This window comes from Amblyomma mixtum, chromosome 8, assembly GCF_055824585.1.
Source record: "Amblyomma mixtum isolate Tamu chromosome 8, ASM5582458v1, whole genome shotgun sequence".
Classification (NCBI taxonomy): Eukaryota; Metazoa; Arthropoda; class Arachnida; order Ixodida; family Ixodidae; genus Amblyomma; species Amblyomma mixtum.
In genome coordinates, this window is record NC_143019.1 from 126,224,927 (window position 1) to 126,297,015 (window position 72,089).

The 72,089-nt window shown below is 45.7% G+C and overlaps 1 protein-coding gene and 2 pseudogenes across 1 annotated transcript; 1 reads left to right on the forward strand and 2 right to left on the reverse strand.

Moving 5' to 3' along the window:
• Positions 1 to 17,552: 17,552 nt before the first annotated feature.
• LOC149334247 (uncharacterized) lies at positions 17,553 to 19,225 on the forward strand (annotated as a pseudogene).
• A 4,102-nt stretch (positions 19,226 to 23,327) lies between these two features.
• LOC149334248 (uncharacterized) lies at positions 23,328 to 25,598 on the reverse strand. Its single transcript, XM_089556223.1, has 4 exons — positions 24,765 to 25,598; positions 24,551 to 24,690; positions 23,778 to 23,945; positions 23,328 to 23,662 (listed from the first exon to the last, which is right to left on the reverse strand). Exons 1-4 carry the CDS (start codon positions 25,281 to 25,283, stop codon positions 23,629 to 23,631), a joined length of 861 nt encoding a protein of 286 aa, XP_089412349.1. The 5' UTR covers positions 25,284 to 25,598; the 3' UTR covers positions 23,328 to 23,628.
• A 6,186-nt stretch (positions 25,599 to 31,784) lies between these two features.
• On the reverse strand, positions 31,785 to 35,719 carry LOC149334249 (uncharacterized; annotated as a pseudogene).
• Between the last annotated feature and the right edge of the window lie 36,370 nt (positions 35,720 to 72,089).

Below are 72,089 nucleotides of genomic sequence, written 5' to 3' on the forward strand. Positions count from 1 at the left end.
GACGGCTCAATGTCGAATGTACAGCAAACAAACACTCGCATAACAGTATTATCCGGGCTTTCAAGGGAAGCAAAGGCAAATGAAAAACATAAGCGCAGTCACAGATTTATTTATTTATTTATTTAAGCAGCCTAAGCGCCCGGCTGGGCATTAGACAGCCGGGAGAGCAGATAATAATATTTCACAAAGGTTCACTTCATAAATAATACAAATATAGGAATTATCAAATTGGGTCGGCGTTATGCATCGTGGGCATGGTGCAGTGTGCAATAAACAAAAAATATGACATGTACCCGCACAAAGCAAAGCACAGGTACAAGGGGGCAAGTTCAAACAGACTGCAATGCTGCGCTTTATTCAAGAAATGTCAATAACGATGAACGGAAAGATGATGGTTCGTTTATAGCCGCAATGCTGCCAGGTAAAGCAGGCATTAATGTCTTGTTACATACTACTTAGTATAGTCGCTAATAAGGTTACAGCGTTCAACGCAATTAAACTGTTTGATGAAATAGAGTTTCATACTAGAATTCGTCGATTTTTCTGGGTCCATTTTTATTTGCGTTGGTCCATTTAGTAATCTGGGAAGGCGGCTTTTGATGCTCTCGAGCCCACGTGTTATCCTGGAAAATGGCACGTGTCATGCCCTGTCATTTCTCATTGCATAACCCCCTCCGCCAGTCAGGGAGGCTTTTCAATTTAAATAGGGATAAGTATACGCTATTGTTGGTTTTTAAACTAAACTATGCTCGTATCTTACGGAAAAGTTGAAATCACATAAATTTGGAAAGGGTACAATTTTATACGCATAATACCTGTCGTGTAATGGGAAGCTTTCATTAGGAACGTTTGCTACATGACGCAGTGCTTTCTTCTGCAGATGATGATGATGAAAACATTTATTGAAAGCCACAATGCTTTAGTTGAAGGGAAGGCTGATCGAGTCCCTAGTCCGGGACGCCGTTGGTAAAAGCCGCTGCCCGTGCTCTGGCGACGAGGGCTCGTTGGTCCTCGAGCTCCGAGCTGGACAGGGCCGCCTCCCAGCTCTCCCGCGTTGGCTGATTTATGATGTCAATGCTGTCATTTTTCTGACAAGCCCATACCATATGGTATAGGTTTGCCTTCTGACCACAAAATTTGCACTGTGCCGAAAAGGACTCGGGCTCAATGACGTGAAGCGCAGCTAGATTATTGAAAGACATAGTTTTTAGCCTGCGAAGGTGACATTCCTCTGATTTACTGAGACCCTGAGCGGGCCTCGGGTGTGTCTGCCTTTCAAGGCGCAAATGTTGTAATATTTCTGAATATATTGTTAATGGAGAACGGGAGCCTGAATCAGAAAGGGAGGACGTAGAATGATTCCGGGGAAGAAAAGCTCGGGCCGAAGCGTGTGCGCGCTCGTTTCCTTCAACTCCCTGATGGCCTGGTACCCATATTCCTTCCGTTCAGCTGAAGTCCTACATTGACTAAGAATTTTGCAGGCTAGCGGCGTGATTCTGTCACGCATATAGTTTCTATAAGCCGCCTGGGAATCTGTAACTATGTATATCGATGCGGAGTGCGTTGCGGCTAGGGCTATCGCTACTTCCTCCATAGCCTGTGTATCCCCGTTACGAACTGAAAGCCCGTCCACGACACTTGCCTTTGGTGCACCACTGCGATTGTTGATATGCCTTGTACAGGACCCGCAGCATCCACGAAGAAAGCTCCTTCTTCCCTTGAATAGCACTCGTTCATCTTCTTGCTCCTCGCCACTCGTCTAGCATGATGATGCTCCGGGTGCATGTTTTTGGGAAGCGGAAGCGTAAGGAATTTGCTCTTCCACTCTTTCGGTATATCTTGTCTCCCAGCCCCTTGCTGCGGAAAGCTAATGTTTAAATCTTCTAAGACCCTGCGGCCGGTCGTAGTTGTGGCCAGTCGCATTACCTGGCTTGTAAGATGGGCGCTAATCAATTCATCAGCCGTATTGTGTACCCCTAGTTTTAGCAGACGCTCCGTAGATGCTTTCATGGGTAGGCCGATTGCCTTCTTATAAACCGCTCGAATGATAACGTCCAGGTGGTTTAGGTCGGTCTTCCTCATACGAAGGTACGGGGCCACGTACACTATCCTGCAGATGACAAAGGCCTGTATTTGTCTAAGGATATCCTGTTCTTGTATTCCTCGCAGGACGAGGAGCTCCGACTTGTCCGGGGAACAGCGCAGTCCGCATTCTTCTGCATACTTTTGAACAGTACTGGCAGCCCCTCCTCATCTGTCCCAAGTTTCCCTCCGTTGTCCATATGGTTATGTCATCCGCGTAGAAGGCATGGCGGATTCCCCTTATGGCATTAAGTTGTTCCGGCCGGTGCATGAGGGCAACGTTGAAGAGTAGTGGAGAAAGGACTGCTCCCTGAGGCATCCCCCTGGTGCCCATGGGTATCGCCTCGGACCTCGCGTCGCCAATTCTGATGTGCGCTTGCCTATCTTGCAAGAAAGCCTTGATGTGATTAAAGGTACGCTTTCCGCAGTGAGTACCCTGTAGATTTTCCAGAATCTTTGAATGTTTCACGTTGTCGAAAGCCCCCTTAAGATCTGGTGCCAGTACGGCCCTACTGTTTCGTTTGCGCGGGGGATCGATAACCTCCATCTTCAGCTGCAGTAACACGTCCTGGGTTTACAACTGTGCCCTAAGCCCAAAACTTGTGTGAGGTATAATATTGTGGTCTTCTATATACCGCATATGTGTACCGCCGCATGTGTACCGCCTTCTCCATCAGTTTCCCGGCGCACGACGTAAGCGAGATGGGCCTGAGGTTATTGATGTTCACCTCCTTTCCACGCTTGGGAATAAAGCTGACATCAGCCGTCTTCCATGCCCTGGGAAACTGTCCACTTTTCCAGCATTCATTGATGTACTGCGTGAGATGTTCAAGCGATTGCCGATTAAGATTGACAATCAATCCCACCGTCACCCTGTTGTTCCCTGGCGCCGTGCCTCGCCTCATGGCCATAAGCGCCGCCTGTATTTCCTCGACTTCGAACTCTCTGTCCAGGTCCGGATGTCCATACCCTCATAATCCCGTACTGGCTCCTTGTCTTTCACTGTACAGAGGTACTTGCTCGCGAGGGCTGCATCTAGCTGCTGGTCCGTGCCCGCGAAGCTGTGTAGGGCTCTCTTCAGGTTACATTGCTTACCCCCGCGAGACTTGGAGGGCTCTAAGAAACACCTCAGAAGATTCCACGCCGCCTTGGTGCTAAGGTTGCCTTTCATGGGTTCGAGCTTCGCGCGAGCCAAGGGCCCCGATCAGCTGTCACCACACACACACTGGGACACCGATGCAGTGCACTCAACCTCCGCTGGGAGGAGAGCGATTCGCCGCAAAGAAATAGGCCTCCAAGTTCACCAAGGAGACGTTTATTCACGTCGTCCTTCAGCAGTACACAAACACTCAATCGTCACCCCGTCCCGGGGGCGCGCGAGGAGCAAGGCTCCGCTGTCTCGGAGGGATCTCTCTTTCGGGACCCGCTTGGCGGCCGCGCGCCGCGCGACCGTCCGAGCGGGGCCCGAGAGAGAGATCCCTCCGAGACAGCGTAAGGTGCGTACGCTACTATTTGTCCGTGCCGGCCTTTGCCGTTCGGACCAGTGCATACTCGAGCTCGCCCGCACGTGTCCTCTGACCTGCAGCGGCTCGAGCCTGTCCAGCGGGGTCCAGCGACCTCAGACAGGCGTACCTTGCGTTGATTGCCCACTCTCTCGCAACCGGCCCAACGGTCGACACGAGAGAGACATCACCGCACTGCCGCGGGGACATTCTCCTGCAGCGGCGTGCTAGCGGCGCGCATTGCTCGAGTCGCTTCGTGCGCGCAGCGGAGCCTTGCTCCTCGCGCGCCCCCGGGACGGGGTGACGATTGAGTGTTTGTGTACTGCTGAAGGACGACGTGAATAAACGTCTCCTTGGTGAACTTGGAGGCCTATTTCTTTGCGGCGAATCGCTCTCCTCCCAGCGGAGGTTGAGTGCACTGCATCGGTGTCCCAGTGTGTGTGTGGTGACGGCTGATCGGGGCCCTTGGCTCGCGCGAAGCTCGAACCCGCGGTGGGTGGTGGCCTGTGTCCACTTAGAAACGCACAACGTTCCTACTGACACTCTCTTCCTTGATTTCGAAAAAGCTTTCGATAAAGTACGGCATAAAAGATTGCTCCTAATTAAAGTTATCATGTTAAATCTTAATTCGTTAGTATTAGAATGGCTTTGTAACTTTTTGACTAACAGAGAGCAATTTGTCTATGCTAACAATCATTCTTCGCCACGTAGCCCGGTCATTTCAGGTGTTCCCCAAGGTACAGTCCTAGGACCTTTGCTTTTCCTCATATATATTAACGATCTTTCTTCCAGTATTTCCTCTACCATCCGTTTATTTGCTGACGATTGTGTAATTTACCGCCCAACCCACGAAACACAAAAAGTGCTTGTAGAAATCTATAAGTCATCTACACCAAGATATTTTGACGTCTTATAGAAGCATAGCCAAGATTTTATTTAGCCGTCCAAAGTCTTGAAGACCTCCTGTAGCCTAGGCTAATGCAACGCTATCTGTCGGCTACAAGAGGTTTTTGTTGACATCTTGTAGACTTCAAGCTGTTACCTTGTTTAGCTGTAAAGAAGTGTTTTAGCTCTTCTGTAGCTGTGGTATCCGATGCTAGTAGTTGGCTAATAGAGGTCTTACCTAGCTGTATATAGGTGTATTTTAGGTGTTTTGTATCGGGGCTAATGTAATGCTGTTCAATGAAAGGCACTTCACAAAGAGCCCGTCCTTGACGCCCCACAAGCAATAAGAACTGAAGAAAGTACAAACATCTTCCATGCCTGGGAGACAAAATGTGCATTGAAGGTGTGCGAAAACTTGTTGCTTTGCTGTCTCTTGCCCCTCTTGTCTGACATTTGGCTTGTTGTCTGCAGACTAAAAGTATATTTTCTTCATCAGAAGTCTAGGTACCAGGTAATTAATTCATGGATAATGCAGCAGTTTCTTTTGCAAGAAAATTTTGCACATCAAGAGTGCAAAAGAAACTGCTGCATCATTTCATGTATTGACTGCCTGGTAGCTAGACTTCTAAATGCAAACACTCCTTTAATCTGTAGACAACTGGCCAAATGCGAGGCAAGGACAAGAGAACATAGCAACAAGTTTTCTCATACACCCTCAATACACATTTTTTTTCCCAAGCATGCAAGAGATCTGTACCTTCTCTTAAACTGAGCTCTTATCGCTCGCGAGACATCAAGATGAGCTCTTCGTAAAGCACCTTTAACTTTGGCTGCTGCGTAAATATAAGTAAATTGTGGAAATCTGAGTCTTACAATGCTTACTGCAAGATGAAAGCTTTGGGCAGGCAAACTGTGTTAATTAAATTTATTCATAGTAGAACTACAAGTAAAATTCAGACTAAAGAAAAAAAAAGAGCCAATGTAGTTGGTTCTTAATGCAGGATCTGTTCTGAGCGCAAAAAAAAGCAAGAAATGGCTTCAATCCAAGAATCAAACATTTTATTGCCTGAGTAATACATACCTGCTTATTAGGATTAAAAAAAATTGACACGTTGAATCAAAACACATGACAAATACCTCAAGAGAACAAAAAGTGCCACATGGCAGGAACAGTTGACAGCTGTCTGCCATATACATGGTAGGCACCAGCTTCACATGTCTCCCATGATGACTCCAACACAGATGTTTGCAGTCGCACTCCACAGCGGGCATAAAAAAGGCCATGGTTACTGGGTGAACAGAAAAATTAATGTCAATTTTCGGCACTCAATAATTTTTTCTCACTCAAGTGCACGTAAGCAGACGAAAAATACACAAGACAGCCAGCAACTAATAACTGTATATCATTCACAAGGGTAGAAACTTGGGCGGGCCGGTAACGGTGATCCATGGTATGAGAGGTAGCGCAAAATGGGACAAGGCACAGAGAAAGATGCACACAACACAGGCGCTAACTTCCGACTGACAGAGCCCAAGCGACCAAGACGAACGTAAACCGTGAGGGCAAACAGGTGCATGTGCCCGGAAAAAAATGAAAATCAGGTGAACGAGGAACTACGGACACGTACACCTCAGCGATTGTTTAAGAAGGCCAGTTCTCTTTTGGACAGGGACATAGATGGTTCGCTGACACATTCATTTTCCAAAGCAGCGATACATGCTACTTCAATAATTTCATATGTTCACTGATCCCGGTGTCTGGCCATGATCGAGCACTTATCCAAAAATGGCACACAACCCCACTCCTTGGAGTGCAAAACCAGATTACTGCCAGTAAAAGTTTTCAAGTTGTTTCTGTGTTCATGAAGCCTCTCATTCAAGCAACCACCAGATTGACCAGCATACCGCTTGCCACAAGAGAGTGGGATATCAAACAATGCCTTCAGTACATTTCACAAATTTTTTCCTGTGATTAATGGTGCCCTGCAGCTTTTGCGGATGTTTACCGGCGGGCAAAGTTTTTTTGGATAGCGCACTCAGTTTTTCAGGGGCTGAAAAAAGCATGCGAACATTCGCTTTCGTCCCAATTTTCTTGAGATTGTGGGACAGGCAATGAATGTAGGGAATGATGGCAATCCTGCCTTTCTTTCTTTCTGAAGGCACAGACGGCAGTTGATCTTCCTGGTGCTTCTTCAGTATGCCTTCAGGGACAAAAACACAGATATCAGCTGGGTAGCCTACTTCACTGAACCTTGCGAGCTGTCCGTGAAAGCTCTGGCTGATGAGGTGGGGGCATGACTTTTCCAGTTCATTTTTCAAACATAAATTAATAATGCCTCATTTTACGTGTTTAGAATGTTCAAAAGTGTAAGGGTGTGCAGGCTGAAGGTAGGTTATTTCAGTCGTTACTGAAATAACCTATCTTCATCCTGCACTCCCCTACACTGCTGCACATTCTAAACTTGTAAAACGTCATTATTTTGTTTCAAAAATGCCCTGCAAAAGTCATGCCCCCACCTCATCAGCCAGAGCTGTCACGAACAACTCTCAAGGTTCAGTGAAGCAGGCTACCCAGCCGATATCTGTTTTTGTCCTTCAAGACATATTGAAGAAGCACCAGGAAGATCAATTACCGTCTGTACTTTCAGAAAGAAAGAAAGGCAGAATTGTCGTCATTCCCTACATTCATTGCCAGACCCAAAATCTCAAGAAAATTGGGACAAAGCGAATGTTTTTCAGCCCCTAAAAAATAGGTGCGCTATCCAAAAAAACTTTGCCCGCCGACAAACGTCCCCAAAAGCTGCAGTGCACCATTAATCACAGGAAAAAATTCGTGAAATGGACTGAAGGCATTGTTTGACATCTCACTCTCCTGTGGCAAGCGGTATATTGGTCAATCTGGTCGTTGCTTGAATGAGAGGCTTCGTGAACACAAAATCAACTTGAAAACTTTTGATGGCAGTAATCTGGTTTTGCACTGTAAGGAGTGTGGTCGTGTCCAATTTTTGGATAAGGGCTCGATCGTGGCCAGACACTGGGATAAGTTAACACGTAAAATTCTCTCTGTCCCTTGTCCCGTTTTGCACTACTTCTCATACCATGGAACACTGTATACTGTGTTCCATTTATGATTCTTATGCGTGCTGCTGTAAGTAGAGTGAAAGAATTAAATAACAGGAATTTTGCTTTACTTTTGAAACTTGGATGAGATCAGTCGAAATGCCCTCGCTTTATAAACCACTGTTATTTCTGAAAGGCTTACATATTTGACTTCTCTTAGCTGAGCCATTATAATGACACTGCTATTTTCCCTTCAGTATTCCAGTTATTACTGTCTAAAAAACTTAAAGAATGTAAAGTTAAGTTTCCAGTGTTCATAACCTGCTGGCATGCATACCTGTGCTCATGCAGGAATTCATTGAGACAGGTCCACATAGGCACAGTTTTCAATCTGGCCCAGGGGGGGGGGGCAATTACCGCCTTCTTTCTTTTCCATTCCTTCCTTGAAATTAACTAAAGCCCTTGCTCATTTGGCAAACAAATTCATGGAACCTAGAAAAATAAAAGACAAAATTTTAGAAGTGACTTATAGTAAAAGCTTTAAATAGGGTCGGAAACCTCAGCAGCCATCCTTGGCTGTGCAAGGATCTCGAGGTCCCCAACCGATGGAATAGGGACCTCAGCCGTCTTCTCGGGAGTGAGAAAGTGGCTGAGGTGCATTAGAATTAAAACAGACCAGTGGGTAAAACACATTTAGAGACACTTAAGAAATCCTGATTCTTTAAGAAAGCTAAAAACATGTGATATATCAACAATTGCATTATCTCCTAAAAGCAGTTTAGGGTGAAAAGGATGTATTCGTTATAAAATTGAGTAAAGTACTTTTTCCTTATTTTTTCAAATTTCGTACAAGAGAATAAAATGTGGTTAATCGTAACTTCAACTCCGCATTCCTCGCAAATAGGTTGATCTTTTTTTTGTCAGTAGGAAATTGTGTGTCAGGTGAGTGTGTCCTATACGAAGACGACAAAGAATGACTTCTTTGAAGCGTTCTTGGTGGGTGCAGGATTTCCATTCTCTTAAAACTGGTTTTATGAAGTGTAGTTTGTTGTTGGCTTCATTGTCCCAGGCAGACTGCCATTTTTTCTTTATTTCACAAAGTACCGAGTTCATGCAATCTTTAGAGGGAATATCTACTTTCGTTATTTGCTTGCCACGAGCCTGCGCAGCGCAGAAGTCTGCTCTCTCGTTGCCTTTAATTCCGACGTGACTCGGCACCCAACAAAGTTTTATGTTTTTTCCTTGAGCTATGGCTTTTACTATGTTGTGTATGATGTCACCGAGCATCGGAGTAATTGCATTTCTAGAATGGAGAGCTGTAAGTAAACTAAGGGAGTCTTTGTAAATTATACTGTTTCTGAGGTTTTCATTTAATACTTTTTTTACGGCTAAGCCTACAGCATAACATTCGGCTGTGAAAATTGATGCACACTGTGGAAGTCTGATTATTTCTTTCTCATGACCCCGTACTACTGCACTTCCTACGTAGGCATCTGTTTTTGAACTGTCCGTATAAAAGTCCGTAAAACCATTGTATTTTACCTCGAGTGCGAGAAATTCTTGTACTATATGTTGTTGTGGGGTTTGCGTTTTGTGAAACTGTGTAAGAGTGAGGTCGCATATTGCAGGAAAGTTGTACCATGGAGGTAGTGGCTCTCCTCTCAGCGCAATGTTAGGCAACGTGTTCAGTACACTTTGTAACTATTTCGTAACAGATATGTTTCGGTAGGGATCTTTAGAATGTATGAGCATGTGAGCATGATTTGTCTGTCTGTAAGTGATGGTTCGTTACTTTCAACATAAAGACTGGTTATAGGCGACGTCCTATAAGCACCAGTTGAAAGACGTAAACCTAAATTGTGCACTGGGTCAAGTCGCTTCAAGTACGAGGACCTTGCTGAACCATATATTATACTACCATAGTCTAATGAGGATCGTACCACAGAACGATAAATTTTTAGAAGGCTTGCCCTGTCAGAACCCCAGTGTTTATGCGAAAGGACTTTGAGTATGTTAGTGATCGGGAAGTTTTCTTTTTTAACGCGTTAATATGAGGCAGGAAAGTGAGTTTTCTGTCAAATGTTATGCCTAGAAATTTATGTTCATTTTTTATGGGTAAATCTATTTCGTTCAGGTGTAGGGTGGGGTCTGCCTGTAAGCCTCGTTTGAGTGAAAACGGAATGGCGACTGTTTTCTGTGGTGAAAATCGGAAACCGTTTTTGTCTGCCCATGTTGTCAGTTTATTTATTGTCAGCTGTATTTGTCTTTCACATGTTGATATGTTGGAGGATGTGTAAGCTATCTGGAGGTCGTCCACATAAAGTGAATACATAACAGACTTTGGTATTATTTTGTTAAGAGAATTCATTTTTACAATAAAAAGAGTTGTGCTTAAAATACATCCTTGAGGCACTCCATTTTCCCGAATAAAATCCCTCGAAAGGGTTGAGCCTAGACGGACATTAAATGAACGGTTAGAAAAAAGTCTTTAATGGAGTTCAGCATTCTGCCACGGATGCCAAGTTCAGCTAAGTCCTGGAGGATCCCGAACCTCCAGGTTGTATCATATGCTTTTTCTAAATCAAAAAAGACTGCAAGACAGTGTTGTTTGTGTATAAAAGCTTCTCTGACTGTATTTTCGAGACGGACTAGGTGATCTGTAGTGGAGCATCCCTTTTTAAAACCACACTGATGGATATCAAGAAGTTCACAGGATTGAAGAACAAAGGTTAGTCGTATATTTAGGACACTTTCGAAGGATTTGGCGAGGCAACTGGTCAGGGCTATGGGTCTATAACTGCTAGGAGAGGTTGGGGCTTTACTAGGTTTAAGAAGCGGCACAATAATAGCTTTTTTCCAGGCTTCAGGTATTTTTCCCGATATCCAAACTGTGTTAAAGAACCTTAAAAGTGCTTCTACGGCAGGTTGAGAGAGATGGGCCAGCATTTCGTAGTGGATTTGGTCGGGTCCTGGAGCAGTTTTTTTACCAGCAGACAGTACTGTATTTATTTCTTGGAGGGTAATCACACTGTTATATTTTTGGTTTGCCCCTCCACTAGTTGGAAGTCTGTTTTTCGGCTGTGTTTTTGTATTTTAAAAAAGACTGTGTATAGTGAGATGAACTTGAGACTGCAGCAAAATGTTCCCCTAATATGTCTGCCTGTTCCTTTATGCTTGTTTGTGTGCCGGGTGTTGTTAAAAAAGGAATTGTGAATGGTGAAAAGGTGCCATTTAATTTTCGAACCTGCTCCCACATTTTTTTAGATGGGATCTGACTGTTGATAGATGAAACATAATTTTGCCATGAAGCTTTCTCGGCACTGCGACGGACGTACCGAGCTTTAGCTTTTGCCTTTTTAAAATTCAAGAGATTTTCATGGGTCGGATACCTGCGGAATTTACCCCACACTCTATTTTGCTGTTTTTTTGCTTCTTTACATTCCTTTGTCCACCATACTTTATGGTTTTGTCGCGCTACTCCTGACGACTGAGGAATAGCTGCGAGTGCGGCAGTTATGATACAATTAGTGAACTTTTCGTTAATCTGGTCAACGGTGAGATTATCTAAAAGTATATTTTCTAAATTTGCATTTGCTCTAAAAAGTGACCAGTCGGCGAGGTGAAGCTTCCAGCGGCATGGCCTTGTGGGGATTATTTCCGGTGTGGATGTTAAAGTGATTAGTACAGGGAGGTGATCACTGCCATAAGGGTTGTCAATAACGTCCCAGCTAAAATCGTTCAAAACAGAAGGTGAACTGAAAGACAAATCTAAACAGGTCATTTTCCCTGAGGCAGGGGAGCAGTATGTGGCTTTTTCTGTATTTAAAAGGCATACACTATTTGTGAGGATAAAATCTTCGATTATTTGACCCCTAGAGTCACAGCGCTCACTTCCCCAAAAAGGGGAGTGAGCGTTAAAATCCCCGACTACTAGATATGGTTCTGGCAGTTCATTGATGAGTTCCTGTAGGTCACGGACTGTTAATGTTATATGTGGAGGAAGATATACAGAACAGATAGTTATAGTTTTGTAGCTGACAATGCTGACCGCAACTGCCTCCAGTTTTGTTGTGAGTCTGATCTCTTGAGCAGGGACGCCGCTTTGTACGACAATCGCGACGCCTCCCGAGAGTCTATTTGCCTGCTCACGATCTCGTCTAAAAGTTTTATAATGTTTCAGGATATTTGTATGTTGTGGACCTAGATTTGTTTCTTGAAGACATAAGACTACGGGCGAGATTGACCCTAGGATGTCTTTTATGTCATTGTAGTTCCTCAACATTCCTCTACAGTTCCACTGAACTAGAAAAGCCATATTTACGTTTGGGATAGGAACGATTGGGAGTTTACTTATTTTCTGGGGCCATTATGGTGGCCCTGCCCTTTTTCCGCTCAAGAGAGCTGTTCCGCCGCTCTAAAGCAGGCGGACTGTGAGATACGTCCATCACCTCGCGAGAGGTGCTGGACGACCGCGGGGAAGCCGCGCGTGTGTGAGTGTCAGGCCTCCCCCGACGGGGGGAAGTCCTGCGGGATGTCGACCCATGGGCCGGCACTCCCTGGCTTGGAGTTGGCAGAGCAGCTTTCGCTGTCTCTGCCTGGGGCGTGGGTGGCCCTGCTACAGGCACAGTGGAACTGGCCTCAGCAGGTGCCGGAGTGCTGTGTGGTGCTACGCCCCTGCGCACCACATCAGCGAAGTTTGGTTTTGCTGAGAAGGAGAATGTATTTGTAAGTGCAAAACGCCTTCTGGCTTCTTTAAATGAAATGTTTTCTTTTGTCTTTATGGTAATGATTTCTTTCTCTTTTTTCCAGGACGGACACGCCCTGGAGTACGCAGCATGGTCTCCTTCGCAGTTTGCGCAGCGTAGTGCTGCGTTGCATTCCTCAGACTGGTGGTCCTTTGATGCGCATTTCGCGCAGGTTTTGCGGCCGCGGCAGCTCTGTGAGCCATGGCCAAACTTCTGGCAAATGAAACAGCGACGGGGATTGGGTATGTAGTGTCTTACGTTGACTTTCAGGTATCCTACTTCGATTGTTTCGGGTAAGGTGCTGGTGTTAAATGTAAGGACCATGTGTTTAGTGTCTATTTCCTTGTTATCCTTGCGGATTTTGATCCTATGGACGTCAATGACATTTTGGTCGGAGAGTCCTTGAAGCATTTCGGTTTCTGTAAGGTGGATAAAGTCAGCTTCTGAGATCACGCCTTTGACTGTGTTGAGGGATCGGTGGGGAGTTACGGAGACAGAGATGTCCCCTATAGAAACAATGTTTGCAAGTTTCGAACACTGGATGCTCTCGCGTAGTTAAAGGAGTAGGTCGCCGCTGGACATTTTGGATACCTTGTAGCCAGGCCCTAAGGTATCTGTTAGGCATTTGGTAACAAGAAATGGGGATATTATTCGGGCTTGCTTTTCGTCACTGTTGCTGTGTATCACATGAAACTTAGTGAATGTCGGTTTCTTTTTCGAAAAAAAGTCTGCTGCTTCGTTCCGCACTCTTTTGAGAGAGCGATCAAGTTTGGAAAGGGGGGGAGCCATAAAAAATTGATGTTTTTCGGTCATGGTGCCAGCCACCCACCATGGAGTGCAACAAGGGGACGCGACAGGAACTTGAAAGAAAGTCCTGCCTACGCCAGCTGTACACCTTAACTATAACCTAATATGACTCAACTCAGGGTAGTTGGTCACACACGGTTAACCCTCGCCGCCAGGAAAAAGAGGAAAAACCAAGAAGAGAGGAGGATACAGGAAAGTTGTAAGAAAGGAGATAGGACAGTGAAAGATGGAGAGAAGAACAGGAAAAGGCGACTGCCGATTTCCCCCGGTCGGGTCAGGCCGGAGGTGCCGTCTACAGGAAGCTGGGGCCAAAGTTATGTGTTGCCTCCGCCGAGGGGCCTTAAGGGTCCAAACGCTCGGCATCGGCTCAACCACCAGGATCCCCTTTTCCCCGGACACAGCGATGCCACGCACGGCTAAGCGTGGATGCTCGGGTCCGTGGTGACGCATTGTTCACCATCATCCCCCTGAGGGGATGTCCCTGCGGATGCTCGGGTTAACCCCGTGGTGTCGCCACTCACCAACGTCTGCATGCTGCAGACGCCTCCCTGCGGGGAGGGAAAGGAAGTGACACAGTAACTGTCTGACTTATACAGATGGACACCTGCACTACACTGTAAGGCAAGGGATAAAGGAGGGAGTGAAAAAGGAAGATGCCACAGTGGATCTCCGGAATAATTTCGATCACCTGGTGATCTTCAATGTGCACTGACATCGCACAGCACATGGGCGCCTTCTGTGTTTCTCCATCGAAACACTGCTGCCACGGTCGGGTTCGAACCTCGGCACTCCGGTTCAGTAGACGAGCGCCTTAACCACTCAGCCACCGCATGCACCATTTCCAAATTTGTGCCAGATATGTCCGTCTGTTTTTACGCTCATAAAGCATTCAGTACCACAGCTGCAGTGCCAAACCCCATGGAACAGCTTCGTCTGTGTGGGTAACGCTGGTTGCAATCATGTTACCAAAGCATCTCAACAGTAGTTCAGGAGTAACTCAACAGTAACTCTTTTGTAGCCAATCATTTCTAAAATGTATTGGAATGAAGTTACATCTAGACAACAAGAACCAATGAAACTAATTAGTACTGAAAAATCAAGACAACATACCAAGCTCGTCCATTCTCGAGATCACTTTCTCCTGAAGTCGCCATTGAGGCATCTCAGCTTTCGAACTTGAGCATCTTTCTCTTCAACCTGCTGTTTCAGGCTTTCAATTTTTATTAATGCATCTGAGAGTGCCCTCTGTTGATTTGTTTCTGAATGTGTTTCATCAAGTTTTTTTTTTTCAATAGCCTGCAAAACACTGTCCTTGCTGGGCTGTTTCCTCTTCTTAGGTTGCTATAAATGGACAAAACAGAAAGATTACTCAGTCTCACTGACCAGAATATGAGCCCAATGACTTCTGCAAAAAAAGGAGGATGCATATCACCTCATGTTCTTCTTCACTCGCACTGGAATCCACAATTCGCATAAAACGGACACGCTGTTTCTTTACTTTTTTCTGCACATCTGCTTTAGAGTCTGAAATGTTTTCACAGGGGCAAAAATAAATTGCAGGCAAAAATATTTACGGCTCTTAGATACAGCAACATGTAAAAATGCACAAAGTTTCCAGGGGACGCTGGACGACTTCTTTCAGCGGCAATAAATCGGTATGCCGATGTTTGCATTTTTTTCCGTAGTCCGCATATTAGGAAATAGAGGATATAGCGAAGTGATTTCCGATTCCCGCCGACTTCGTTATAACCGGGATAGACTGTATAGTGCAACGCTTATCATATTCATAGCGTACGTACGCGTGTGTACCCGTGGTTCTGCCGGCCTAAACGATGGGCACAAGACTGCACTAACATTTTTCAACAAAGCGACCGCCATGGCTGGCCCCTGTCACGGTGGCGATGTGGATGATTCGCGCCAAACCGGCCAAACTTGCTAAAGTATTGTTGCTACACAAATTTAATTAAACCATGGTTTTACATTTATTCCGCGTAAAAAATTTAGTTCTAAAATTCGAACTTAGTATGTTTTTGAATGGCTAGTTTGGTTGGTTGGTTGGTTTATGGGGTTTAATGTCCCAAAGCAACTCAGGCTATGAGAGACGCCGTAGTCAAGGCCAGCCGTAGCTAAAGCCGTAGCCGTACCTGCGGCTTGCGGCACGTTTGCGGTAATTTTCTGGAAGAAGATACACGTGTTGTTCCTACACAGAAAGTTCGGAATCACAATGGAGCGTCCAAAAAGGAGGCAGAAGCGAGGACAATATAAAAAGTATTTAAATCCCGATGAAACTTTCGAGCTGCCGAAATCGACGCGCTCCTGCTACAACCGCGCGCTTGCAAACAAACAAGGCGTGAGTATAGAATTCATACCACATGTGTCGATCACGTGTGCTTGCGACCGTCCCGCTTCTGCCCACTGATCCTTTAAATGTTGTTACAGGAATCTTCTACAGTGTACAGCGGCGGTACTGCAAGAAACAAGCCTGTCAGTTCACAAGCTGCTTCAGGCAGCTCTTCGGCGCTGTGCGGCTCATATCCTAACGTTGCAAATGTCGACCTTCACGACTCTAGGTCGCAATCACCACAGGGATGCATCAGTATAAATGAGAAGGAAAACATCCAACCGTGCTCCTCCAGTGGCAGGGAACACTCCGCGGTTGGAGCAGCGCGCAGTCCGGAGGATGAACAGAATAAAGCTGTGAGAACACCATATATATATTCTTTACGTGCAATGCATAAAGCGGCATCGGTCTGAAAAAAAAAGGGATAATAATGGGCTCTTTCTTCGTTGACATTGCATAATCCTCCTCGCAGCGCCGCCCTTCCTCCTCAGCTCTAAGGGTGCGTTCCTCGTATTTTCCCGTTTTCGGTTGTTTACTGGATGTTTGTATTGCACTGATCGGTGCACCTTGTTTGAATTATTCGCACCAGAGGAAAATAAAATTGTGTGCAGTTGACCTACTGCTTGCCACTGTCCTAGAAGGAATGAATCCAGCTCTCAAAAAGTCTACAGAGAGAATAATGATGCTGCATCTAGTTAGTTTCATTTCCGCTGCCTTTGCTCAAAGCATAAATTAATTTATTGCCTTTTCCCTCGAATGCCAAATACAACACTTATCCGGCACTTCCTGAACATGGTAACGTTTTCACGGTATCAGTGCAAGTTCAACGCGAGAAACCCAAGTCGCTGCTACGAATAATTCAAACAAGATGCACAGATCAGTGCAATAGAAACATCCGGTAAACAACTGAAAATGGGAAAATACGACGAACACACTCTTAGAGCGGTGGAGGAGGGGTGGCGCTGCGAGGAGGGTTATACAACGCTATCGAGAAAAGAGCCTAATAATGCGTATCTTGCCAAATTTTTTAAAGGCACTTTTGAAGTTTTTATTTCTTCTTTATTTTTTCCCCCACCGGTATGCAAAATGTGAGAATCCTTGTCTACAGCAATTGAGCGTGTGCTTGAAGTGAAAGTTTAATGCAGCTGCTTTGCTACATCGGTGGCAGGGTGCTTGTGGCTGCATGGTTTATGTGCATGTCGATCTGGCTGCGCTCAAGCTGAAGCATTATCTATGAAATTGAGGTTTCGCTGCCCTTCATTTGCACAGCACCGCTCGAGCATTTGAGACATAGTAGACCTATGTGGTATTTCTTTTAGCTTGCGCCTGTTTAAATGTTATTGTTTTATTAGCACTAGTTGCTATTGTCAAGATGGGCGTGAAGGTCCAAGGTCCATCAACCTGCCATTCTTGTGAATCATACAGTTTGCACAGATGTCATCGGCCGCCATGTTTCAGACCACGTTATATAACCTTTATGTCACAACCCGCTCTGGTCTAGACTGTGAAAGCTAGAGTTAGCGTTCAGATGTAGTGTTCGTAACGTCCATGAGGGCAGCATATATAAACTTTTATTGCTGGAAGAGTGCATCCTGAATATTGATGGTGAATTCCTTATGTATGCAGAAACGTCATGCCACCAGTGAGAGCACAAGCCAAGATGCAACTGGTGCATTTGTCTCCCTCTTCAAGGACATCCTGTCATCAGTGCTAACTGTGACAGCGGGTGATATGCTGTTAATGGTTCTGAGGTATGCACTTAGGGCAAAGTTAACATATAGTGCTCTGCTGAGCCTCATTGATATGATAAATGGTTTTTTTAACCACCCTGTCCTCCCCCAGTCGAAGCACACAATGAGCAAGCTTTTGCAAAGCACTGGGACAAGTATGAGCTTAAATTATTATTGCCCAAACTGCACTGTATATGTTGGCGAGGCAGTAGCAGACATTCCCCTGGAATCCTCTGTATGTGGTCATTCTTGTGGGTCATCTGCCATGGCAGATGCACCCTTTTTTGTGCTATTAGACCTTCCCTCACAGCTGTGCAAGGTGTTACAAAATTGCAGCTTTCTCGACCTGACACAGCCACTCCAGTCAAATGGCACATTGTGTGATATTTACGATGGCATCATGTACCAGAACTTTGTTGCTGCTACAAGTCAAGCTGGCCACAGAATCAGCTTCACATTGAATGCAGATGGCAGCCCTGTATTCAAGTCGAGTGGTACATCAATTTGGCCTATTCTACTTATCATTAGCAAGCTGCCACCGACAGAAAGAATGAAAAATTTGGCATTGGCTGGTCTCTGGTTTGGAGGAGACAAACTGCACATGGGCATCTTTCAGGGTGCCTTTGTGGAGGTTTTCAACAAATTATCAAAGGAAGGATTTGAACTAGAACATAAAGGCAAAAAACAAAACTTCAAGGGGTTCTGCATTTGTTGTGCAGTTGATTCTGTGGCCAGGGCCCCCATGCACGGTTTGACACAGTTTAACGGATACTACGGCTGTAATTGGTGCCTGCATAGAGGGGAGGGTTGGGAGGTCAACAAAGTACCCTGTAGAAGAAATAGACACTGCTGAAAGGAGCGAGGAGCGGATGGTTTCAGACATGAAGAGGGCAATTGTAGAGGAGAGACCTATTAATGGCGTAAAATCTTTCTCCCCACTCATCAACTTGCCGCAGTTCAATATAGTGTGGAGCTTCGTTCCTGACTATATCCACTGTATGCTGTTGGGAGTGGGGCGCCAGTTTCTGAACATGTGGCTTGAGTCAGCAGGCTCTCCATTCTACTTAGGTCACTGTCAGGCTGCAGCAGATGAATTGATGAGCATCGCACCTTCCAGAGATGTCAGGCGCACACCAAGGTCCACAAAAGAGAGGCGATGGTGGAAGGTGAAGGAATTCGAGAACTGGGTGCTCTTCTATAGCGTGCCTGTGCTGGATGGCATTTTGGACAGGAAGTAGCTGCAGCACTGGGCATATCTGGTGGAGGCTTTGCATATCCTGCTGGTGCACAAGGTGTCACTTCCTGACCTTGCTCTTGCAGAGGGTCTCCTCCTGGACTTCCATGGCCGCACTGAAACCCTTTATGGAAAAGAATGTATGCCTTATAACGTGCACCAGCTTTTCCATATTGGCAAGTGTGTAGGGCACTGGGGTCCATTATGGGCTCACTCTGCATATCCGTTCGAGGCGGGGAATGGCATCTTGAATGAGGCTGTCAAGGCTGCCAATGGCATTCCTCATCAGCGGTGCCGTGTGCTGCAGATTGAGGGAGTAGTTGATACATGCATGAAACTTGCTACCCACAAAGGTGCCATTCAGTACTGTGCTTCACTTGATGCAGTACAAGCCAATAAAAGTGTGTTCATCTCATAGGGGCTATGCTTCTTCGGCCGAGGAAGGCCTTACGTGCCCTCTGCCAGCAGTAGCACCTTAACTGAAGAGCTACAGGTAGGAAACAGTGTTGAATATGCTCGCTTATGTCATAATGGTCGCATATTCATTGGTGAAAGCTATGCCAGGAACAAAAAGACATAACTCTGGTGTGCAACTGTTGAATGGCACTTTTGCTGTTATTGTAAGCATCATTAGCTGTGGTCCTACGTATGTTCTTGTGCGCCCAATAAAATGCAGTGTCGTGAAGTATGGCACTGTTGAGTTGAACCACCTGTTCAAAGTTCTTTCATTCACAAGGGACCTAAAACTTGTGCCATTTTCTTCAGTGAGCAACATTTGTGTCTTTATGGACGTGGGAAGTGTGTTTCTTTCACCTATACCTAGCTGTTACACTCTTTAGATGATTGCTTATTGCTGGTTTGGTTGGATTTTTGCGGTTTAATGTCCCAAAGCGACTCAGTCTATGAGGGCAGCCGTATTGGAGGGCTTCGGACAATTTAAACCACCTTGAGTTGCTTAACGTGCACAAACATCAGACAGCACACTTGTGCCTAGCGTTTCGCCTCCTTAATCATTGGGCCACTGTGGCAGAGGCTTAGTGCTGGAATTTAACATCCTGCAACTGAGCGATGATAGAGGTATAAGTGCGGGCTTCTAGATTTCAAATAATTTTTTCATTTGGGAATTTTATTTTGTTGTATCATTGTACAGATTGCGGGCTATGTGTGCCCACCGCAGTCAAAAAATGACCTGAAATGTCATGCTCAGGAAGAAAACGCTTTAGGCACCATGCTGCCTTGTAGGATCTAGTGTCTGTATAATGGAACAGTGTACCATAAGACAATTACAATATCGGTGGTAGTAAAATGGGCAACAAAAAGGTGGAATTTGAGGCATGCAATGAAAGCCCGAAGGTTCTGCAGAACGAGTTGTGAGAACCGCTAAGATTAATACAGTTCCATTGTACATGAGTTGAAATCAAAGCGGCGGTTTCGCGCACAAGATCCGGATAATCCCAGCATTCCATGCACAGTTTGTTTTTTTTTCCCGCCTTTTGAACGTGTGTCGCGCGTTTTTTGCGCTCCTGCTGGACGCGTCGCCCGGGTATCATGGATCGCGCCAGTCACTTTTGGGATGCCAGCCCAACAGTCGGAGAACTAGTGTACAACATGTACTCGGGAGTGCCGGAAACACAAGGTATGTGTTCATTTTACTAATTTTATGGTCTCTCCGCTGGCTCTCACAGATGTAAACACTGAGCAGTGCGAACGTGGAGTCGCCGCTGCAGTTGTTTACCGGCAAAGGGCCTGGCATTTTCTCTGTAGACGTCACGTGTATCGACCGCAAGGCGGTTTCTTTTTAAAATCAGCATTCATTACTCACGAACTGAACAGTTATAATTAGTGGGGAAGGCAGGACGACAATCGTTTCTAACCATGTACCATTCTCACGCGTTGCGCCAGTAGTTGGGCGCCGCTGTTCTGCTGGTATTGTGCAGTCCACTGTCTGTGTGTTGCAAAAAAAAATTATTCAATGAACAAGTTAGGGATAATAGAAGCAGCATTTTGGTAAGCAGAAGCTGCAGTTACCGCAGCGAGCTGTACCACAGTATGTTCTGCAAGGAAGCACCTGTCAGCCGTGTAACGAAGCGTTTCATTAATCTGCGCGAACGCTGCTACAAAATTGAAATTGCATAATAGGACATCATGTTGACTGATTTCGAACATTATTGAATTTCAGACCTATCCGGTGTTTGTTGCACAGACTCGGACCATCAGTTTGGGGCAGCACCTAGTCAAGGTGAGGTTATCCTCTCGTTGCGAGCAATAAATACATACAGTAAACTGTGGTGAATGAAGTGAAGTGCAATGTATTGCTGAAGACATCAAGTGGCTGTGAACTGTGCGGATAGCATTTTATTACATGCACATGTTTATGTGTGTCTAGTGCTTCGTAGTTATTTCATCTGAATTCATAACTCACACATATTTTTCTTTTGTTTTGCAGAACAATGTCAAGGCGCAAAACCTCATAGCCGTGGTAAGTTATCGCCTTGATGGATCTTCATTATCATCAGCCTGACTACACCCACTGCAGGGCAAAGTCCTCTCCCATGTCTGTTCAATTAACCCTGTCCTTTGCTAGCTGCGGCCACTGTATCCCCGCAAATTTGTTAATCTCATCCACCCACTTACCTTGCTGCCTCCCCTTGCTGCGCTCGCCTTCTCTTGGAATCCACTCCGCTACCCTTAAGGCCAGCGGTTATCTTGCCTTCGCATTACATGCCCTGCCCAAGCCCACTTCTTCCTCTTGATTCTGACTAGGATGCCATTAACCCATGCTTGTTCCCTCATCCACTCTTCCTGTTCCCTAACTTTACACCCATCATTTTCCTTTCCATAGCTCACAGTGTTGTCTTAAATTTAATTGATGCATTTTCGTTAGCCTCCACGTTTCTGCCCCATAGGTGAGTACCGGTGAGATACAGCTGTTGTATACTTTTCTCTTGAGGGATATTGGTAAATTGCCATTCATGATCTGCGAGAACCTGCCATATGTGCTCTACCCCATTCGTATTCTTCGAGTTATTTCCCTCGCATGATCCGAATCAGTGGTCACTGCCTGCCCTAAGTAGACCTTATTCCCTTACCCCTTTCAGCGCCTTGCTACCAATAGTAAACTGCTGCTCCCTTGCGAGACTGTTGAACATTACTTTGGCTTTCTGCATGTTATTTTTAAAACCTACCTTTCTGCTCTGCGTGTCTAACTTATTAATCATGCTTTCCAGTTTCATCTCCTGACTGACTTTGCAATATCATCAGCGAGTTGCAGATTACTTAGGTATGCTCCATTAATTGTTATCCCCAACTGCTCCCCCCTCCAGGCCTCGAAATACCTCTTGTGAACAGTGAATAGCATTGGTGGGATCGCGTCTCCCTACCTGACGCCCTTCCTTATTGGAATTTTATTGCTGGCTTTATGGAGGAACTGCAATATACCACACATAAAGTATAGTCATATGTTTTTCATGTTTGCAGGCCAAGGCTGTGAGTGGACGGCAGGGGAAACAAAGCTACTGCTTGACTATTACGAACAGTATTTTCCACGAGTGGGGCCAATGAAGAAGTTTAGGAACAAAAAAGAAATGTTTTTAAAAATTGCGGCGAACCTAAAGGAAACTCTTGGGAGTGGACAGGACCGCTGAGCAATGCACAACGCGCTACAAAACAGTAATGAAACGGAAAAGAAGCGCAACAGCGCAGAACAACAGGTCGGGCAACTCCCCAACGCCTGTGCCTTTTGAAGATGAAACCGAAAAAATACGCTGGCTCGATGACAGCTTAGAGCCAGCAGAGCTGCGTGACAGCTATGGCGTAATATCAAAGTCAAGAAAGACACCCCCCACAGCAACACAGTCAGCAGAAAGTGGAACTGCTGGCACTTCCAGTGATGCTGTGTTCGAGGACTGGCAGCCCATCCCGCCTAATGTCTCTGCAGGTTCTTCCGAGGGCCAGGGAAGCTGCAAAACTGCACGAGCGTCAAGTGCACGAGCACAGGAGCTTAAGATTTTTTTTGAAGAAATGGAGCGGCTGCAAGACAGAAAAGAACTACAGAAGGCTGCTCGTGAAGAGCACAGAAGGGTGCGGCATGAAGAAAAGAATACAAAGAACAGCAAAGAAGGAAAAGGGCTGAGCGGCACAAAGAAAAATTGAAACTGTTTAAGCGTGCACTCGGATTATCCGAGGAGGATGAGTAGACCAGGAAGTTTGGAGCGGTTGTGATGTGCGCAATGTGTGTAAGTTGAATATACAGCGCAAGGCACAAGACAAGGGACAGGAACAGTAAAAGACACACACGGGTGCCCGTGTATGTCTTTCACTGTTCCTGTCCCTTGTCGTGTGCCTTGCGCTGCATATTTACCATGCAGAACCGACTAGCCCGGCAATCCACTCTAGTCAGTATGTGTAAATAAAACAAATTTTCTCCTGCAAACACAGCTCTCTTACACCGCATACTGCTGTACTCATTCATTTGTATTTAGTCCAGTTCTACTGTTTAAAGTGAGAAAAAGTGCACTGTATATAACAACAAAGAGCAATTAGAATGAACATAGATATTTATTTACACTCCTTACACACCTGCGATTTTCAAGTGCTTGTTAGTACACTACTACTGCTTTTGGAGCACTGCTCCCACAACCTTGTTCCTCTTAATACCTCCCAATAAGCGCAGCAAAACTTCTTCCGCAGTCTCGTCCAGGTCATCGGTGCACGACTCTCGATGCCACTCGATGTTTTGAGGTGTAACAGCATCATTTGATTCTTCTGGCTCCAAGTCTCCATAATTGATGCACAAGTCATGCAGTACACAACAGGCAACTTATTGAGCCACTCTAGAGTACGGAGCTCAAGGTACATCAGTTGTCGGAGCCTTTTCTTAAGGTTACTAAAACTGTTCTCTATTAGCACTCTTGTTGCAGAAAATTTTTTGTGTAAGTCCCTGTGTGCCTTTGGCAATGCCCCATAGTCTCTGAAGGGAGTGAGAAGGTACGGCCTGAGGGAATAGGCCGCATCTCCGAGCAGGTGGTAAGTGTTGTCTTTGCACAGTCTGGGGAGTTTCTTCGGAATGGTGAAAGCGTGAAGATTCGAGAGTCATGAATTTTGCTGGAGCATCCAATGAAGGTGTCCACAAATCGTCTTTTGTGGTCACAAACAGCTTGAAGGGTGAATGAGAGGTAATGGTGCCTGTTGAGTAGGTGGAAGACCTTGTTGTCTGGACACTGGATCTTGACATAAGAGCCGTCTATGCATCCAACAACTCCAGGGATTTCGGACACCTGATGGGAATGAAGTGAAATAATGTTGAAGCCACTGACCCTTGCAGAAACTCGTTCTATAGCAAATATATATCAGAATCTGTTGGACAAATTTGCATTAAATGTTAATACCAACCTTCTGAAACTCACTGCCAGCTTTTCCATGTCGGAAGGAAACGCCACCACCGCTAGGCCCAGGCTTGCGATGAAGTCAGCCACCTGTGTCAGGATTCTATGTACTGAACTTTCCGATAAATGGAAGCGGCTTGCCACCTCCCTCATGCTTGTTTCATTGGCCGCATACCTGTAAATGAATATTGAACAACACTAATTAGCAGGGAACAATATAATACCCGGCTGGAATGCAATGCTTCTGCTATGCAACTTATTAACGCAAAATGGAATTCTGCTCTTTCCTTTTCACTATTTATTCGCAAGACTAAACACTCAAACGTTTGATATCCCAGCTGCTATAAATGCGGTGTATATGGAGTTTCTGTGAACAGCAGCGGTGACATTACAAGAATGGTATACACGTTAACAATGCTTACGCGCTGATCAAATGGGCAAGCAATTATGTAGCGACCGTGAAAGCACTCAACGATGGAAAAGAACGGCATTCGTCCGCAATGCAAACGGAACGCCAGGTAGGGAAAAATCTCTTGACCGGCCACTGTTTTTGGGGTAGAATGCAGGTAGGCCACAGCCGCCCCCTCATGGTGACAGACGGCCCGTGCAGCGCTAGACCATGGCCGTCGAGCAACCCATTCCCGACGAGATGCAACCCGCTTATCGCTCGCATCTTCGGTTCACGGTACAGCAATCTCCGCGATTAGGCAATAACGCAGTATTTTAACCAGCGCGAGAAAAGGGCATGACAAACAAGTGCGTAAACATGAGTGAACTCACCAGATGAAAGCTAACACGTGAGTTTCCGCAGATTTCGCTGTCACTCCACCGTGATTGCTTGAGGGACACGCAGGTGAAGCAGCGAATCTTGCTATAAGTTGGTCCGCTACAGTCCGCGACAGTCGGAAGTGCCTGCAGAACTAAAGGAAAACATGGGATCTCACAAAAAGGCTTTTTTCTAGTTGAATACACGAATCAACGAGCTGTACGGTACCTCGTCGTCCGAGTACCATCGAGTACTGCCCAACGGCGTCTCCGACGAAGCCAACCACTTTAGGCCTCTTGGCGGACAGGCGAACATTCCATCAAATGCCCGCTTGTACACAGCAGCTTCACACTCGCTGTCCGTTTCAGATGAATCTTCACTGCTGGACTCTGAGCTTTCAGTGCCCGAGTCAGAACTGTCACTTCCGTGAAGCAAAATCAGTACTGCACGGCGCGAAGCAAGATCAGTGCCGTCCACTGTTGACTGGAAAGTGCCCGGCTGTCCCGGCTCGCCCCGCGGCCGCTGCCGGTCGCGACAGGAAGCAGACGCGGCAGAAAAGAAAACGTCACGCGAGGTTCCGGTCAAATCTGCCGATTTCGGCGGATCAAGTATTGCTGCTCCACGGAGCGATCCGGGATTTACGCCTGATGCCGATCTGCCATTGGAACATACAACTCGCGCTCCCATTTCACCATTGGAATACGATTGATCCAAACCGAGCAGAAAAACTTGATCCCGATCTGCCATTGGAATTCAGCATTAGACACATTGCTGCGTTGCCGATGTTTGTCACGAGTCTGCCTCCGGCATTCATTTCGTCTCTCAGCTTCGAAAGACTGGTGAAGAGCACATCCTTCACTCGTGCCATGACGTGGCAAAGCTGTTTTTTCAAGTCCAAGATAACGAAAAAGCTGCCCTTCTTCCTGGCATCACGGATGGAAGTAGATGACTTGCAGATGTTGCAAGTTTGCCATCATTAAGATCAAGGAGGGATGTACATACTTCACAAAAATAATGTGTGTTGATCATTGTTGCATTAAGGATAGTTGCCGGGCCAGTTGGTACATGATCACACCGTAAAACAGCGCGCTTACACGGGACGAAGAAAGAAGACACGCAGACACACAGCGCTGTGTGTGTGCGTGTCTTCTTTCTTCGTCCCGTGTAAGCACGCTGTTTTACGGTGTGATCATTGTTGCACACTTTGGTGCCCAGAGCTTTCGGAAAAGGTATTTAGTGTGAGGCAAGCCTGACCACTGGTAACCCAAGAGTGCATCAATCAACTTCAGCATGTTATTCACCGCTGACCAAGTCAGTCCATGTGCCACCACAAATGACATTATCAAAACAATCGCCTCTGCTAGAGTTGTTGTTGAGTTTGGCAACGTTTTGTGCCCAAAGTCCCTTACACACTGTGCCAACAGCTCGCAGTCATCAAATTGCGGTACATTGCCATCTTGGACGTCTTCGTCCCCTTCTTCCTGCTCACTGTCTGGAGTGCTGCAGCTAAAGTCACTTTCAGTGTCTGCTGACAGCTCTGCCAGCCCAGAGGTTCCGAGCTGAGGCACTACGGGCTCGTTGCTGGCCACATCGCACACTGTTGGCTGCGTGGACGTGCCGGCCTCGCAAGACACGCAAGGCGCACTGTCCTGCAGTTGTTCATCGCAAGGTTCATCTTGCGGTGTGGGGACAAGATGAGGGGACGCTACTCCTGCGCTGGCCGGCGTGACAGTCCGCTGCTTATTGGCCCACAACGTAGTGCGCGGAACAGCAAATGGCTGCGTTGCATCGATTAAGTACAGCTTACGACGCTTTGGCGCTGCCTCCTGCACTCCCTGCCTCATGATCGGCGAAGCTATGTCTCCCGAGCAGAGGCTGCGGTTACGAACTTGCACGCGTACTCCCTCGCTAGTAGTGGAGCTTGCGGCAAATGGGGCGGACGTACGCGCTTCGTTTCAACTATAAGTTTTCGGAATGTCAACTGGAAACATGCGTACGCCGATAATCCAACACTTCCACAGCAGAAGACGAAAGAACGCCACGCATATGCCAATGCCCGTTGGGGAGGAGAGTCGTTGTTCACCTCGTAGAATGGCGCATACCCGAACAGGGGGATCGGCATGGAGGAAGATGGGGATCGGCCAAGAAGAGGGGTGCATAGAGAGTTTTTGTGCTGAATTTTTTTCTTGGGGAAATGAATAAACTAATTAATTAATAGAAATAAAAGAATGCCGTGGAAGAGAAAAGTCAACAGAGAGCAAAAAGACAAAAAAGAAACGGTAAATGCACAACGCACGCAGGAGATGGACTTCGTGAGATTTGTAGCAGAGGAATGAGAAACGGGAGGGATGAGAACGGGATGAGGACTACAGCCACCAAGTTTTTTCTTCCGTGTTTTCTTCTTTCAAACGATGCGTTAGACTTTCGTATACACAGAGCGGAGGCTGCATTAATGGTAGCACTGAATCAAAACTACATATCAGCGATTATATTAGTTTTTCTAGTGGATCACATGACCAAAACATCAATCTGACGCCACAGTCGTCGATCAGTCGATGAAACCGAAAGAACATGAGAGAAAAATGCAGTTATAAATTATTTAGCGGTTGTAGGCATATACCACTAGTTAATCCATGTATTCTAATGTCTAATGCATCGTTTGACAGAAGAACACGCGCAATGAGATTTGGTGTCTGTAGTCCTTTAATGCATAAAACTGTTGGGCGTCTCTCAATCCTGGAGACCAATGGCTTTTGCCGCCTCTCTTGCGCGGTTCACCAGCGATAGCTGGTCTTCCAAATGTGAGCTGGACAGCGCCGCCTCCCAGTCCTCAATTGTTGGGTTAATAGATAAATAGTGGTTCAGAATAATATGTTCCTGCGCGATGTTGGGGGACCCGGGGAAAATGTTTCTTCTGGGGAAGGCGTCCTAGCTTACAAATCTTTCGCGCCGCCACCTGTACATTGTCAAGAGTTGCTTTACGCGCCATATATCTCGCGTTACCCAAGCACTGCGGCAGCCAGTCTCGGTGTGAATGCAGCATGGATGAAGCTTGTGTATGGAATATGTAACGGGACACACACCGAACCATGTTCATCCCTGGTTTACAATACTGTCGCGCGATCATCTCCATCTTTCGCGCTGTTAGCTTCGAACGCAGCAATATCAACGCGCAAATAAAGAAAAACGCATTTCAGAGATAACAAATTGGGGCTTCCACAAGAATATGGAATAAGAACAGGCACAACAGCATTATTACAGCCCACAAAATAATCCTTGTGCTTTTTAGTTCTTGTCTGTTTATATACGCTTTGCAGATCTCTACCATTTTTCATGGGCAGAAACCCACGCCAATGCCAACATATTGGCCAACTTTATTGGAATATGGAAATTCATAGACAACGTGTGGTGAATTTTTTCGCTTTCAACTGGAGAGTAGTGTGACGTTGCGAGTACCTGGCATTATTGTAGTTTTTTTTTTCTCCAGTTTTGCGTACGTTTTCGTCTGCTCCTTCCGTCTATGTTGTTCGCGCACTGTGCTTCGAAAAAGCACTGTGCCGCGGCTAAGATGATTCAATCTCACGAAGGTACTACCGTGAAAACCAGCGCACACCATCCACACTGTGTGTGGCATATCTATGCCGTCTGCTAGCGCAATCCAACACAGCGAGGTGCGTTTTAGCCGCTGCGTCAGACAAGTCAAGCCAGGCTTATCTTTTGTGCCTTGTCATAGAGGAAAAAAAAACTCGAGGCCCCTCGCTCTCCGAGCAGCATGCCAAAAAAGGCACGTGCTTTCGCAAGGTCTACTGGGAGTTTTTGGCCGATGGTGCAGCCAATAGTAACGCCGGCCGCAGCGTCGTCGTCTGCTGCAATGTCTGCTGTGCATGCGCAAGCGCGCCGCGGCGGCGGCCATGAAGGGGAGGAACAGGGGAGAGCCAGCTTAAAAAAAATGCACCATAGCCACCTCTCCTGAGTTTTTCTTCCTCCATGTGTCAGGTATTGCCCTCGTTGCGACGTGTGCTACAAGCAGTCAAACCAACAATGACTTCGTCATCACCCGCGTTCGCTTACGTGAAATATAAAGATGGTTGTGTTGTGTTTAATGGCACATAGGCATCTAAGGCCATCATGCGCCAAACACAAGGTAAGGGAATGCTTTTTGTGCGATTTAATAAAAATGTGGAAAGCCATCAGTGGTGTAAAGTGCCTAAAAAGTTTAACTACCTAGTAATAACAGACAAAACGAGATTGAGGAATGGCCAATGGTAAAAGCTTTAAAAAAGGTCAGGTAGCCTCAGCGGCCATCCTTGGCTTGGCAAGGATGTCAAGGATCCCAACCAATCAAATAAAAACGTCAGCCTTTTCCCTCACGAATGAGGAAATGGCTGAGGGACATCATGCGAAGCCATGGGTCATGATTTATATTTTGTTGAGAAAACCTGCTTCAGTTAAAAACTTAACACAAGATATGTCCACAATTGCATTATCGCCTATGAGTAGTGCCGGGTGAAAAGGAATGGTTTGCTTATAAAACACAGAAAAGCACTTTTCCCTTAGTTTTTCGAGTTTTGAACATGAAAATAAAATGTGGTTAACTAAGTTCACCTCCACATGTAGAAACTGGTTTGACTTCTTTAGTGAGCAGAAAGTTGTGCGTAAGGTGTGTGTTACCTATACGGAGACGGCAGATAGTGACTTCTTTAAAACGTTCCTGGTGTACACATGACTTCCATTCTCCTAAAACTGGCTTTACCAAGTGTAGTTTATTATTTATTTCACTGTGCCAAGCAGATTGCCATTACTAAGTTTATGCAGTCTCGATACGGCACATTTACATTTTTAATTTGCTTGTCAAGAGCTTGGGCAGCGCCTAAATCTGCTCTCTCGTTGCCTTTTATTCCCACATGACTTGGGACCCAACATAGTTTTATGTTTTGTCCTTTAGCTGTAGATGTTACTATGTTGTGTATGATGTCACCGAGCAGAGGAGTGATAGCATTTCTAGAGTGGAGAGCTGTAAGTACACTTAAGGAGTCTGTGTAAATAATACTGTGTGTGAGGTTCTCATTTATTATTTTTTCTATGGCAACACACACGGCGTAACATTCGGCAGTGAAAACAGATGCACACTGTGGAAGTCTTACTGTTTCTTCCCAATTCCCTCGTACTACCGCGCTTCCTACATAAACATCTGTTTTTGAACCATCAGTATAAAATTCTGAAAAGCTATTGTATTTTTCTTTTAGTGCAAGAAATTCTTGTATGATATGTTGTTGTGGAGTTTTCTTTTTACTGAACTGTGTAAGTGTGAAATCGCGGATTACAGGAAAATTGTACCATGGAGGTAGTGGGTCTTGTCTTCGGGCAATGTCAGGTAATGTGTTTTGAAGAGATGTGCCAAAATCTCTATATCCAGGACACAAGAGCAATGGCCTGGTAGCTTGAGGTTTGTTTGCAAATATTATTCTAGAAGGATATTTTGTTACAACCGGATAGCAGATGTGTTTTGGTAGTGACCGTACTTTAAGGACATATGCACACGTTAGAGCGGTTCTTCCAATTTCCAGTGAGGGTTCATTTGTTTCTACATAGAAGCTTACTATGGGGGTTGTCCTGTATCCACCGCATGAGAGGCGCAGACCTGAGTTATGTACTGAATCTAATTTTTTTAGGTATGATGGTCTTGCTGAGCCGTACACAATGCACCCATTATCTAAGGAGGAACGTACCAACGAGCGATATATGTGCAGAATAAATATTATGGGGTTTAATGTGCCAAAGAGACATAGGCCATGAGACATGCCGGAATTTCGACCACCTGAGGTTCTTTACGAGGGGGTACCCAAAAGAAACCGGACTAATTTTTTGGTGGGCAGCGCTTTCGTAGTACCGTGTTTTGCCGCTAGGAGCGCAGAGAGTGAACATTCGAGAGTCAGCCAGCCGAGTGGTACCGCTGAAGGTCAGACGTAGTAGTGTCGTCTGCGTTCACAGTGATAACTGCTTTCTGTGAGCGTCGTTTTTTTCAATGGCTGGTTTTTGTGAACAGCGTGCGGCGGTGAAATTCTGCTTTCTGCTCGGAAAAAATGGAACAGAAACTTTTGAAATGTGAAAAACAGCGTACAAGGATGATTCTATGGGGAAAAGTCAAGTGTTTGAGTGGTTTTCCCGTTTCAAAAATGGTGAAATGTCAATTGATGATCAACCTCGTTCTGGTCGTCCTTCCACGGCCAGAACACAAGAAAATGTTGAAAAAATTCGTGCAATCATCAACGAAGATCGACGACGCACGATTGAAGAAATTGTGGAGCTATCGGGAGTGACTTGGAGTTCAGTGCAGCGAATTTTGACAGAAGATTTGGGAATGAAAAAGGAGGCTGCCAAATTCGTGCCACGACTGCTGACTCCTGAACAAAAACAAGGTCGTGTGGAAGCATGTTGTGCTTTGAAAGAAGAGTCCCGAAATGATCCAAACTTTTTTCAAAAATTATCACAGGTGACGAAACTTGGTGCTTTGCTTACGATCCTGAATCAAAGCAACAATCAAGCCAGTGGAAAACTCCCAGTTCGCCTCGCCCCAAGAAAGCTCGTCAGGTGAAATCAAACCTCAAAACAATGCTCATTTGTTTTTTCGGCGTGAGAGGAGTCGTGCATTCAGAGTTTGTTCCGCAGGGTCAGACAGTTAACCAGGCGTTCTACTTGGAAGTTTTGGAAAGATTGCGCAACAGTGTGCGGCGGAAGCGGCCTGATTTGTGGCAGTCGGGTGACTGGTTTCTCCACCATGACAATGCCCCTGCTCACTCAGCCTTGTCTGTACGACAATATTTGACTAAAAATGGTATGACCCCTGTTCCTCACCCCCCATACTCACCGGACCTTGCCCCCTGTGTTTTTGTTTTGTTCCCCAGAATGAAAAAACACATGAAAGGAAAGCGTTTTGCTGATGTTGCAGAGGTAAAGAAAAAACGACGGAGGCACTGTCAAGCATCCCAAAAGATGAATTTAAAAAATGTTTTGAAAAGTGGAATGAAAGATTAGACTAGTGTATTAGTGCAAGTGGAGAGTACTTTGAGGGAGATTAAAGCCCTGTACTTAAAATGTGAATAAATCGATTTAAAAAAAATAAGTCCGGTTTCTTTTGGGTACCCCCTCGTAATGTGCACTGACATCGCACAGCACACGGGCCTCTAGAATTTCACCTCAATCGAAATGCAAGTGCCAAGGCCGGGATCAAACCCGCGTCTGTTGGGTCAGCAGCTGAGCACCATAACCACTGAGCCACTGCCGCAGCTTTACATAAAAAAAATGAGGTGATAATGTCATGTCATCAGATTTATTTGCAAATACTTTTTTAGGCAAAAAATTCAATTGAATGCAACGGAAAAGTACAGGCAAGATTCAACTGTATCATAAGGACTTTCAGATGATATGGTAAAAACAGCTGTTTAACATCATGACACAAGTAAAAACACATTGCCGTATTATTCATATTTAAACATTTACTGAAATATTTTAGGTACTAATATAAAAGCTTAGTCTAAATTTAAGCAAAGCCAGCAAAAAATGCACAAAAAGCAAGCAAACTAAAAATGTGTCAAGCTAGCATGTAAAAGAAACATGAGAACAATCTTGAGCATGAACCATTTTGTAATTTCTATAACAATATGTCTTGTCAAACAGCTACACAGTGTACGTGGTCACATTAGAAAAAAGAACACCAGTAAGGATGAAACACAGAGGGCTAACAACCAACCTCTGGACTAGTAGCAAGTGACAGTAAGCAAATGAAATCACCAGTGGTACTGAGGTGATTGAAAGCATAAAATGGTGCACTGAAAACTTGAATACACACTCGCAAGAATTTTGGGGATGATACAGTGGCAGGGACTCCAAGGATACCCTTATTTCAGCAGCATGAAAACAGTAACAAATAAAAATAAAAACAAAACACTGACAATGCCTGCTTTTCAATATTGTTCGTCATGTTCAAAATTCAACATGAACACCCTCTACACTGTTCTTGGCTTGAGCAAGTACTTGAAAATGGTTTTGAATGAGCTAAACAATTGAAAATGCTCATTTTTTGTGCAAATTTTCAGCACTCACACTTTTTATTCATACTTCTCTAAACAAAAAGATGAGCATTATCGGTGTTATAAGATGACAGCGTGCTGGTGCTGGCCATTTATGTGGACCAGCTGACACATACAATATAAGGACACAAATATATTCTTTAATTGTCCTAGTAGATATTTGGTCCATTGCAGCTAGTTTTGGTTGTAGTTGAAGCAGCCAAGGACTTCTATGCAACTCAAGTAAAGTAGCCAAAATAATCAGGAAGCTAAGGACACTGGCAACTTAGTGTAGAAATTGTGCATACCACTACTAATGAATGGGAGCTTATGGAAGCATTAGAAAGGCGGAAAGCAAATGATGAGAGTAAGGCAACTGCAGATCTGTAAACGGACAATAAAGCGACTGGTGGAAAAAACTTGCCATCTTGTTCACACAATGTCTTGTGACCTCAAGAATACCAAAATGTTGGAAGAAAGCCAAAGACACCAAGGACTCTAAAAGCTACAGGCCTGTTGGTCAGAAACATGGAGGCTAACAAAAATGGTTGCACTAAAACTTAGGCTAATGTTATGAGGTATGGAAACCAATATATGTTCAACCTTAAGAGACGGGGAGAGCACAGAATGGGTAAGAGAAAAAAAACCTGAGTTAATGATATCCTAGCCGAAATCAGGAATGGTCAGGGTATGCAGTGCAAAGGCAGGATGATCAGTGGTTCACTATGGTAACAGAACCTGTCTCAAAAGAAGGAAAGCATAGTGAGGATGGCAGAGAATCAGGTGATTGGATGACATTTGAAGTTTGCGGGGGTAAGTTGGCTACAACTGGCAAAGGAGAGGGTTACTTGCAGGCATATCCCTGCAATATCCCTGAAGAGAAAAGTATAGAACAGCTGTCTCCTACCGGTACTCACCTATGGGGCAGAAACGTGGAAGTTAACAAAGGGGGTTCAGCTTAAGATAAGGACAACGCAGCGAGCTATGGAAAGGAAAATGATAGGTGCAACGTTAAGAGATCGGAAGAGGGCGGAGTGGGTGAGGGAACAAACGCGGGTTAATGACATCTTAGTTGAAATCAAGAGGAAGAAATGGGCTTGGGCAGGGCATGTAAAGCGAAGGCAAGAAAACCGCTGGTCATTAAGGGTAACGGAGTGGATTCCAAGAGAAAGCAAACTTAGCAGGGGACGGCAGAAAGTTAGGTGGGCGGATGAGATTAAGAAGTTTGCGGGGATACAGTGGCGGCAACTGACAAAGGACAGGGTTAATTGGAGAGACATGGGAGAGGCCTTTGCCCTGCAGTGGGTGTAGTCAGGCTGATGATGATGACTTGCAGGCATATGGGGGAGGCATTTTTCCTGCAGTGAACACAGTTTCAGTGATGAGAATAAGAGGCATATCCCTTTATCAAGACATACGGCTGTCGTACAATAATTGGCAAACATCGGCAAACTTGCTACAGTAACAGTGAGCATGGTATGGGTGAAATAAACGTGTTGCTCAGGTCCATGAAAACGCAAAGATTCTGAACAGAAGAAAAAGGCACAACAGCAAGTTCCTTTGAATATGAAACCACCTTAAGCAGATGGCTGAATTCAGTAGAGGAGTATTTGGCTGTTGTACATTTCAAGGGCCGAACAAGAGCAATTGCAGAACCACAGCTTAAAATTCTTTCAATAACAGCTAAAGTGCCACCAGCGATCTGCACCACAGAGTTGTTTGTTTTCCTGTTGTGTGCATAGCCCCTCCCGTGAAAATTCTGCCGTTCTGGCACACGCGCGGATATTCAATGGCATTTGAGTTTACTAGTTCTATGTTTTTTATCGTCAAGTCTTTTGGCACATAGGATTTAGCCCGACCGAAGAAGCGCACCCCAGCAGAGATGCAAACACTGTTCTGGGTTTCTGCTGTGTCCAGTGCTGCACAATAATGAATGGCACATGGAGTGGTGGCCTGCTTGAGGCACTCTTGGACCACGCCTTCCACCTGCAGCACACGACATACCTGGTGGGGACCGCCATTGGCAGCCTTCACAGCTTGCTTAAGAGTTCCATTCCCTGCCTCGAAAGAAAATGCAGAGTGAGACCACAATGGACCCCAATGTCGCACACTTTTACCAATATGGAGAAGTTGGTGCACATTATATGTCATGCATTCTTCTCGATAGAGGATTTGAGTGTGGACATGAAAGTCCAAAAGCAGTTCCTCTGCGGTAGCAAGGCCAGAAAATGAAATTCTTGGCATCAGCATAGTGTGAAGGGCCTCCACCAGACATGCCCAATGCTGCAGGTAGCTTCTGTCCAAAATGCCGTCAAGAACTGGCAGACTGTAATAAAGCAGCCAGTTTTCAAATTCTTTGGCCTTCCACCATTTCCTTCCAGTGGTCGATCGGGGCATGCGTTTAACCTCTCTAAGAGGTGCAATGGACTTTATTCTGTCATCTATTGTAGACTGCAGTCGCCCTATGTAAAATGGTGCACCCACTCGCTCCACCCATAAGCTTAGGAACTGGCGCCCCACTCCCAACAGCACGCAGTGCACATAGTCTGGAACAAAACTCCAGACTATATTGAACTGCTGCATGTCGATGAGTGGGGACACCGTCTTGACTCCATTTATGGGGACATTCTCTAAAACAGCCCTCTCCATATCCCCCACCATTTGCTCCTCACTTCTCTCATCAGGGTTTTCGGCTTCAACTAAATACCTGGTCGCTCTACCTACCCTTTCACCTTTCTGCAAACACCAATTGCATCCAGAATACCCATTGAATTGGGTCACACCTTGCATGGGGGCCCTGGCCACAGAATCCACTGCACAGCAAATACAGAAAGCTTTGAAAATTTTTTCGGTTCCTCTATGTTCAAGCGTAAAGCCGCTTTCAGATAATTGGTTCATGACCTCTACAAAGGCACCTTGGAATATGCCCATATGAGGTTTGTCCCTACCAAACCACAAGCCTGCTAATACCAATTTTTTCATTCTATCAGCCGGTGGCAATTCATTAATAAGCTTTTCTAAGTGTCTAGTGCGGGCCGTGCGTCTGCCACATACGACAGTTTGGCATATACAGCATACAGATTCATAAAAAAAAATGCTGCGAACAATGAAATTTAGAAGTTAGCAGCTAATCCAAGCAACACCTTAAGCAGAATATATGCCTTATTGCTTCTAAAAAGTTTCGTATATATACGTATATTGTCTTGAACCGTGCAGAACCTGACTGATGGCATAATTTAAGTGCACCTTGATTCAAACTTTTAGAACATTTTTTCCCAGCATGGTTTTATTTTATTTATGGCTTATGCACCGCCTTCATGAAGCAGTAGACAGTGTATCATTGCCATTGTGTGACTCATCGTTATGCATGCTATGTCTAGACTCTGAAGAGGACATCAGAGAACAGCTGAAAAATCGGCGAGTATGAGTACCGCGCATACTCGAAACAGAAAGTGAAAGCAGCGAAGAGGATGTGCCCCGTACAGGTTTGTTATGTTCTCAGTTGTACTCCTTACACTTATTTTCATGTCAGGAAATTAACTCAGCATTGTGGCTTTTGCCTTTTGCTTTTCAGCACAAAAGAAAAGAACCTCCAAATAAAGAACTGTTAGAAATTCTGAAAAAAAAAGAGCATGTGTGCAGCCCGACAGCCTCAAGAAAAAACCATCCGTCAAAAGCCTGGGCATTTGTCAGAAGTAGCAATGCTTGAGGCAAAAGTGAGGCTGCAGGACAGAGAGTTGTCCACCGTACGGGACCTCAACTGCAAGCTGCAGCAGAGGCTGTTGCAGCTAATGGAGTGAATTGATGACTTGGAAGGTAGGACTGTGGTATCTCTTGCAATGATCAAAATTGTTTGTAGCAATATGAAATGTACACTTAAGTTTGGTTGTGCATATTCTTAGATCCGTATTTTGTTACTATGATGCATTAATCATGCAGTGACCTTGCTATCAGAAGCAATGCCATATATTTTTACGTACAGGTGGCCGTGCTCAGTCACAGGATGACCAGCCACCAAATGTGGTAGCAGCTGCAACAGTTGCAGCACAGCCATCATTCAGCCGAGTAACTGGACGGGAGAACGAGATCCCACATGAAACAGCACTGCCAGCATCTCAGCCACTTGAGCTGGACAGCATGGTAAGTAGCATGGTAGATAGCCTAAAGCTTTTGTGAACAGAAATTCATGCTGCAAGCCTGCTGAATGTTATTGGGTCAAAATTTCATGGTCCTGCTGCCAGTTAGGCTGATTGTGCACCAATTCATTTGTGATCAGGTGGACATTGGGGAAGGCTTCATTATTTCAAAAGATGCGTGGATGAAAGTGCAAAGCCGGAGCAAAGATTCCATATTTGTGAAAGACTTGCTCCAAACGATCTGGTACCCGCCACATTGCAGGAGCGCTCTTTGCAAGGTAACTTCAACCCCTGCATATTTCAACATTATTCATTCGTTGCTCTTTTGTCCTCTGCAGTGCTGTGCTCTTTTTTTTTTTACTTTCCAGGCAAGCACTGCCCGCTTTCCCCCCACCGGGCCAAAAAAGCACCATTGACACCATGGAAGGTTGCTGTCATGCGTGGTATGTAACTGCGCAATTGATTAATGCAGCATTTTTCTCATTATGTGTTGCTTTAGCTGCCTACATCTGAATGTCCAAAATACCTCCACAGTAACTTGAGTAGACAACATGGCAGCCTCATAAAAACAATACAATGCACATATCTGGTGTTTGCATCAGAAAAACGAATGACCATGTGCCTGATACTCTTTCATAGACACTGAGGATACCCAGGAGCTTTTCCTTTTGGAAGAGCTGACAAGGCGGTCTACAGCTACTAATGTAGCTCCCTGTGCATGCAAAGCATCAGCTTACATGTAATACATTTGACTCTCATGCTTCCTTCTACTTCCAGAATGTTTCAAGCAGCGCCTTGAAAAAAGGGGGCTGCACTCAGACCATATTCCAACGGTTAAGAAACAGTTTAATCGATATATATCGGAAAAGCTAGCCGACATGGACAAAATAGCTAAGAGGTATGTATTCTTGGGTACAGACATATTTTAGCAGCTGTTATACAATAAAATTCTCAAGTACACATTGTAATATATGATACTACTAAATTTTTTTTCCAAAAAAATATGCAATGTTTGTTTTAGGAAAATTGTAACCAACCTTCCTATGCTGCTTGCGCCAGAAACTACACTGAAGTTTTTGAGCGTGTCACAAAGCCTTTCCATATGTTAGTAGATAGTATATAGAGCTACCTTTTTACCACGGACCATTTTCTTCTGCCATTACATTTTCAGAGCTACCGCTTTGCATAGCAGTGTCAGTGCATCCTCAATCCAGTGAAGCTGCATCAAAGCAGGACCTCAACAGCAACACAGGACCTCACCAGTATTTTTTTAGTTCAAATAAACCTGCAAGTTTTTGTGTATTATATGAAGTTGTGTCGTGTAGCACTTATCGGTCACCATGCCATGAGTGGACTTGATCTGTCTGCGTACAATATGGCTTGAAGTATACGACAGTATTCCGCTTTGGACTGACTGCGCTCCAGTGCAGCCAACTGGAATTGGCTGGTTGCATTCAGTTGGTTCCAACTGGCTGAATACCAGTTGGTTCCAACTGGTGCATTCCAATTGCTTCCAGCTGGTTACATTCCAATTGGGTCCAGTTGGTTCCAACTGGGGGCAAGACACAACTGGTACCAATTGGAAAAATTAACTGGTACCAATTGGAAATTTCCAAGTTGGAACCAACTGTTTTTTTCGACTGGGAGGGGTAGCGGTATGAGAATTGTTGTACGCATAGCACAGGATGTATTAGGAATTTTGAGCAGTTTTCTGTGCCTTCATGTACAGAACCAGCATATCTAATGGTTTTTTCATCACATGTGAATGATTAATGAAGAAATTTTATGAAAACTTACTGAGCACGATGTCTTTTATACGTCAACACTGCAGCAATGAAAGTTTATAATGCTATAATGATAATTAGAAGTCATGCACTGTTTGGTTTTTGTGTTTTACAGATGGCGTTTGCCGTTGTTCATTTTCTTGAGTCAAATTTGGTGGCAGTCATACCATGCAAAAGGATTGAAAAAGAAAAATGTGCTTGGCCTCCAGGAAGTGGAGACACTGCTGCATGAATGGCCAGTAAGAACACTGACCCTGATCTCTCTTGGCAAAGGCATGCCATCGAAGTCAAAGGCATATTTGGTGTGAAAATTGGGGCTCTTCACAATACCTCATGAAATGTAAATGTTCGCTGGTAACAGCTAAAGCCTTGCTTTCTTCCATTAATCACTTCACATTTTATTTTCAGCCTGCTACAACAATACTTGAAAGAAATTGGACATGGTCCTGTACACATCAGATTTGAATACAGAAAGTGAAACTAATGTTGTAGCCCGTGCTCAAAGCATCGGCCAGACTTTTGGGCACCATGAATGGCGACAATTTTCTGGCAGTTTTTTCAGTTTCGCTGAGTACTTTAAGGATATTCATTGCACAGGAGGCCTTTACTTTCAAGTTTATGTGCGGCAGAAATGTAAGTTTTTTATCAAATGTTATTCCTAAAAATGTAAGTTCGGATTGATCTGCAAGCCTCTTTTAAGCGAGAAAGCAACAGCCACTGTTTTCTGTGGAGAGAAATTGAACCCATTTTTGTCTGCCCAGATTGCAAGCTTGTTTAATGTGATTTGTACCTGCCTCTCACACGTTGACAGGCTGGAGGACGTGCAAGCAATCTGAAGGTCGTCGACATATACGGAATACATAATGGGGTTGGGAATTATTTTCGCTATGGAATTCATTTTCACGACAAAGAGTGGTACTTAGGATACAGCCCTGCGGTACCCCATTCTCCTGGACAAAGCTCTTCGAAAGGCTTGCACCCAGGTGCACCTGAAAAGACCGGTCTGACAGGAAATCCTTCAGGCAGTTCAACATTCTACTCCGGATGCCAAGATCTGCCGCCAAATCGCGTAGAATCCCATATCTCCATGTGGTATCGTACGCCTTCTCCATGTCAAAGAAGACTGCCAGACTGTTGCTGGTGTATGAACGCCTCTCGAACTGTTTTCTAAGCGAACGAGATGGTCAGTTGTCGATCATTCTTTTTAAAATCCGCATTAGTGGATGTCAAGGAGTTCACGTGATTCAAGAATGAACATTAGCCTAACGTTGAGCACACTTTCAAATGATTTTGCTATACAACTTGTAAGAGCTATGGGCCTATAACTATTAGGGGAGGTGGGCGGCTTTCCAGGTTTTAAGAACGGTACTATAAATGCTTTTTCCCAAGCCTCCGGCATCTTTCCGGACACCCATATTTTGTTGAAAAATTGCGAAAGTGCCCCTACAGCAGCTTCGGACAGGTGGGCAAGCATTTCAAAATGTACATCATCCGGGCCAGGTGCTGTCTGTTTACCGGAAGAAAGTACGTTTTGGATCTCCTGAATTGTAAATAATGTATTGTATGTTTCGTTTCTACTGCCAGTCGTCGGAAGTTTCTGCTTTTCAGTTGTGTTTTAAGAATAACTGTGTGTAGTGTGAAGAGCTTGAAGCATCAGAGAAATGTTGTCCTAGTATGTCAGCCTGTTCATCTATACTTATTTGTGTTCCTGGGGCTGTTAGAAATGGTACTGTAAAGAGAGAGAATTTGCCGTCTAATTTACGCACCTGTTCCCACATCTTTTTTGATGTAATAGACCTCTCCTCGGGTACGTCACGCGAGGCGAGTGACGTCACAGCGATGACGTTTCCGGCTCACGCCGGGAACCCGATGGGCAAAACAGTCCTCCGTTTGCGTGCGATCCAGTATAGTTTTGCTGGGCGAGCAAGGAAGCTATCGTAGTGCGGGCGCCGGAACCCGTGCCTCGACCCTGTCTCGTGATGCCTACGAGCTGCTGTACCGTGGGATGCACTAACCTTGCCAAGAAAGGCACCGGCATCCGCTTTTTTCGTTTTCCGCGGGACGAGAATCTCCTGAAGGTGTGGGTGCATGCAATGCGTCGAGATAAATGGAAGCCAAGACCGGCAGATAGGATATGCGGAGCGCACTTCATCTCTGGTGAGAAACATTCCTTTCTTTCACTTGCTGATTTTGAAGAGCTAGCGAGGTGAATGGCACTGTGAACTTTTTTTCTCGTCTTATCCGCCAACGCAGGCGCCCCGTCCTCGTTACCGGACCACGTGCCCAGCGTTTTCTCATTCAAGAGAAATCCCAGTGCAGATATGAAGAAGTGTGGTCGTTTTGAGCAGACAATGAAGCGAAAACGCCGTTCAGGTACAAAAGTCCTTCATTATGAAGGCTCTCCGTCGTTGCTTGTGCACTCGTGTTTATAATACAGGCACTAGTTGGATGCGTTTACGCATGCTCTTGTGGCCCGTGTAAAGCGCCGTGTTGTATTTATGGTAATTTTGTCCACATAAAGTAAGCAAATGACATTTGATGTACCAGTATGCGCTGCGTCCTTAATAACAGAAGTGGATTTATTTGTCTCTCACGGTGTGGCTGGCGGTCATGCTCGCACCACGGATGCAATAAGCTTTCTGCCAAAAAATTAAGGGCCAGTATGGTTTTCCCTACAAATTTCTTAACTGGGCTCCCCCATCCCCCTCCATCACTTTAAATTTGCCATTGCTTAAGAAGCAACCCATATGCTTTATTACAGGACTAGAGCAGTTTGGGTTGACGACATCGTTTGCTTTACTGCCTTCATATATCACACAAATATTTAAGGAGATCCAGTTACGACTGCTACAGCCTGCTTTTAAGCAACCATTAGTGCCATTCCATGTTAGCTACCACGCGTATTACATATGGCATCGGATAATCGAAGGACGTTATTTTTGCGTTCAGTGAATAAAGTTAGGCCTGCTTTTCTTGATGAATTTGCCCCTTTAAGAGTGCTTACAGGTAAAGATATGCAGGTACAGCTGTTGAAGTATGCCTATGTATACCTGTGTGACCGCTCACTATATTGTAACTGTTACAGAGACTAGGGACTTGGGCTTCACATCATCAACCGATCACCATGACCACACTATGGAAGGTAAGCTTTGAATACTAAGCTTAGTTGCAGATATGCTGGCAGCAGTGCTATGTGCTGCCCCTTTCTTAAGAAGGTACAGCAAACACCTGACACTAAATGTGGTGTTGCACTCGTTGACTTCACGTCTTTTATCAGGCCGACATGTCAGAAGATATTACAGCTGCTGAACTATACATTTACATGTGTCTAATGACTGAGCTGCTGCACCATGTGTATTCATGTCTATGTCTGACACTTGAAATAATAACCTGTTTTTACAGACAGTAGGCACATGGCACACATCTCAGCAGTGCGATGACAACAGTAATAAAACTAAGCCTTCAGCACTTGAATTAAGCTACATAATACTGGTTGAAGTGTGGCATGGAGCTGTTTTGTTGGTTACGAGGTACAGCCAACATTGTAAGCTAAATACAACTTTGCATTTGATAAAATTGTCTCTTTGAAGTGTTCAGCTTAAGTGTTCAAAGATGTATTTAGAGCTGCTGAACGATGCCTACACATACCTCTGATCAGGAAAAAATTTGACTTGTTACAGACAGTAGTCATTTGGCACCACCCTCAACAGAGGACTGTGATCCCAGTACTATAGGTAAGCTGCCACACCTGAAGAGATGGAGTCAGAAGTGTTATAAGCAAGAACAGCAGCAAACAAAGCAGAGATACCTTTTGCTTTTTAGATATGCAGTTAAAGCCTTAATGGCATTGTGCATTATTTTATTGCAGTCTAAAGATTGATATTAGAAACAGCATTGGAAACATCGGTACAAATGCTGTATTTGATCATTTCACCATAATTAATGCAAGCGCTTCCGCATATTGCAGGGGCAAGATAATGAAACTTATCAGTGTGCGCCTTGTTATACATGATACAAGATCCAAAATTTAACAACATGAACTCGAACTCCTTTTGTTGCATTATTATCTTTTGATGCAAAACTGCATACAACAGCTGTCATCAGCATTTGGGAATTTTACGTGATGTCTAAGGTATTCAGTTGACATGCCATAAACTACACGCTAATGTGGCTCTAATAAGGTAAGCTGTAGTATGATGCAACTCTAAAAAAATGCATTTCCCTGAAAGGACTCCCCTTCAGCCAATGGCGACCAATTTTTATGACTTCTCGATTAATCTCCTTGGCCCTGTTGCATGACATTAGAGGGGGTGGCAGATGAAAGGGAAATAACCATGGTTTAATCGGATCAACCTGTCGTGAAAATCACGCCATGCTATTGGTGGGAGGTAGCCGTTGAGTGGCATTTGCCACTTTCTATTTGAATTGCGTCTGACTGCAGTGAGGTATCACTGCAAGCACTGTTTGTGCTTTCAGTTTCTTTACTGCTTTTTTTTCACACAATTTTGTCTAAATTTGCATGTTTTCTGAAACAAAAGCAAGTTGGTGGATACAGTCTTTAACTGCTAGCTTTTCCTTTTCAGAAGTGACAGCTGGGCCCTCAGACTCACACATGCATGAACCAGAGCACAGTTGGAACATGAACCTGCACGCACACATGCAAGACAAGTACCTTGAAAGATGTCACGAAGTATATGAATTAGAGGCAACTAGACATAATGGCCCAACCAATAGCGCCACTACAGGAGCAAAACGCCACGCTAAAGAAAGGGCTACTGCCCGCCACATGGGGCTACCATGTCATAGCTGGCTCTTCAGAGAAAGTTAACTATTATACAAGGCTTCCCAATGAGGGAACATTTCATTGGGTAGTAGCCCTCTTCAGGAATGCAGCCCAGGGTCTTGTCAAAGAGCCAATATCTCCAGAGGACCATGTACTCCTAGTGCTGATGAGACTCCCTCTGGATGTTCACCTCTGCTTCCTTGCGGATTTGTTTGGAATCGGCAAAAACCCCGTTTCCAAACTGTTTGAGATTGGAGTCACAATATTGGTGACCGAGCTGAAGGGCCTCATTGTGTGGCCAGATGAAGAGTCATCCCACACGTGGAAGGCAGTGCTGTTCCAACAGAAGGGCTTCAGGCGTGTCAGGGTGATAATAGATAGCAGGGAGATTCGCCTTGAAAAGGCAAGTGCAACAATGGCGCAAAGTGCTACATGGTCCACCTACAAGAACTCGAACACGTTGAAGTTCCTTGTAGGCATAACTCCAAATGGATTAATCTCCTATATATCTGACTGCTGGGGTGGGAAAGTCAGTGATAAGCAGCTTGTTATCTAGTCTGATTTCACCACGAAATTAGACTATGGGGATGAGGTTAGGCGGACCGCAGCTTCAATGTTGGCCAGGAGCTGGCAGCTCTTGGTGTAGGACTAGTTGTGCCAACCCACACCAAAGGAAACCAGCAGCTTTCAGAAAGAGAGGTCACAACTTCTCTGGAGATCTCTCGCCGACGCATAAGAGTTGAACAGGTGATAGGAAGAATGAAGAGGTATCACATTTTGAGAAACGTGGTACCTTATTTTATGAAGGACTACCTCGATGACATTATTGTCCTCATTGCTACGCTAATTTAATGCCAAGATACAATTAGTACTGTGATGGGAACGACCGGCATCCGTTCACGCGGTGCGACGAACAGGTGAACGAAGTGCTGTGCTGGTTCCGGAGTGACTCTGGGTGTGTGCCTGCCGTGACGCGTCTTCCATCAACAGCCTCCGACCTGCGCTTCGAAGACGCACCTGTACACTTGGTGGGGGTGCTTCGATCCCCGTCCCGGTGCTCAACCTGGAACTTAGGAGCGGAACGCTACTTGCACCGCCAACAATGCCAAACACTTCGACGCAGTCATCGCCGGCCATCCCTCCCACCGTCCTCTGTTCCGGAGTTCAACGCCAGCGCGACCCTTCCCCATTTAGCGGTACGGACGACCAGGACGTCGACGATTGGCTGGCCTCCTACGAGCGCGTCAGCACTTACAACCGGTGGGACGACGCCGTGAAGTTGAGCAACGTCCTTTTCTACCTCACAGACGTTGCAAACTTATGGTTTCGTAACCATGAGGCCGACCTTCCCACCTGGTCTTCATTCAAGGCAAGCTTCGCGGACATTTTCGGCCGCCCCGCCGTGCGGAGAATCCCACCTCCGTCAGTGCCGTCATCGAGCTGTGCCAGAGCTATGACGAGTTGCGCAAGCAACGTGCTTTTACCCGGCAGTCTGGCGCGCCTACCGAGTTTTGCTGGCTTGGCCCTAGGTCCCTCGTCTTCGGACCAATCCCTATTCATGTAGTGCGTAAAAGATTTTATACGCGAGGAAGTCGCTCACCAGCTTTCTCTTCTCCATCACGTTCCAGACCCTGTGTGCCCTGCTGCCGACTTCGTGCCCTCCCTTGATCCGACTATCCGCCGTGTTGTTCAGGAGCAGGTCGCTGCAGTCCTGCCATCCAGCCCCCCGCCTCCTCCTGTCGCAGCACCACTCACCTATGCTGAAGCCGTCACCCGGACACCGGGCTCGCTTGCCTCCCCCACGTATCGCAGCAGCCCTGCCTATTATGTTCCACCCCAGTCTATGCCACTTCCCCCAGCCTCGTTTCCTTGCACACAACGACACCCTACGAACCCATGGCGCACCACGGATAATCGGCCCATCTGCTACGCTTGTGGGCTTTCAAGGCACGTCGCATGTCTCTGCCGTCAGCGCTTGCCTCGCTCTGGGTAGGCTGTGCATCCATACGGATACGATCCCGAGCCGCCCTTGACCAATGGCTCTTCTGGCTCGTCTATGCCTTGCTCCCAGTATTCCCCTCGCCGCTGTTCAATTTCCCCCATGCTTCGGCGACCGGAACCCATCAAAGAAGAAAACTAACTGCCGCAGTTCTGGAGGCAAGAACTGCGTCTTTTGCGAACTCGCCACGTCCTCAGTTTCCTCCCGCCAACGTGATTCAGGTGATTGTCGAAGGTGTCCCTGTTCTCGCGCTCGTTGACACGGGCGCTGCCGTGTCTGTGATTAGTGACTCTCTTCGCAGCAAAATTCGCCATGTGACGACGCCCGTCTGCCTTTTCGCTCCGTACAGCCAGCTCACAGCGCATCCACCCCATCGCATCCTGCACAGTCCGAGTTTCTGTCAACGACGTAGCATATCTCATCGAGTTTGTTATGCTCAGTGCGTGCTCTAACGATGTCATCCTAGGAAGGGACTTCCTCTCAACTAACCGTGCAGTGATTGAGCGTGTTTCTCGACTGTGTCCTGTCCCTGCGCACTGTTTTAAGTTGAAAAATGAACAAACTGGCCCCGCTACTTCCCATGATTGATTGTGCTCGTGCTGAACTCGCGCTATCTTCGGTGTGTAACGTTTCCGTGTGCGACCTGCCTGTGCCCTCCGCTAAACTTCTCATAGCTGCCGACACCGCCATACCTCCCTTCTCTTCTGCCCTCGTCCCGCTCCTACCTGACTCCGCCTTCAGCATCCCTGTTCTCTTCACACCCACCACAGCTGCCACCCGCCGACACCGCTTTCTGATTCCTTGCGCCGTTCTCACGATTTCCAATGGTCACTGTACCATTCGCAGTTTTGTAGGCTTGTGTTCCTATTCCGCCGCTTCATCCGGAATTTCGCCTGTATCATCGCACCTTTAACACAGCTTCTTGCCGGCAGCCTGAATCTATCGTTTTGGTCCCCCGCTTGAGATGAAGCATTCACCACTTTACGTCGCCTCCTGGTCTCCCCCCCAATACTCCACCATTTTGATCCCAACTGTCCGACCGAGATTCACACTGACGCGAGCGGTGTGGGGTTGGGCGCAGTTCTTGCCCAACGGAAGTCTGGCCATCCGGAATATGTTGTCGCTTACGCCAGCCGCACCCTCACCGAGGCGGAATCCAACTATTCTGTCACAGAAAAAGAATGTCTCGCCATCATTTGGGCGATTGCCAAGTTCCGCCCTTACGTCTACGGCCGGCCGTTCTATGTCGTCACCGACCATCATGCTCTCTGCTGGCTGTCCTCGCTCAAAGATCCCTCTGGCCGACTTGCCCGCTGGGCTTTACGTCTCCAGGAATTTGATATTCACGTCATTTATCGCTCTGGACGCAAGCACTCCGACGCCGACGCACTTTCCCGTTCACCGCTCCCTTGCGATTCTGCCTCTGTCCTCGTCTGTGCCTACGATTTCTCGTCGTTCGGTGTCCCTGATATGCTCTCCGAGCAACAGCAGGATCCTTGGATCAACTCACTCCTCACCTTCCTCTCTAATCCCTCGCCACCTTCTTCATCCCGTACTCTTCGTCGCCAAGCCCCCCATTTTGCCGTTCGTGATGGCCTCTTATACCGGCGTAACTACCTCTCCGACGGGCGGAAGTGGCTGTTGGTGATTCCTCGCCACCTCCGTGCTGCGATCTGCGCCTCTTTCCACACCGATCCACAATGCGGCCATGCCGGTGTATTGAAAACGTATGCTCGCCTGCGTCTGCGCTATTATTGGCGCGGTATGTACCGCTTCGTACATCAGTACATTCGGTTTGGTTTGGTTTATAGGGTTTAACGTCCCAAAGCGACTAAGGCTATGAGAGACGCCGTAGTGGAGGGCTCCGGAAATTTCGACCACCTGGGGTTCTTTAACGTGCACTGACATCGCACAGTACACGGGCCTTCAGAATTTCTCCTCCAAAGAAATTCTAGCCGCCGCGGCCGGGATCGAACCCGCGTCTTTCGGGTTAGCAGCCGAGCACCATAACCACTTAGCCACCGCGGCGGCTCAGTACATTCGGTCATGTACAGCCTGCCAACGTCGCAAGAACCCTCCCCACCACGACCCCGCTCCATTGCAGCCGTTACCCTGCCCTGCCCGACCCTTTGACCGTGTCAGCATCGATTTTTACGGTCCACTTCCAACGAGTTTGGCTAACAACCGCTGGGTCATCGTGGCCGTTGACCACCAAACCCGCTATGTAGAAACGTCGCCTCTCCAGTCTGCTACTGCACAGGATGTTGCTTCTTTCATCCTACACCGTCTTGTTCTTCGTCACGGAGCCCCGAAAGAACTGCTCAGTGACCCGTGGCCGTGTTTTTCTCTCGGAAGTCGTCGCGGCGCTGCTAAAGGACTGCCAAATCGTTCATCGCTGTACCAGCGCCTATCACCCACAAACCAATGGCATGACTGAGCGGTTCAACCGCACACTCAGTGACATGCTCGCCATGTATGTTGATACCGCCCACCCAAACTGGGACAAAGTACTTCCTTTCGTAACCTACGCCTATAATACGGCTACGCAGACAACGACGGGATTCTCCCCTTTCTTTCTCTTATATGGTCGCGAGCCTACATCCACCATGGACACCATCCTCCCCTACCATCCTGAGCCTTCAGATACCACATCCCTTTCCGAAGCTCACATGTATGCCGAAGAATGCCGACAACTTGCGCGCTCTTTCACCACACAACTCCAGCGGCACCAGAAGCACCGTCGGGACCCCTTGGACCCTCCCGTGTCATATCCCTCCGGTGCACTCGTTTGGCTCTGGGTGCCTTTCTCCACTCCCGACCTTGCCACGAAACTGCTTTCCTGCTATCACGGCCCTTACTGCGTTCTACAACAAACTTCTCCCATAGATTACGTAGTTGAGCCCCTTAACCCATCTCCGGATCATCGTCGCCGAGGGCGTGAAACTGTACACATCGAGCGTCTTAAGCCCTACTATGACCCGCCAACTCTTTCGTCCCCGTAAGTCGCCAGGATGGCTCCTTTTCGCCGGGGAGGTAACTCTAATGGGAACGACCGACCGTGACGTGTCTTCGATCAACGGCCTCCGACCTGCGCTTCGAAGACGCACCTGTACAGTACTAGGTTTTGAGTGTGCATGAAGTGAAAAGAATAAAGTGATTTCAATCCAACTGTTTACTCTCTTCTGTAAGCGTCAGGATGACTTGTGAGCAAAGGCAACATTTGCTCTTTGGCGATTTGTCCTATTGTTTTATGTTTGTTTATAAAGAGCAAATGTTGCCTTTGCTCACAAGTCATCCTGACGCTTACAGAAGAGAGTAAACAGTTGGATTGAAATCACTTTATTCTTTTCACTTCATGCACACTCAAAACCTAGTACTGTACAGGTGCGTCTTCGAAGCGCAGGTCGGAGGCCGTTGATCGAAGACGCGTCACGGTCGGTCGTTCCCATTAGAGTTACCTCCCCAGCGAAAAGGAGCCATCCTGGCGACTTACGGGGACGAAAGAGTTGGCGGGTCATAGTAGGGCTTAAGACGCTCGATGTGTACAGTTTCACGCCCTCAGCGACGATGATCCGGAGATGGGTTAAGGGGCTCAACTACGTAATCTATGGGAGAAGTTTGTTGTAGAACGCAGTAAGGGCCGTGATAGCAGGAAAGCAGTTTCGTGGCAAGGTCGGGAGTGGAGAAAGGCACCCAGAGCCAAACGAGTGCACCCAATTCGAACAGCAGACACACCAAGTCATGACAACAAATTGCACAGCAACACTTACATAATGGACATAAAAATACTGCACTGTAGCAGAAGCTTGCATCGCTTCATTTCACCAGAAAAATTGTAAGCTGCTAGGCCAAAAACATTCCATTCCCCACTGATTGCCAATTCAAGTTCTACAAGCACGCACACACAAGAAAGTCGTTGAAGGCAACACTCAAACTATGCTAAAAAAATACTCCATTGCATCAGAAGCCTGGAGAGCTTAGTTCCAGGTGAAAATCATGGTATGCTGCTTCACCAGAACCATTCCATTCACCAATAATGTATAACAGTAGGTGCGTCGGAAGCACACCCGCCACTGCTGACTGGCTACAATACATAGCTACTGACCCGAAACATGCGGGTTTGTTTCCGGCTGCAGCAGTCTCATTTCAGTGGAGGCATAATGGCAGAGGCCCATATATTGTGCGATGTCAGTGCACATTAAAAACTCCAGGTGGTCGAAATTATGCAGAGCCCTTCACTACAGCACCCCTCATAGCCTGAGTCGCTTTGGGACATTAAGCCCCTACAAAATATCTATCTGTACAGCAAAGTGCTATCTGTACAGCATATCAACTTGAAGGGGTGTTGAGGAGAAATTAAAATTACGCTTTATTTGGTTTGCCAGTTTTAATGAAAAAGATGTTACTGTGACTGAGAGTAGAACTTTTATATCCTAAAAAATTGATCAGCGATGGATATTGTTACCGCACACCTTTTCTACATCTAAACAGAGGTGACATCTGGTTAGGGTTTTTTTTTAGATAGAAGAGGAAATGAACAATTATGTTTCAGAATATTAAGACAGCTTTCAATTTACAACAGCTGGTGCACTTTCATCACAAATGAACATGGAGATACTAAACATGGTAAATGAAGCAAAGCATACCCATGTCACCCGATTCCATCAGGGGCATCACAAGTTTGTGCCAGGGTGGCAGAAAGCAATAAAGCAGCTGTGACTTCAAAATTTCTCAGCAATGAATGCGTCATTCGATGTCAAACAAAAATCACAAATGGCATTGTCACTGGATTAGAGTTCATTTAATGCAAAATTTTTTGTCTGAGCTATATATTTACATACAATGTTGTGTGTACAACCTTAAGCAAGACTATAGGCAGTGGTTTGGTCCATATTCTGCTTTGATAAATTGGAGTTGATTCTATTACAGTTAGTGTATTCAAGACCATACTGATAAATTCTTTTTTGCAACTGGAGATGATTCAAAGCAGGTGTATGCTGTAAAATGCATTAAAAGAGGCTGATGCCGTAATGAATGACTTTTTTGAAGCTGTTAATGGTGTATTAACCAAAAGTGGCATTAATGGCAGCTTAATTCTAACAGAGCCCATTGAATCCATTGGCAGAGCTCGGCAAGGTAACACTGGATCGATTAGTAGTATATTCCACAACTTAGCTACATGAAAAAACCCCAGGCAGGAGACACTGCACATCTCCAGTATTAAGCCATTTAGAATATGTGATGCAGTTGTGTTCCTTGAACAAAAAGGTAGTATGGTGAAAAAGACAGCAGTAGTTTGCACATAAAAGTAAGCCAAAATTGCAACTACAGTCAAGCCCACTTATAACAATATTCAAGTGCCATGGAAATACCATTATTATAACCAATAATTGTTATAACAGGGTTGTGCCGAAAAAAAAAAGATGACAAACTTCAGAGCATTTATTGACAGTAAATACCCGGAGGGGTTTGATTGTTCTAATGCGTGTAAAAGCTCGTTAATTCAAACTTCAAGGAACCGGAACAATATTCACAGTTCACCGATGACCAAAGCACCGCCATCACTGCGCCACCGGGAGCTTCGCGTGCCTCCACATCACAGGAATCAAGCCGGCTTTCCGGAAGTCATTCTTATTGGAAATTCAAGAAGCATGCAGAACTAAGGGTGCAGTGAAAGCCTTATAAGGCTTCCTTTAGCTTGAACCCTGACTAACTCAAATTCTCAGTTGTTTCAAGCTTAGGTGATTACAGTAAACTGTAGTCGCTTTATTTTAGATAGTGTCAGTATGGATCATTCTGCTGAATAAGTGGACGCACTAGAAACGGTACAAGGACAAACACTAGCATTGTCACCTTACCTCTCCTTGCCCCATTTATGGTCATTGTATTAGTTGAAAAGTGTCGTTACCTTTTGTGAGCATGTATGTTGCGAACAGGTTTACTTACTGCAGTGCATTATGAGGGTTAGCTCACAGGCTCTATAGCTCACGTACATGTGTATTTTGACACTGGTTGGTATTCTCGCGCATGCTTTTCAAACCCATAGTACTCTTGTTTTCACATTTCAGGGGAGCAAAACTAAAAACAGGACGAGGAGCACGAACAAAGTTCATCAAACCTTTTGTAGTTTTACAGTGGCACTGTCACCTCACTGGCCTCCATTGGGGGGCAACCTCAAGGATCCAGTCTGCGATACTCACTTGTACTTCTTTGTTGCCATTTCTTATAATCTTTTCCCAGCGGGCAGTTGAGGGATATGGATGGAGCTTTGCTTGCTGTCACTATGCACAGAACATGCACTGCAACCCACTGCACAGTAGACAGTGTTTGCTTACAGCTACTGGATATTTTTATCTGGCTTTTTATTTCAAAGAACAAGAGTGTTCCTTTGAAAACTTCTCTAATCATTTCATATTTAATATATCAGCTGTATTTTGCTCTGCAAAATTTTCTAGTAATTTCATAGAGTGTACGAGTTTTGTTTTTATTACTGCACTATTTCTACACAATAATTCAATTGCTTTTGAGAAGAAAAACTTCTTCGTTAATGCGTTCTGACCTATGCCTGTTTGTTGAAGACACAAATAAATGTATGACATCCTTTCAAGTACAGCACTATATTTACCACTAAGTACATTCATGTAAGCTTGATCATCACTAGTTGACATGTCCATGCAGCTAGTATGAGAATTAAGGCAATTTTAAGGTGGTAGCCCTGTTCTCATTTTTTCAACTTTGTCTCATGCTGTGTGCATCAGACACACTGACATTTATTGATGGACCAGTGAAAATAAATCTCAGTAATGATTGCTACTAAAGAATTCGGGCTATTTGTGTCTTTTGCAGATTGCATGAAACATATGGGTTGCTGCACATCCCAAAAAGTGCTGCACAGCAAGGTCCACTCTGGGCACATTCTTGTTTTCCTTTTGAATCCAATATTGTTCAGTCGAAAGAACTAGTCACATCGACCAGAGGAGTGCCTGTGCAAATTGTAGAGAGGCTGATGATGGCAAGAAACTACAAAAACATGAAGGCATTAGCTAGTCCTCAAACTCAGCGGTTTTTGTCAGGACCCAACAAACACAATACCTCCTCAAAATGTCCAGAAAATAACCCACCAAGACATTTGCAATCTCCCCAGGAGGTGCTCATTTTTCCTGAACACATCCAAAACGATGTCTTCACAACTAACAATGCCCAAAAAGTTCTGCGTCCCAGGGAGAGCCCCAAATGGTTAGTGCTTTGTGTATAAAATGCTATCACATGTCATGCAAACATTTAAGTGCAGAACGGCCGAGCCAGCACGCATTGACCCGAGCACAAGTGGGCAGGTGTATTACACCACCTGTAACGTACGTACGTGCCTGAAATTTGGCACATGTGCGTTTAGATGCCTTAAGAATCAAGGGGATAGTGCCTCCATCCACCTGCTGCTGTTTTACCCTCCCCCCAGCCATTTTTTTAAAGATATTTACTGATCAATTTCAGGCATGTATTCCTAAGCATCGGAATTGTCATGCAGATATTTGTGTATTGGTACAAACATTTTGTTATGCATGCACAGTGACAGTATTTTGAATCTATCTTATCCTAGTTAGGCATTTGTGAGGCATTATGTGTCCACATTAATAATTTCTATGTTGATTCCCACAGTTCGATCTTGTGGATGGCATCAGGATTAAAGGAGTTCAGGCTTCAAAAATACTGCAGAATAAGAAGCCCACTTGTGGTGAAGGATACCGCACGGGCTATATGGGGCGATGAGACCCTCGCCACAAGAAGTGTCTGCGGCGTATTAGCGCCCAAACAAAAAAGTTCAGGGGAGCTGCCAAAAAAGCCCCTCACACCAGAAAAATTGAATGCTGAGTCCGGTAAGTCCACATCTGCAATTATGAAATGATGCACTGGGCACTGTAATAGGATACAACTTAAAAAAACGACACTTTGTGACAGTATGACATCGTCCTGAGACTTCCTGTGTTACTCTGTTGACTAGTCACAACAAAAAACGAAATCAGCTTTTCAGCATTTCATTATATCATATTATACAAAACAGAGGCATCAAAATTCTAGATTTTCTTTCCTTTTGATCAGCGTCTTGTTTAGGTAACAAGAAGTTTCATTACAAAAGATTTTCTTATCCCATCACGTTTCAAGAAGATTCTGCTCATGGTGTGACAAGCAGTCTCTGCACTGTCTTGCATGTGCACTATTTGCTGTTGGAGCAGCACAATTGGGGGTGCTCCGTCTCCTAGGCATGGCTCCATTGTCAAGAAAAGTCCCTGACTGTAGTAAAGCAGCTTAAAGGTTTCAGATAATATTTGCCTCAATTTAAAGTGCAGTGTAGTAGAAATGTTGGCTTCTGAAACTGTAGCTTTCGGAGAAGTGTTTGCTTTTGAACACTTGGGCCTTAGTGTTTTGGTGGGTATCCTTCTAAAGAGGGCTATATACTGCTCTCTACTGACGTACATACATGTTTTGTTATAGGGCTACATTGTTCTTTTTTATTTTTCTAGCTTTTGTCTCTATAGACAAGTTTAATGTTGGGACATGGGTTACAGTCTGTCAAGAAACTCATTGTCACAAGCAGCTGGTTCTCTTAACTTGGCCTACACACCATTTCCTTTTTGTAGAGACCCTGAAGCACTGGGGAAAAATGAAGTCTGAGGACGTGGCCCCCACGCTGAAGAACTTCAGCAGGATTCTCAGTGAGAAGATACATGACGCCCTTAAGGCGAAGCGTAACAAGACAGTGGCACAATTAAAGGCATGTCACATGATATAAAGGAAACATGTTTTCTTTCCTTTTCAGTCCTACGTCCAGCTGGGACCAGTCGCTACTGGTCCCACAAGCTACTGGTTCCACAAGCTACTGGTCCCACAAGCTTATGGTTCCCTGAGCTTGTGGTCCCACATGCTGCTGGTCCCAGTAACTACTTGGGAATGGGCCAATAAACATCATTAAGATTCCCATAAGGACATTTTCAGCTGGGTCAGCCGGAAGCGGCGGTCACCAGCTTGCCCGTCTTCTAGCGTTTTCCCTGCTGCCGCCCAACTTGAACATTGTGTGGTGGTGCATCTCCGACTATCGGCACTCCTCGCTGCGCCGCTGTCTAGCAAAAATGCAGTAATGGCTTTCCAGTTAGGAAGAGGAAAAAACATTTGAGAATGAAAGGTGTCCACTCAAGGGTCAGTGTGTTTGGTATTGGGGCTGTGGCGTATAGGACGAGGTCATGCTAACCTGCGACATTAATCGGAGCCCGCATGTAGGCTCACCCGCAAGATGGGCGACAGTGTCCAGGGCGGGTGTCACTGGTGCGGTCAGGGCCATATACGGGCGAGGGAATCAACAGCTGCATCGAGGTCAGGAAGCCCACAGAGGCAGAGGCGATCCAAGGCAGGTCACGCGGGAAGTGGCGAAGGCCTCAGGGGACAGTGGGCAGGAGCTGAGGCTGCCGGTCCAGATCTAATGGCCTGGACACTTGCGGCGGAGGCCCAGGTCTGGAAGCCCAGGGTGGCAGCAGACACAAAGCATGTCCGTCGCTGACTGCTTGCCTGGCGTTCTGTGCCGCTCGCCCCATGCTGCTCTCTCGATAGATGCGACAGGCAGTTCATATGCCCCAATCCACTGTGTAATATCTTTCGGTTTACTGCATCTGCTTAGTGAAGCTTATCTCAAGTTTACAATAATCCTTTCTCTTTGTCAGGTACGTGCAGCATTTACTAAGAGCTAGTGGCCATTTGGCCATCCCCAGCTACGCCTCGTGTTCATTTAATTTATTTCAATTTTATCACATGATCACAGCTTTACCTATTACTGCCCATAATTTTTTAAAATTATAGCAGCTCTATGTTCTCACCAATGTTTTGGCAGCCAAAAGTGTTAATGGCATGAAGTTTTGGTGTGTGTGCTTTTAGTTCCTGTCTTTATGCTCTTCTACTTTCATGCTGTTTCACTATTTATCAGCGAAGACAAAACAGTTGGCACAAATTTGGACATCTTCGCATTGCTGCATTATAGCCTGCTGCTGTACTGCTATGCCATTGCACCGCAATTACTAAATATACAATCACCACTGGACATTTCTTTTTGGCTACAGCATAGTTGTTGCATTGATTTGAATTAATTCATTATTTTGTTGATGTACATTTCTCTTCCTCTACAGGTGCACGACATAATTTGCTCATGTTCATCACTGAATAGCGTAAACAAGATGATAGAGGAAGAGGGCAACAACACAAGCAGTCACTCACAACTGAGCGTTTATTGGAAAAGAAGTATACATATATGCAGCACAAAAGGAACAAAACAAACATCATTGGTGTCACTTTGAAGGTCTGTTAATCAGTGTGGGTTACAGTAAAAGAAAGCAAAAGGGAAAAGTATATAACCAGGGGAGAAACTAAGAGGGCTAGCCCAATCAAAGATATCAGACGGTGTTTACCTACCATCAAGAAATGTAATTTCATCTGAAGTTAGCACGACAGAAGCCCTACTAATACACGTGTTACTTGATTTCGCAACATAGTAATATGCTTTCATCAAATCGCATATGAATTGATTTCGATCAGGGAACAGAACTGCTGTATTCTGGGTCTTGATGTGCAGCGCTTTTGCTTACTTTCCTCAGTACAGCTGCGACAGTGTTCAGGCATGTTTGGTTGGTTGGTTGGTTTATGGGGTTTAATGTCCCAAAGCGACTAAGGCTATGAGAGATGCTGTAGTGGAGGGCTCCGGAGATTTCGACCACCTGGGGTTCTTTAACGTGCACTGACATCGCACAGTACACGGGCCTCTGGAATTTCTCCTCCAAAGAAATTCAACCGCCGCGGCCGGGATCGAACCCGTGTCTTTCGGGTCAGCAGCCGAGCACCATAACCACTGAGCCACCGCGGCAGCCTTCATGCATGTTTGAATGCCTGTTGGTTCCTGAACAATTGCGAGCACAAAAAAAACAAGCGTATGAGAGAGGCTGGAGACGAAATACAGGCGTGGCCTATTAACACTTCAGAAGAGCGGTCTTTTCGGCTTCGATGGGAAAATCAACTGCTCATGTATTTTGCCTCCCTAGTATAATATCTGCGAGTTTTGCTGTTCGCGTTTCAATTGACGCTGATAGTACACTTAGCCACAAGCCTTTGGAATTATATAAGCTACATTTTTGTAGCACTCTTCTAAAATACATACGTGCCTAGTGCCATACACTTTGCTCTCTATTGACTACTAGGTTCTGTGCGTTCTCAATTCTAGATGGCAGGACACAGGCGGGAGAGCTTGGCTCGGGCAGAGAACACGGCATTCACATTACAGCATGCACCTGTCTTTGAAGAAAGTGAAGTTCAATAAACTTCTTCGGGAACTGACCAGCATTCCAGCATGCCTGACCACTGCCATAGTTACTTTGCATACCAAGATTGCAGAGCACAACTGTTTTGTTCACTCATTGAAATCGGTTCGTACACTAGTGGAAGCAGCCATATTATATTGGGAAATGAAGCAAAATAGCATTTGTATTAGTGGGGATTCTGTCGCACTATCCTCGGATGAAACTGCATTTTCTGAATTTATATAACCACTGCCACATGCCTTCGAGGGATTTGGTCTTTCTTGGTTCTTTCTTCTTGCGTAACCCACCCTGATTAGCAGACGTTAAATGTGGTTGTGCTGATGTTTGTTCTTTTTGGTCCTGTACATTACATACCTTTCTTTCCATTCAACACTCATTTTCAAGTAAGCGCTTGTGTTGCTGACTTCTTCATCTGCCGTTGTATTGCTGGCTGTAATGATGAACATCGACCAACTTGTCATGTTAGTACATCTACTTGCATGCCTATCATAACAAACAATATGCCATTCATGCCTCTTTGTAGGTGCTATATTATTCACGGGCTGCAACCCAAAGAAGTCACTGCGACTTCTTTCAAGCATTGGTGTAGTACAGACCTTTTCTTCAGAATCCAGAAGTGTATATTGTTTCCAACCGTGCCTAAGGTAAGTCAGGTTTAGATTTGTGTTGGCAACTACCATTTGCATATAAAGTACACATGCAAAGCTTGCTACTGTTTTTCAACAGGTTTGGACAGATGAACAGAATGCCAGTCTGAGTGAGGCATCCAAGAAACCTCTGAGTTTAGCGGGGAATGGCAGATTCGACTCCCCCGGTTTCAATGCAAAGTACATGTCGTACACACTAACCGACGCAGAGAACAATGTCATCTTGCACACAGAGCTTGTTCAGGTGCGTTTCATTTCATTCATAACATGATAAAAGTTACAATCACGATTCGGTAATGCACACCTATGTCCTGCAGGTGAATGAGGTTGGTAATAGTGTGCGGATGGAAGTGGCTGGCATGACCAGGGCTATCGAGTTTCTGCTGAGGAAGAAATGCCTGATCAGCAGAATTGTCACTGATAGGCATAGTGCCATACGGGCTGTTCTGAAGAAAAAATATCCGGGCATATTGCACTTTTTCGACTGCTGGCATATGGCGAAAGGCAAGAACACCTCTATGGCTCTTGTCATTATTTGATACCTTGAGACAAATGTGTTCAGATTTTTTTTGCATTCATTTTAGGAATTAAAAAGAAGCTGCTTGCAGCTGCTAAGTGCCGTGACACAGAGGTGCTCGAGCAGTGGGCATGTGCTGTCGTCAACCACTTATACTGGAGTGCGGCTTCAAACGACGGACGTCCACAGGAAATAACACCGAAATGGACTTCACTTACCAGGCACGTGAGAAATATGCACCAACATGACTGCCAAATTTTTCCTCAGTGTGCCCATAGTGACATCAATGAAGAGCCTGGATGGATGAAGGTAGCTAACGTAAACTTATGGGTTGTTTTCAAAGCCTCTTTATATAACTGAAAATTTTTTTTAAGGATCTGATGCCCACCGCAAGCTGTGCAAGATAGTGAAGGCCCAATCACTCCTGAAGGACATACCCCAGCTGTCTACGAAGGAGCAGACGTTTGGCTGTGAGGCTTTTCACAGCCTAATAAACCAGTTCGCTCCAAAGACTTTTCATTACAGCTACGCTGGAATGCAAGCCAGGTTAGTGCTGTGCTTCATCCGCTGGTGCAGCTAACATCCTCTCGCACTGCCTTGCGTTGACACGCATTTTACTGTTACTTTAATATTGTGTTGCTTTAGACTTTACCGGGTCGTTTAATGCTGCCTATTTATGGTGGCCATGGCTCATTATACACCGTTAAGATTTCTTCTGTTTTATATATGAATGCCTTGCAATTTCACTTGCTACTAATATTCCTTGCAGAGTCCACATTGCAGCATTGCACCACAATGAAAATCATGGCCGTGACCAGGCAGTCCGACTTGATGGCGAGAGACGCTTTTGAAGGTTTCGGAAGGGTAGGAACGGAGAGGCCAGCCTAGAGCCGTCGTATGGTAAGCACAGGGCTCTGGAAATTGACCACCTAGGGTTCTCGTGCACTGACATCGCACAGTGGACGGACCTCTAGCATTTCGCCTTCATCACAATGGAGAGGAAGGATGGGCATCTTCCTCTATTGGCTTGGGAGGATTTATTTATTTCAGTACAAATTTCGTAATGGGTTCTTTAATAGCGGGTGGTAGCATGGGTTCCAGACCCCTTGCCCAACTGGTTGTGCGGGTGGAAACCGTCACGTAAAACTTTCCAAAAACAACATGAATGATGTAACAGAAAACCAACAAGCTAGACGAAAATCAATCTGTTCCTCTACAGCTGTGCCAGGCATACTGGGCACAAAGTCTACCAGAAGTGATGAGCGTGAACGCAGGCGAGCCACCGTGCTTGGATCAAATGGTCTCCCAATCCATAGCGAAGACTCCGAGTGATATAACGCCGTGGAGTTGGGGTGACCCACTAGGACTTAACATCCTCAGCTGGACTGTGAAAGATGCACAAGGGGCAGATGTGCAGAAGTTATCATATCTTGAGTGGATCCCAATGAGGTTTGTCCGCATAGACTGCCAGATGCGGGCGGGTGTCAAAGGTGTCAGCACAACAGACCGTTTTGATGCCATATCCTCGATTCTGGCGAGGACGGTTGGTGACTTCCAAGCCAACAGATTCTTCTCTTTCCCTGCTACACTCGACACCAAGGCCTTGGGCATCCTGGTGGAGTCAGTGAGAACTACGACTGGCTCACAGAGAGATCAGGCTGCCTTCTTGAGGTGCATGTTGTTGAGTGAAGTGATGGTTGACCAGGAGGGGATGAAACGTCTAACACACATTGGAAGCAGGGTTGCCTTGGACTGGCAAATAACAAGAATGGTCCAAACGGTGGGTGCTTACGGAAGGTCAGCACCTGACGGAAAGGTGGCCGCTGTCGACTTAACCTTCTTTTCCCATCTGATGACGCGCAAAATGAGCTTGGCCATGGAAAGGTTTGGTTTGTTGGGGTTTAACGTCCCAAAGCGACTGAGGCTATGAGAGACGCCGTAGTGGAGGGCTCCGGAGATTTCGACCACCTGGGGTTCTTTAACGTGCACTGACATCGCACAGCACACGGGACTCTAGAATTTCGCCTTCAAGAAATTCAGCCACCGCGGCCGGGATCGAACCCGCGTCTTTCGGGTCAGCAGCCGAGCGCCGTAACCACTGAGCCACCGCGGCGGGGCTTGGCCATGGAAAGGAATGAGTTTGGCATCGATACATGGGGCTCAAGAACAGCAGTGGTGCCAATAAAGATGGAATACAGTGGTTCAAGAGCTTTGGCCCCGTATGCGCTGAGCTTTGTCACCACTGCCTACTGGACTCAACGAATAGGCTACATCGCTGAACTAGAACAACTTGGTTCAGAAACCCCCCGAAAAGTGAAGGCCTGGTGCATTCCAAGCGCAGGCGAAGTGTTGGTCGGTGGGCCAGTGAACATCCTCTTTGTCATGATTGACATCGAGGTACACACTGCCGATGTGACTGAAGTTGAGATCGGGGGGCAGAAGGTGATGGTGTTCGGCAAAGACACCAAAAAGAAGCTCAAAGACGAACCGACGGTGAGGAAAGTGCTGGACTACTACTGGGCAGGTGAGGCTGGGGCAAACGGCCGGGTGCTTGGCAGGCAGAGTGATGCTTATTCCCCTTTGCAGATGCTGAATGACATGATTGGAACATCCGGCGTGTTTGACACGGCCCTCAGCCTCACAAGCGGGCTCAGTAGGGTCATGTACTGTGGAGGAAGAACATCATCCTCAAGACAAAGCTGTGGATTAACAACGATCGGAAACTTCACAGCAACCGGAAACGCGCTGTTTGGCACAGGCGGACCATACGCCAAGCAGCTGGGGCCATGGGAAGACACAGGAGCCGTTGGCCCACAACTTGAATGGACAAGGTCCTACTTCTTATCGCCGGCGGGGATGCTGTGTGAGGGGTACGGTAAAGTGGAGAGCTACGCCGAAAAAACGTGGCCAAGTTTGGGGGCCACGGCACCGCAGTTACTATGTCACGCTCACCGCTGATGTTCTTCCAGGTGCTGCTGCTATCATTCTTGGGCCAGCTGTCTCCTGTAACGCCGGCACCGCTATGGCTGGATATGCCACAATTCCCTTGGTGTCCTGATGCCGCAAATAATTGTGCGACCGGATCCTCAGCCGAGTACACCGCATCACCGCATCCATCTTTCCTAGTATAAACTGGTTCGCACAATCCGTCACAGCGAGTGAAACTGAAGCCAACATGTTTCTTCAATCATGTCTTGATTTTTCACTATCGCAACTCATTACCAATCCCACGCGTCGCACATCGAGTACTGCCAACATTATAGACTCAATAACAAATAATCCCGATATTTGTTCAGACATTATTCACTTAGATAGCATTTCGGAGCATGACGTAATAACAGGACGCGCATAACTGCTTCTTTTAACGAAAAGAAAACGACTGTTAAACAAAGGAGATGTTACAACAGAGCTAACTATGAAAAAATAAATTCCGAATTTGAAATTTTTTCGACCAGTTCATTAATCAATATTTATTGCGCACTGTTCAGCAAAACTGGGATTTATTCAAGAATACTTTTAATAAACTTATCGATGACTTCGTTCCTCTAATGACCATTAGATGTAGCAGCAGTGCACCATGGTTTACCCAGAAGTTGCAACGTGCGAATAACAAGAAAAAGCGATTTTACCGGCAGGCAGTGAAAAATGGTGTTCTAAGCGCGTGGGAAAAGTACACTGCGACAAGGACTACCAGTCACTACTGAAATCCACTCCACGTCACTCTTTCAATCATGACCCGTCATCTCTGCTAACCAACAACCCTCGTAAATTCTGGGGCATTATAAATCTTGGCTTTCAACCCGACATTTTGCTTTCCGACAGCGACGGCGCCATAATTAAAGAGTATGAATGTGCTCAGGTTTTCAACGACGCCTTCTCATTAGTATTCACCAAAGAAGACATTAGCTCATTCCCTGACTTAGATATAATCCAAGATATTTGCATGCCTGAAATAGTTATTAATGAAACTGGTATTTTAGCTTTATTAAACAATCTTAAAATAACTAATAGACTGGATCCCCTCAGCTTCAACAATAAGTTGCTGAAGAACACATCCCAAAGCATTAGCTTTGCTGGCCACTGCTCAAGAGCACACTGCTATCGCCGCAAGCAATCATGTCTCGTGTTAAACTGAAACACAGTTTTGCACTGTGCACTGCACAGTCTATCAACTTCCACTTTGTGCAAAAGCTTTTGTACATACTACATGGTTTCACTACGGCAAAATCCTAACATATCGGTGCAAGTGAATGAACACTCACTTTCTTTTAGGTATCTCTGCCTCAAGAATAGCCAGCTACCTCCTACAACAGTGCAATTAATCCACGTCATATCAAGCCGCTGCAATCAGCACATGACAATGCAAGTAATTGCTTTGTTTAGCCGCTTAATCAGCCAATACAGAGCAAAAAATAATGGACAATATTTATAACGACTGCACAGCTACTACAGTTCTCCACAAAATCAGCAATAAAATTCCAATACGGAAAGGTGTCAGGCAGGGAGACATGATCTCGCCAATGCTATTCACCGCCTGCTTACAGGAGGTATTCCGGGGAATGGAATGGGAACAGTTGGGGATAAGAGTTAATGGAGAATACCTGAGTAATTTGCGATTCGCTGATGACATTGCCTTGCTAAGCCGAGGAGATCGGGCGACTGTCCGGTGGCCTCGAAAACCCGTCTTAGGCCATGCTAGCATCGTCGTCGACCTATCCAACAGGCCACGGTGTGCCAGCAACGGGATCTGCTGGTCGTACCGCCGACCACATTCCATTGTGCCTAGGCAATTCTAAGATCAGCCTACTGCTTACTGAACCTTTACAAACCTGAGGGGCAATAAACTCTATATCAATGCACAAACGTGTTTAAAATCTTCTGTACACCCCTACCACCACAGGCTATTTGATACTTGTCTTGGAGAAAAAGCCAAGCATGTGCAGCCAACAGCTTTATGAAAGAAAGGACGATTTCGCATGCCGCACTGTGCAATCAAGTGACTTGACCATTCACCTCTTTCATAGCAGCGAGACAGCTCGACATACATGGCACTAGACGAACAGTAAGCCGTGCTTTCCCACACAGATGTTCTACACTGGCTGACGAAAAGAAAAAGAGTGTTCTACTTACCTGTACTGGTGGGTGAGGACTGCAGCAATGTGTTTGCATCTTGCTGAACGTCCAACCGTGCAGAAACAGGTCCCCTCGATCACCGCTGGCTCTTGAAAAATGCCTGTCACCTTCACTGATATCTCATGCGGGTCCGAACCTAGGCCGAACGACTGTACGCATAGTGACAATGTCTGTGTCGCTATCTATTTTGTTTTTTGCGCCAATTAAGATGATGTGTCCTGTACCGAGGACATGTTCACCCTCAAGGAAACATCGGGAGGTTACGTCGTAATTCAAGAACCCCACTACGGTCCCTAAGGACAAATTCTGCGCGACCCTGCCTCGATCCGCCATTGCTGCAGTGTTGCCAATTTCGTCGTGCTACTTTGGCGCCCCGTGCAAGTCGCTTGACTTGCAAATAGCCAACTTACTTATTTTCTGGGCAACTTTCTCATTTCAGAGTGCTACAAAGCTCGACTGGCAAGCGAGAATGTACCTCCAGGGATATTGAAAATGGCCACAAAGAAAGTGAACCATTTCATAGTGGAGAAACTGGCAGACACTGACAAAGGAGCAAAGCGGTAAGCTACTGCTGTTAGTACCTTACAAGAATATATATTTAGCAGATTCATGCTTTTATTCTGGCTCAGACAAGAAGCAGGAGTGGTGCTGTAATAAAATTACATATTGCTTTTGAACTGTCACCTTATCTGTGATAAAGCTGTTATTTTCATTGCAAAAGGTTGGTTGCTGCAGAAGTCATTACCAGAATACTATATACTTTTCTTAGTACGAGAGCCCTGAGCATGCACATTTTATTTTAATGCTTAAATACATATTCAGGGCTTCACAGGAAACCATCCTGTCTGCTGCAGGAGTCCAGGACAATAAATAGACCTGCATGATTGCCTACTTTCCTTTCGGCATTTGTACAAAAGGGTGTTGTCTTAAAATCATTATGTACAAATAAACAAATTGGTCTCTCAAGAACAAGTGGCTATCTTCACATAGATTATCCGGGTACACACAAATTTCCACTATTTTGGTCATTATTGTAGGTTTGCTTGCTAGCGCTGATTGATTGCATTAGATACCATTTCTTGCCCTTCGAATATATGCAGATATGGGAGCACACATGAACCAAGGGCTGTTCAACGGTATATTCAAGTGATGGAGCATCTTGGCCGGCCTGTTGTTGTCCACACATGTGGCCTTATGGTGTGTGCCCCAGTTGCCCGTGGTTGGGTGAGACACCTGACCGTGTTGCATATGATGCCACAGAAGAACCACCATTTGGTCTAATAAAAGCGAAGTGCCCATGGAGGATGAAGTTGGTGACCCTGGAAGAAGCACAGACTTCACCGGACTTTTTTGTTGAAGTTTCTAGAGATATTCCAGAGTTAAACGTGACTAGCCAGCATTATGCACAGGTTATGGGCCAGATGTCCTGTGCTTGCGTCAAGTGGACGCAATTTGTTGTGTACTGTGAAAAATGGTTAATTGTTTGCAAGACTGAGACCACTTGGAATGTCATGAGGACCAAGCTGGGCAGTTTTTATTTTAAACATGCTGTACCATTCCTGCCTGCACTCAAATGTGCGTGGGACGTGGCTGTGTAGCACCCTTTCAGTAAACACTGCTGTAAGAATGAAGCAAAGATCATAGACTGGCATAGTTAAGAGTGCATGAGTGCTGATGTTTGTGCATTTATTTCCTGTACGGGTTCATGTCATGTTTTGGTTATGGAGATAGAAAAGGTGCAGCAACTGTCATTCTGTCTGAAAGAAGATCAGAACTGCACTTTGGGGGAATTGAAACAGAGAAGGGAATGAAAGAAAGGAGAGACAAGGGCTGGAGTGGAGAACTCTGGGGTAATTGTGACCACCTGGGCAACTTTAACATCTGCCGATGTCACACAGACGAGGCCGACTTCGAACTCGGAAACTCCAGCTCAGCAGTCAAGTCTACAATGTTTTTGCTTAACCCATGCAATGTCAACTTGCCAAAGCTTTAAGAGAAAGAGACGGGTGCCGCAACAACCGTGTCCACCGAAGCGAAGACGCTGGCTGAAACAACCGATACCCCAAGATCTCCCTTTAACCTTAGCACTGCTGATTAATTTTAGAAGATAATAAGTGTGGGCATGTTGGCTTTAATACCTGAGGACAGCGCAACCATCCAGATGCGGAAAAGTGCCTGACCATGTCTGCTTGCTAGTTGTGTTGGGTTGTGTACTTACGGCATGATTGTGTACTTACGTTTGTGTACTTACGGCATGATCAGTGCAGAGCTGCCAAGTCCGGTTCATTGGGAAATCCCCTGCCAAAGCTTGAAGAGAAAACTGCACAGTATGCAGCTCAAGGTAAAACAACTTATATACGACCTATAAGCAAAACCTATAAGCACACAGAGGAGTGACCCTTATCTAAGCAGACAGTCTCCTCTCCCTGCAGTTATCAAAGCAGGGGGCATGCACAACCACCACAGCACAGAACTCGCTGATGCACTAAGGGTGCTGCGTGCTAGCTCCGGCACAATGGAAACATTTAAAGGCTATTTTGAGGAAGGCACGACGCCGTCACGTGCCATCCAGCACCACGAAGAAGTCCTTGCCCAAGATAAGAATAGCCATGTTTTGTTGGCAAATGGTGCTTTAAAACCCCTTCGAAGGGCTGCGTACTTAAGGCATGATCAATGCAGGGCTGCCAAGTCCGGTCCACCGGGAAATCCCCTGCCAAAGCTTGAAGAGAAAACTGCACAGTATGCAGCTCAAGGTAAAACAACTTATATACAACCTATAAGTACAAAGAGGAAGTCGATGCTTGCCGATACAACCAAGGCCACCGTGATGTTCAATTCAATCCTGGTGATCGCGTGTTGGTGTGGACTCCAATTCGACGCAGTGGTCTTAGCGAGAAGCTGTTGAAACGATACTCTGGCCCATACGAGGTGATTCGCCGTGTAGGCGAGTTAGTGCGGCCGATCGTAACGCGGGCATCCCGCCGCCCGCCTGCCCCTGAAGTTGTTCACGTCGCTTGCCTCAAAATGTACTGTGACCGCACGGAGCACATGGCCTAACTGTTCGCGCTTTACAAGTTTTTCAGCCTTAATTATTCCTCGCTGCGCATTGGGACGATGCGCCTTTCGGGAGGGGAGCAGTGTCATGTGTGTTATTTTTTAATATCCACTTAACGTGATCTTCAGCCATCGGGGTGCCGATCGCCGGCAAAGAAGCGCAGAGGGAATCGCTCGTGGGCCTCGCAACCGCTTGGACTGTCTCTGGCACCCGCTCTTCTGTGGTCCTGGTCCTCCAGTGTCCCCACGACCCGCTTCGTTTGAACGACCCGTGACAATATTACTGCCCTCATTGATGAGCTATAAAAAGAGCAGGTGGCAAGATGCAGGAGAATGGAAAACAAGGCACTACAGGAAAATTGATGTGCCAAGTGTATGGTCGGCAGTAAAATGGAAACCTGAAAGAATTGCAATATAAGTCAGCATTCTGACATAACATAGTCGCATGTGAAAAACCTGGAAGTGATAACGAGTAAATGTTGCCACCTATAGAAATCCACCACTCAGCAGCATGATGTATGAAGCATTATGTGCACAGAAAGAAAAGGAATGGCTCTTGAGATTTGGATGCATATTGGTAGCTGACACTGCATACAAATCAATAATTACCTTCCAAAAGAGAGGGGCCATGAATGAACAGTCCTGTGAAGGAAAAACTCCAAAGAATCAATGTTCTGGCACATGCAAACAGACCTAAATTTAAGGAGGGTGGGGCAGATGAGGATGAAAAATCCTATTTGGAATGGTAGCAGTGAAGTGCTGTCGCATGGGCACTTTCAGTCATGACGAGTCGATCGGGATAAAATTTGCTACTACATAGATACTTTCTGGCCCAATCCTGCTCCATCTCATGCATATTCTGTTTGTTCCAGATTTCGATGTTGAAATCTGTCACCAAAACATGACCTTCCATAGTCTGGCTACTGAGTATCCCCATACACCTCCACAGATCATATGAGTACATAATCAGTTTTCAACCAAAACTAATTATTTAAATTTTCTTTTCAAAACATTGTATGCTAAGGACAGAGACGCACTTCAGGTGGCGAAGGAGTTCCTACGGTCTCTTGCCTACCCGTCACACACCAAAAGGGTTGAGGCATTTTTGAAGTGTGAGGAGGAGTGGGTGCTGCTGCACGGCACCGGTCTAACCAGAGGGCACAATACTAACAACTACAGTGAAGCTTCAATTCGCATAGTTAAGGATGTGGTGCTTGGGCGAACCAAAGCATACAATCCAGTAGCTTTAGTGGAAACAATTGCAACATCCTTGGCGAATACTTCGAAGCCAGATTACTACAGGGCATGCCCACCACCGCGAGCCATCACATCGGCTCATGTTTGAGAAGTTGCGGCAGAAGCTTCCCGACCACCAGCCTGTCACACGTCAGGGTGGGAATGTGTATAGTGTGCCCGATGCAGCTAGCACTAGTGCATATGAGGTGCTAGCTGACCTCGGTTTCTGTACCTGCTGGAAAGCGAGCCAAGGGGCCTTCTGCAAGTCTCAAGCTGCAGTGCAGACCTTTGGGGGATCTTTCCAAACTCCCTAGAATTGACACCCAAGGACTGTAGCCAACTCGGCTATCTAGCACTCGGTGAAAAGAGTCCTCCGCTTGAGTTCTTCAAGCCAATGATCACTCATCAAAAGGTGTAAAGGAGCCCGAGAATTCAGTTCCCTCCACAAACTGTGACAGGAAAAGAAAGCATGGAGGATGATGCCAACTGCACAGAGCCATTTCAAGTGTCACAAGTTCAGGCAGTAGTTCCTGGTCTCTAGCCTGAGGTACACTCATCGTCACCGCCATTTTACTGAAAAGGCGTTAGTGGGTAATTCCAAAAACAAGAAAACAAGCTAAGCGCAACAAGCATGCGTGAAATGCCTTTACTGATCGTCAAGTTTTTATTCGGGTAGTTCCTGACTGCTCGCCCTGCAGAAAAGTGATTAGTTAAGGAGATTTCGCAGCATTTGATGATTTCATGTCAATCTGTGCTATGCTGCAAGCCATAACATTGCTATCATACCAAACCTCAATTAAAAACCTTTTCTATAGGGCATCAAAGAGACACGCAGAGGTTTTGCGCAAGCAGTGGAATGGATGCACGACATAGCAGGAGAGAATCCTGCTTATTGGTCAGTGACAATTGAGATTAACAAGGTAACCAATAGGAGTGCTGCATATACCACTCTGATGCGGATCAAGGCTACAACCACAACCAACCGCCGATTAGGACAGAAAATCAAAGTGCAATCCACAAGTGTGGTGAGGCACCGACCTGGACAGCCACGGGGCTCAGCCCGTACTGCTCTGGGCGACCAGCTAAAGCAGGACATGCAAAGCAAGATGCAAAGCGAACTCACAAGTTCAGCCATTGTGTTCAATAAAATGTGCCGGGAGCAAAATGTCACGAATTGTTTAATTCTGAAGCAGTCCTAATGTTGTGTTGTGACGTGCTCGGCAACCGGGTTCTCCACACGTCGTGACATGCGGCAATGTGTGTCACGAGCTTTCTGTGCTTAGTTCCATTGGTTGGATGAAGCAAGATGAAGACGGCGGCGGCAAGCGGAGGAGCAAGACAGTACAAGACAGTACAAGGCAGCCACTATTAAAACTGAGCTCAGGAGTTAAGAAGAAAGTGGCTCAAGACATTGGTGCTGCACTGAACATGCTGTTGCCAATTTTGAGAAACAAGCACACCATTGCCAGTGCTGTTTCACGAGGAATCAAAGCAGGCCAAAAGAAACTGCAAACTCTAGTCTTGGTAAGTTCTAAAAAAGCCTAATTTAAGTGTTTTTTGGCCATAAGGACACAGACTATTCCTGTGAGAGGCACAACTATTCGCAAGAAAGCCGTAGGCTTCACTCGTTTTGGGGGCAAGTGAAATTTGTGATGGGAGCAATCAGGAGCATTGGCAAAGGGCCCACTTCTCTGAATGACTTTTGTGCAGTGATGAATGTTTCACACTGAGGACTGCACCAGAAGAGTCGTACCAAGAGCCTTTGAAGAAAGTGCTGAAGCCAGCTGCTGAAGTGGCTGCCCAAACAGTTTTTGCAGGTGCTGTGAAGGCTGTCAAAGATGTATACTAAGAAATGGAAGTCAACTTCACCAAGAACATTACAGTTGACTGTACAGTCTTGTCGAACTTCTGCCTTGGGTGTGAAATAGGGCCAACTGAAAGTGACCCTGCATACGATGAATGAAAAAAGGCTCACCAGTGTCAAAAAAACACATCGAAACACACAGGATGCATCGAAATTGAAGCTGCACTGCAGCTTTTTAGGCACTACCTTGACAGAAACGACCTCAGATACACAACCGTAATCTGCGATGCAGACAGCCGCACCTACCTGGCCTTGTGCAATGAACAAACAGATGGGATCAAACCTCTCACAAAGGTGGACTGCGTGAACCATGTCCAAAAAAGGATGGGCACAGCACTTCGCTCTCTTGCGAGCAAAGCCAAGAAAGGAGAGGCATTCGGTGGGAAAGGTGGCTTGACGCAGGATCTGATAAAAAGACTGACTAGTTACTATGGCCTAGTCCTGCGAAGTAGCACAAATGTGGAAGAAATGCAGAGGGTAGTGATGGAAACACTACATCACATCGCATCCACAGATGATGAGCCCATCATTACGATCTGTGCCCACCTGGTGCGCGCAGCACCGTGAAGCTGAGGCAGAAGGCAAGCCACAACCTCCACACAAGTACGATCTTCCAAGCAGAGTTGTGAAAGCACTGCTACCTGTCTACCAGTGCTTGTCCGACCCTCATTTACTGGCTCGAAACAAGACTCAAAACACTGCCGAAAGCCTTCATTCAGTGATTTGGACACTAATATCGAAGCAGCAGCAGCTTCCCTCTTCAATGTAGAAGCAGCGGTATAAGAGGCAGTTGCTCGGTATAACGCAGGCAACTTGCGAGCTTACACTAAGCTTTGCACTACACTGGGCCGTAAAACCTGGTGCCCTTGTCCTTCAAAGGGCTGCAGAAAAGGATCATCAGCGAGCCAAAAAATCGTCTCGTGTGCACGAAATCAAAGGGGCAGAGACCCAAAAAGTCACCTGAAACCAAAGACAGCGAAAATTACAGTCCTGGTGCATTTTGAGAGTTGTGAACTGCTCTGAAAACTTTGCGAGACGTTTCCTCAAAAGTGTGTTTTGGGCATTCTGCTTTGTCTGTGAAGAGGGTAGCATGGGAACGCCCGGACCAATTTTGATCCTGTTTGTTTTTATGTATTCCCTGAAGTGTACTTGAGTTAGTTTAGTTTATTTTATGGGGTTTAACGTCCCAAAGCGACTACGGCTATGAGAGACGCCGTAGTGGAGGGCTCCGGAAATTTCGACCACCTGGGGTTCTTTAACGTGCACTGACATCGCACAGTACACGGGCCTCTAGAATTTCTCCTCCAAAGAAATTCTAGCCGCCACGGCCGGGATCGAACCCGCGTCTTTTGGGTCAGCAGCCAAGCACCATAACCGCTGAGCCACCGCGGCGGCAGTGTGCTTGAGGGTATGACAGTCTCCAATATCTCATTGAGGGCTTGGTCTTTCTTTCTACAGCTAATTTGTGAATGCCAAGTTCTGGCACATGCTGTACGATTGTTTATGTATGTATTCCCCCCTGTAGTTATGCCTTCATGGCGCTGTAGAAATGCAAATGTAAATAAAATAGTGAAGGTGAACATGTTCTGTGTAAAAAAAAAGATAAGGGGCTTAAAAAAATTTTGGAGCTGTTGTACCCTGTAGTGCTCCTCTCAGCAAAGATTAAAATTGAAGGTAGCTTCCTGGCATGTTTCGTTACAATGCCAGGTTTTTTGCAAGTGAAAAACATGTAACATTTTGCAACCTGAAAAATATTTAAGGTACCATAATGAAACTCCCTATTTTTAAGAGACTTTTGAGCGTGGCTACCAAATTTCATTGCTTTAGGTCAAAGAACAAAAAAGCTCTGATCCCCACTTCCCCCTTAACACGAGGCATGATTCAGTGCTCCGTTTTAGGTCCGCTTTTGTTTTTATTGTATATAAATGATATTTCTGCTATCGTCGAATCGCCTGTCAGCGTGCTGTCCTGTCGGTTTCCTGTGTCGCTGTCCTTGTGTTTCCACGCTAGTTGCAATGTCGCAGTCATTAATGAAACTTTTTGCCGATGATTGTTTAATTTACTCTCCTGTGGCTTCCCCGGCAGATCAGATGAACATAAATAGATGTCTTCAGTCGTTAAACTCGTGGTGCCTGAAATGGGGTATGGAAATAAACTACCAAAAATCTAATTACATGCAAGTAACAAGGAAGCAGAATGTTATGATGTTTCGATACAATATCGGTGAAAATTCCTTAGATCAAGTAAAGTGTCTCAAGTACTTGGGAGTGATATTAACAAATAATCTTGACTGGCGCACCCATATTGAAAATGTCTATTTAAAAGCCTACCAGAAGGTCTGTTTCGTGAGGAGGAAGTTGCCGAATGCGACTAGAGAAATTAAATTGATTGCGTACAAGACGTTCGTGCGGCCAATAATAGAGTACGCAAGTGCAGTGTGGAGTCCTCATCAAAAGGGTTTAAAACGGAAACTGGAAAGATTGCAAAGGATGTCAGCACGTTTTATATGCTCTAAATACCGCCGCACTGATTCAGTCACAGCAATGCTAAAAGAGTGTCAGCTAGAATCACTAGAAGTAAGAAGACTAAAGCAGAAATTGAAACTTTTTTTTCTGATAATGAATGATAAAGTCAAAGTTAATAAACATCACTATGTTGCACCTCCCCTGAAGCGTTGCCCTCGGAAAAATCACAATAAGGTATTACAGCCTATTATTACACGTACTGATGTCTATCGCTACACCTTTTTTCCCGATGCTGTAGAAATTTGGAATCAACTACCAAGTGACGTTGTGGACCAAACAGATGTAGACAAATTTGTGATAGGTGTGAACGCGTTCCTGGAAGATTGCTGTGCAAATCTGTAATTCTGTGCATTTGAGTGTTTCTTTTTTTAGCGAAGAGAATTGCACTTGTGTCTGTATATGTTTCCCTCCCTGTAATGACCCTCATGCAGAGGGTTAACAGTATGAATAAATAA

Excerpts from the sequence above, each read along its gene's own strand:
- LOC149334248 (XM_089556223.1), bottom strand. The coding sequence starts at position 25,283 with ATGGCAGATCGGGATCAAGTTTTTCTGCTCGGTTTGGATCAATCGTAT. Across the intron at positions 24,691-24,764 it reads GATGGTACTCGGACGACGAG|TTCTGCAGGCACTTCCGACT; the intron begins GTACCGTACAGC and ends GTTTTCCTTTAG. Across the intron at positions 23,663-23,777 it reads CTGGCAGTGAGTTTCAGAAG|GTGTCCGAAATCCCTGGAGT; the intron begins GTTGGTATTAAC and ends CATTCCCATCAG.